We start from the raw sequence: 60,984 nt of genomic DNA, 5'->3' as shown, positions 1-60,984 counted from the left end.
GACAGACAAACAGTTACCTTATTTGCAGTTTAAAGATCAAAATGATCCCACACAGCAGAAACATTTTCTTTTTCTTTCGGGCTCCATTTTGTTATGGAGAGATGCGTTTTTCGTTTTCTTTTTTTTCTTTCTTTCTTTCTTTTTTTTTTTTTTCGTTGGCGGATGCGGTACCTTTTAAACACAGTTTGGCGCGTTGGCAATGAGATGAAGATGAATAAGATGAATAATTGGTAATCTTAAGTAACTAAATCAGGGGTCAGCAACCTTTAACACCCAAAGAGCCACTTGGACCCGGTTTCCACACAAAAGAAAACACTGGGAGCCACAAATACTTTTTGAAATCTAAAATGAAGATAACACTGTATATATTGTTTTTTTTTTTTTACCTTTGTGCTTTGTGTGAACAACTAAAGTAAGTAAAGTTTATTTATTAAGCTCTTTTCACAGACAGGCAGTCACAAAGCGCTGTACACAAATATTAAAATAAACAATACAATCAATAGACATTATACACAATGTAAAAGATCAAATGATCAAATGTAAATAATAAAGAATATAAAATAAGTAGATCAACAATAGGCTTGTTTGAACAGAGAAGTTTTTCACTGCTTTTTAAAAGAATCCACAGAGCAACTAAGGTGTGTTGCTTATAAAATCCATGAAGTGCTACAGAGAAAATTACATTTTATTTATGTAATTAACACATTTTGAACTCTTAAAGCAATATAACAAAAGGAAAGACACCCAGCTGAACTAAAATGATCCATGTAGCAAACAAAAACTGTTGTGAGCCGCCACCCTTTTAAAAAGTAATTGGAAAAAAAGCACTATGCCGCTAAAAAAAATAGATATTTGCAAAATTCTGCCTAAATATCTATTTTACCTTGTTAATATGTGTGGCGGGGCGTGGTCTGAAGTGCCGCTGAATGGGAGTCGGACGCACCTGAGCGGCACCCGCAATCACGCCTTGCCGCCTTAAAGTCTGTGCTCTCTCTGCTGTTGTGTTGTCGGGCTGTGAGCTGAAAAGCTACAGCCGGCTGTATGCGTACAGCAACCGTGTGTGAAAAGTGGTCAATAAAGAGATACTGAAAAGCGTGTTCATGCAAACATCGTTGGGTCCGCCGTGATATGAGACTTCTGGTCCCGAACCTCTGCGCACAGCATCTGCAAATCGGGGCTTTCATCTTTACGCAGGACTGAAAGCTGTCATCTGTGAGGCGTGAGCGGTGTTTGTTTTTAACATAGTTCACGGTGGAGAATGGCTGCCGACATAATGTGGATCCGAAGATCCATAATTGGCCTATCTGGGATTGAAAGTCTCGATAAATGCACCGTGTTTCGGCGGGTACACCAGCTTCCCCGAGTGTGACGCTTATTTTGAGCGATGAAAAAAATAATAAAATATAATTTTATTTTTATATTTCAAAATCACAGCAATCTTCTAATATAGAACTACAAGTTTTTTTTTTTTTTTTAAAAGAACTAAACACAAATAAAATGCACTTCAGCTAAATACTTCTAATTTATTTTCCCAAACCACGCGGAGCCGCAGTATAAGGACTAAAGAGCCACATGCTGCTCCGGAGCCGCGGGTTGCCGAGCCCTGAACTAAATCAATACAACAAACTCCAAATTCAGAGTCCTTATGGTTGTACATCCACCTTCTTGTTACATCTCCTTGTAAGATAAAATCACTTGCATAGGATACACATGTGCATCGTTTATCATATCTCCACCATGAAGCCTGCTCGGTCTTCCAGATGAATTTTGACATCCTGCCAAAATGAAATAATTTTCAAATCTTAAGAGACAGAGGAAAAAGGAGACACAGAAACGAAAAAACCCAGTCTTCTTCCATTCTGTGAAATGATTAATAAACTAGCTGAGAGTCAACATGTCTTTATTCCAAGGTCTATATTAGATTATTGATCGTTTTACTCTTATTGAAGTTAAGAATAAGAACATAACTGACCGATTAGGACTTTCCATGAGAAGTCAACATCTTTGTTGTTTTTTTTTTTTCATTTTAAAAGTCTTTGGAGGTGAATGAAGGACAGTACATGAACTGAGGAGAAGGGGAGTGCAGGCTGAGCAGGTGAAAAGAGCAGGGAGGGATTGACTAAAAGGAATGGTGCTTGAGAGGTGGTGCACAGCAGGTAGGTGCTTTGTCATGAAGCAATGTGAGTGTGGAAACGGGAATCGGTAGATTCCTGATGAGCGAGCTGGGTGACATTCAAGGGAGAGTCTAGGAACACAGAAGAACATGTTAGCATAGTGAAGATCATAAAGAACAAAACCAGAAAGCTGGTTTGAAAATGTCTAATTACCAACTGTGGGTGAGTTATTGTAAAGGACCAGTTACAATAAGGGTTTTAAATGTGTACAAGCATGTTTCTAAAATCATGTAAATATGTGAATTAATCGCTTGTTTGTCCACTTTAACAAGTCCAATGACAGTGGGCAGCTGGAGTCACATTAAAGGGATGATATTGGAAAGATTGCTTTTATCACCTCTCGTTACAGTTATATATTTTAAATACTTGTGTAAAATCAAAGAATTTCACATTAGCATTCAAACTAATGCCTTGCATGATACAAAGTTGGTATAGTTTACTTTTACATTTAAATGTGTCAAATAAGCAAGAAATTAAGAAATCAGGAAGTGGACAAATGCTTTTTTTTTCATTGCACTGTATATATCTAACCAGTAGAGGAGTCTTTACACTTTTGCTTTACTGATATAGTGCAGCATTCTTGAGAAGAAGACATGAGCACAGAGTGACTGATTTGCAGCTTTGAATGATGTAATTGCAGCAACATGCTTGGGTAGTCAGTATTTTCCTATCTTTTGTCACTGCAAGTGTATTCTTGTCAAGAAGTCAGACGGCAGGTAAATAAGTGTAGTTTGATAAGCTATTTTATATAATAAAAGTCAGTTACTACTAGTATCTTTTACATAGTTTGGTCTTTTCCTTTTTCTTTTCTTCCTCCCATCTTTTTTAATTGTTTAGTTGCTTTGTGTCATAAAGAAAAGCACTTTTGGTCCGAGTCTCATAGAAATCAAGGTGTCAAAGTGTTTGACTATTATTCAGTTAATAAAACAGAGATAGGCAAAGGTTAACCCTCTCACGTCTAAGTCAACATCAGCGATGACCTTAACTCTAGCTCTGAATCCTAACCCCGACCTTCATGTTTTATAGGAATTCTAAATAATCTTTCTTTCTTGTTCCACTGATTGAGAACTGGTTAAAGAAAATGGATGGATGGATTATCATGTAAATGTCCCACTCAAAGTTAAACTTCAAACTCACATAGAATCAACTCTAGCTCCAGGGATATCAATACAATATACCTCAAATTGAGCTGTAGGTGGCAGGGGAGTAATTCATGTTGATTTGATTTGATAGACAGAGATAAAATATATAGCCAAATGTATGTGGCAAGCACAAGTATGTTGTGTGTGTGTTGTGTTGTGTGTGTTTTTTTTTTTTTTTTTTACTTCCACCAAGGGTTCAGCAGCAGCTGCTCCATCTTCTGGACCACTGAGTATTTGGCTCAAAGTACTCAGAGACATTTCATGTAGCAGTCTATATAGATATACATTTTTTTATTTTATTTTTAAGTTTGCTGTTTAGCTTCTACATTTTTATTTCAAGGACTATTTAGTGACATTCTCTTGCCATTTGCTGAAGACATTATAGTTAATAACTTAAAGAACATATGCACATGTTAAGCAGAAATGAGTTGTAATGCAGCATCAGCGGAAGTGTTGTAACTGATACAAAAGAATTTTGTTTCAATTCTGATCTAAGTTAAAAGAAACAGAAAATGAGATTTCACCATACTCGCTCATACGGTCGAATTTTTGTAACTGTTAGAGTGAGCTAAGTTTCCTTTAAATCCCAAATGCAGGGCAGATGTGAGAAAGGTGATGATGATGTTCTGAAGCTCTTAAGAACGTACAAGCTCCAAGTCCAGAAAAAAGGTATGAGATTCTGGACACAGATGGTAAACTGCTGTCAGACCCTAAATAAACATTCCTCTGTTGTTACAGATACTGTTTCAGCTGCTACTCTTTGAGAAGTTGACATATTAGTTACATTTCCACAAGGAGTTTTTTTTTTTTTTTTTTTCATGAGAATATTGTGCAGACACAAGGACAGTTGGCTTTCAGCGTAAGAAGTAGTTTATCAAGATTGCAAAACCGGATGCTGATAAGAGCCCCATACTGTGTCACTGAAAAGAAACGGAGAGATTCAACTTTTAAATGTTGTGCAAACTTCCTGTAGATCTAGTTCTTCATAAGGGGTGACAAATCACCCCTAAACTGCGTTTTATTAATCTGCAGAGGATTCATCAACAGCCAACAAGACAGCTTCACTAAAGGTACTTACTTCATTTTTCACCAAGCATGAAAGATTTCCCAGGAATATTTCTCTAAATATGTATACGTGCTTAAAAAAACCAGTAAATTCATTTTTTTAAACTGTCACATGATGTAAAAACACAAATTTAGTGTTATTTTACAATACTAGTGTGGAATTTCAAGAACAAGGGTGATGTGCAAAGCTGCATCTGAACTACAGAGGGGTAAAGTTGTTGCCATGCAATGAGGATATGGGAAAAAGTTGATGAAAGTAGGTTAAGAAGAGAAGTGATGATCGATGAGCAGCATTATGGCTTCATGCCAAGAAGGAGCACTGCAGATGTAATGTTTGCCTTTAGAATGTAGATGCAAAGTATAAAGAAGGTCAGAATTCATACGGGAGCGGAAGAGGAGTATGTGGACTATGATGATGACTATGATGATATTATGTTCTTTAGTGAGAGGACTGAGCAGGTGGAAGAGAACCTGGAGACGTGACGGTACTCACAGGGTAGAAGGGAAATCTAGAGAAATGTTAGTGTGGCATGGGATTTAGATGGGGTAGCAAAACCAATATGACATGTGCATGGATATATCGGACAAAGGAAGTGTAAGACAGGGGAAAAGAACAAAACCTTACACAAAGTTCCCAGATGTATGTATTATAACATGAACATGCAGAGGTTTGCGTGACAAAGGAGCATGCTCAGCATTGTGTCAGATGACGGCAAATGATCCACTCTGGTGACCCTTAAAGGGTGCAGCAGATAGAAGAAAAATTAAATCACACTTTACAACTTTACTTACAACACTTTATTACAGAAAAAGTGCTTTTTTTTTGAGGATTGCAAACTTGAAAATAATGCCCTTTCATGTTTATGTCTAATTGTCTGAGAGCTATGTTGACACACTGTCTTAGATGAATGTCACCATAGTTTCAGTTTCCTACTAACTTTGACTGGGAAATGAACCTTTTACTTATTGTTTTTCTTTGTAGGTCTAAAGTCAGTGAGGGAGATGGCCACTAACTCTTTCAATCCAATCAATACAACTGCTGCACCTGCTGGAAATGGCTCTAAGAATAGTGACTGTCCTGATGGGCTGATACAGCCTATCAAAATCATGTCTCTCATAATTTATTCTCTGGCCTTTATACTTGGTGTGCTCGGGAATGGAGTGGTTATCTGGGTGACCGGCTTCAAGATGAAGAAAACTGTTAACACAGTTTGGTACCTCAACCTTGCTGTGGCTGACTTCCTCTTCACTGCATTTCTGCCCCTGAGTGTGACTTACACAGCTTTGGATTTGCACTGGCCTTTTGGCAAGTTCATGTGCAAGCTCAACACCATGGTACTTATTCTGAACATGTTTGCCAGTGTCTACATTCTGGTGGTGATCAGTGTGGACAGATGTGTGTCTGTGGTGTGGCCCGTCTGGGCTCAGAACCACCGAAATGCACGCAAGGCATCCTACGTGAGTCTGTGTGTTTGGGTGGTGGCTTTGATTCTCAGTGCACCATACTTCATCTTCAGGGACACTGAGAAAGTTTGTGACAAAATCATCTGCTTCGACAACTATGCTCTTTCTGATGACAATGAAACACCATCTGTGACACAGTTATGGCAATTTCGTTATCAGGCCATGATTATCACACGCTTCCTCCTAGGATTTGTTGTGCCCTTCACTGTCATTGTCTCGTGTTATGCTGTCATAATTCATCGTCTCAGAAGAAACCGCACACTGGCCAGTCAGTCAAGTCGCCCCTTTAAGATCATCGCTGCCATTATTATCACTTTCTTTCTGTGCTGGGCTCCCTTTCACATCATGGCTCTAATTGAGATGGCAAGTTACATGCCAGAATATTCAAGTGAGATATTAGATATCACCAAAATTTGGATACCACTAGCCACCAGTCTGGCCTTTCTCAACAGCTGCCTGAATCCACTTCTGTATGTGTTCATGGGCCAAGTTTTTAAGGATAAAATCCGCAAATCCATCCTGAATGTGCTGGAGAGTGCCTTCCAGGAAGAGGAGACACGCACTCACACTTACACAAAGTCAGTGGACACCAGTCAGAGCCAAGAGTTCAGATTTGAATACTGAGGTATAAGACACCAAATTATGAAACTGTAAAGTATGTGTCAAACATACTTTACAGTTTGTAAAGTTTTTTCACTAGCTGTAGTGGAATCCAGATATGTGACTGATGTAGTAGCGCTAAGCAGATTTGCTGTTGGTGTCTTTGATTCGCAGCTGTGCATTCAGGTTGTTCGTTTTTGGATTTCAAAGAAATTGTAAAATGTGTTTTCAATATATTTAATCACTTATGCTCTTATGCTCAAACTGGGACCTGCTTTTTATAATAATTTTCTAAATTTTTAACAAAATGAACTCTTTGTAAAAGCTCAGTCTATGTACAGAATATAATTTATGTCTTTTTCCACTTTCTTTCTTTTTTTTCTCAGCTATGGTGGAATCAATAAAAGAGGATAATGACAATGATGATCATTCTTTCTTACAATCATTTAAATTATGAGAGTATATTTGGACTTAAGTGGGTTCAAAATATTATTTTTGTATGGTGCATTTATAAATAAATCCTCATGTGTGTATCAATTAATCCCACATCTAATAAGAACAGCTTATCATTATCAAAACACAAATAACGGAACACACTGATTAATACAATATTAACCAGTAGGGGGAGCTGTTTGCATACTAAAACTTCACAAACCACAATCCTGGAAAGAAAAACATGCCACACATGACTGAGTTGCAATTTTTAATAACTCTAATTTAGAAAATCAGACAGTGTGCTCTTTGTTTTGCTTATGTGTCGACTAGACAGGAATTGGATGGTTAAATCACCTATGTGAAGCATAATTATTTTTAGTAGACGACTTATGCTGAAGCAAATTATTATCAAAAGTAGGCAAATGAGTGAAATGGAGTGTGAATTCGGAGAATAGAGATGACATGGAATTATCCTGTGTAAATAAATACACACAACATAAACAAATACATAGAACAGGCACACAGAATCGCTGCCATTCCCCCATATCGCTCTGTAAGAAACACAGTGGTGAGGATTTAGCAAAAAAGCTTGAGAAACTCCCATTAAATTACAGAAGGAAGCCAGAAAAGGGAGTGAGAATGATTGAAAAAGATTGAAAAATGCAAAAAGAAGAAAAAGGGCAATGCTTGAGCTGAAATAAGGAAGGGGTAAAAAATCCGTAAAATCGGTACAAAGAGAAGAGGTCTGACATCAGGGGAAGAGGAATATGACAAAAGACCAATAAACCTCAGAAAAAGACAAAAAAAAAAAAAAAAAATCGGTGGCGGACAATAGCACCTCATCTGTGAGCCTAAGATGAGAAACCCCGCCAAATTTTAAAGTAATATCCAGTAATATCCAGTGGTTTCTGCCAGTTAATAGAGGTGTGAAATGGCATTGAGCCATTCTCTTTTTTTAAGATACAGCACATATTTTTAGTTGGGAATTTATGTTCTTGTCACAGTCAGGCTGCGAAACTGACTGTGTGGATAAAGGAGGTGAACCCAAGCACAGACACTATAAAACAAAACTCAAACTTAACAGAAAACAAGCCGTTTATTAACGCTAGTAAAACAAGAGGTGAAGCTAAACGATAACCTAAACTGGGGAAACTAAAGACAAACACAAAAACAAAACATGAAACTTGATGTGAATACATGGATACAAAGATAGCTGGAAGACGGAAAGAGAACCTGACACTGAACAAAGTAGGACCGAGGACTTAAGTACACAGAGAGATAATGAGGGGGTGGGGAACAGGTGGGAACACAGCTGGGACAAATCAGACCTAACGAGACAAGGGGAAGCAAAACTAGACCCACTGCACATAGGACAGGGACTTTCACAGTAAAACAGGAAACAGAGTGGAATGGAGACATGACAAGACAAGCTTGACAACATGAACAAGAAGACAAGAAACATGACAGAGTAACACAGAAGACCTAAGTGAAACGTAACTAAACTAAAATTAAGGCAACCAAATGATAATCCTATTACTCAAAATTTAAAGGGATAACTTAAGAACTCAAAACGTAAACTGAAAAAGCTGGGTCAGAGACCCAGGATCGTGACAGTACACACCAACAAGGGCCAACTCCAGATGGCCCAAAACAAAACAAGAGACAACCAGCCCCGGGTGGGTGGAAGGGGCCTGGACAGAGGGCATGGGACTAGCCAAAACAAACTGGAGCACCAAATCCAAAAACAAAGGCACACGAGTCCAAAACATAGTTCAGGGGGCCGACCCCGAGGTGGATAGCACAACAGCCTGTAGTGGATTTTTGTATGACATGTATACCTATATATCTAACGTGATGGATTTTTGTACCTATATATCTATCTGAATATGTATATACCGTAACTTTCATGTGGAGTTTTAGGCACGCGGTGGTTTACACACACACACGCATACACACACACACACATGCACACACCCACGTATGCCCACATGCAGCACATTCATGAGGCATATCTCTTACATGGTAGCAGAGATACTAAAAACAACATAATGAAATCACTGTCCTGTATACACACACACTATAAACCTACTTGGAGTGTTTATTTTTATGTAATGCATTTAACTCATATATTTGATGTAGTTAGGTCAAGTATTATTCACATGAATTTCATAAGATTATCACAAAAACTATGCTATTTGCTGTACTAATGTGTGACCTTTGACCATGGTGTGACCTATTGTCAGAAGGCAAATCAAAGGGTTAACCTAGGGGTGTCACTTTGGGCTGGGCCCTCAGCCAGAGCTCTGCCCGAACCCTGGCCCGTACTTGACCCTGCACCTGCTGTTCCTGGGCGCATGGGAAAGTTACTCAGCAGCAGGAGGTGGGACTACTGGTACCTTTAAAAGGGGGCCTGGGAAAGCCCTCGGGGCTTTTTCCTGCTGTCTGTCCGTGGGGTTGGTCCCTACCTGCATGCGCTTACGGCGAACACCCTAGGGGAGCTTTGCTTTTCCTTCTGTTTTGCTGAGCTGCACTGTTCAATAAAACAGCTGGCATAGAACTTTGCTCCTCTCCTGTAATTTTTGTGTTTTTGACTTTAATTGAAAGTGGGAAGCTGAGATCCACCTATTGCTAATCTGAAGAATTACTCTCCATTGTGACAAACACAATTGGGCGACCGAACGAAGGGACAAGGAGTTGGAGGCGTCAGCCGTGGACCATGGGCGTTGTTGCCACTCTGCGCACCCAGAGAGCACCAAGCGGCCGCATAAGATAAGGTAAGCAGAGCTTTTTCTGCATAAAATAATTGGTGCTGTCTGAGTGCTGTCTGAGGGGATTCTGCCTGGGTTCAAGGTACATTTTCGCCTCGCCTTGAAAAAGAACATTAAAAGTGTTCCTTGTAATTGGAGAGTTAAAACTGTTACATTATTAAAATTATTAATATTGGAGACAGGGAAGGAGCGGAGTTTAATGCTGGGATCTATGTGTAACTTTGCTGTGAACCACGGCACGGAAGTGTGTGTGTGGCTGTGAGTGGGAGCTGCTGTATGTGTAAAGAGGTTATCTGTCTTGACCTGTGTTTGGGTTGATGACTGCTGAGCTGTGAGGGAGTGTGCGCTAAGTGGGATCTGTTGCTTTCTGTTTTGTTTTGGGTTATAGCTCTTGGAGGAGTTTGTTCTGTTATTCTTTAGTGTCAAAGCTGAAGGATAGACTTGTTAGTGTGTGTAAGTTGCGCAGAAGTAAAAAGTTGAAAAGTGATGAAAAGTGATGAAAAGTGAAATATATGTCGGCACCCTCAAGGTGGTTACCGCTGGAAACCTAGTTATCCATTTAGATAGATAAGGTGACACAGGCTAACTAGGTTAGCCATTTAATTGGTTAACCTAGTTAACCCAAGTGAATTGCTAGGTAGTCAGGTCTACTCGGGCTTTGGGGGATTTTTGGAGATAAATTCCTAGCCAGTAATGCGGGGACTTGGGGCTCACAGTAGGAATCTGAGGGCATGCGAGTCCACCGGTCTGGACGGGCTAGATGAATTGCGCGCGTCGCTGTATGAAAGGCGACACCTTCGGCCAAAGTGTAAATATGTAAATAGCTGTTATTAACCCTTAAGTATAATCGCTGCTGTAAATATTGCTGACTAGTGATTTAGAGGATAGTTTCTTGTTGCTGTAAATATTGCTTAATACTAATCTATGAATATGACTAATGTATGGCTGTAAATAGGAGTTAAAGGAACACGCGTGAGGGGATGGGTTTTGATTTATAAATTAGAAAAGGGAGAATAGGTAAGGTAATACATTGTTGTAAAGAGATGTTAAATTAGACAAGGTGTTAAATAAATAAATAAATAAACTGAGCAGCTCACTGGGGGACAGAAATTCGGCCGAGGGGGTGTTAAAAGCCATAATTAAATTACGTGAGGGAGATTAGAGAGGGATGTCAGAAAATAACTAGGGCAAGTGAAAGTAAAAAAAAGGAAAATTTACTCTCAAGGTTTGTGTTAAAAGTTGGGAAAAAAGAAAATCATTGTCGAAATTGGGATTAGACGCTTTAATGTCTTGAGTAAGTAGTTACAGGGTTAGATAAAATAAAATTGTGTTGACAAAATTGGAGTAGAGTGGAGTAAATAAGTACTTATTGGTAAAAGAGGGGATAAATAGAATCAGAGGAGTATAAATAATAACGAGGTATAAAAACAGAATAAAATAACTGTAAGGTTATAGAAAAATAGAGCTCTTAAAAAAAGAAGAAGAGGAAAGAAAAGGAAAATATAAGCACTAATACTTGCGAATAACTAAAATAGCAAGAAATAATAATTGAGACTAACAGTAATTCTAAGATATAGCTGAGATAACAGTAACAGAGTGCAAGTGGTGGATGGCACGGCATAAAGTTAATCAAACTGAACTTTAGTATGGAATGAGGCTTGCATAGGATACACATGTGCATCGTTTATCATATCTCCACCATGAAGCCTGCTCGGTCTTCCAGATGAATTTTGACATCCTGCCAAAATGAAATAATTTTCAAATCTTAAGAGACAGAGGAAAAAGGAGACACAGAAACGAAAAAACCCAGTCTTCTTCCATTCTGTGAAATGATTAATAAACTAGCTGAGAGTCAACATGTCTTTATTCCAAGGTCTATATTAGATTATTGATTGTTTTACTCTTATTGAAGTTAAGAATAAGAACATAACTGACCGATTAGGACTTTCCATGAGAAGTCAACATCTTTGTTGTTTTTTTTTTTCATTTTAAAAGTCTTTGGAGGTGAATGAAGGACAGTACATGAACTGAGGAGAAGGGGAGTGCAGGCTGAGCAGGTGAAAGAGCAGGGAGGGATTGACTAAAAGGAATGGTGCTTGAGAGGTGGTGCACAGCAGGTAGGTGCTTTGTCATGAAGCAATGTGAGTGTGGAAACGGGAATCGGTAGATTCCTGATGAGCGAGCTGGGTGACATTCAAGGGAGAGTCTAGGAACACAGAAGAACATGTTAGCATAGTGAAGATCATAAAGAACAAAACCAGAAAGCTGGTTTGAAAATGTCTAATTACCAACTGTGGGTGAGTTATTGTAAAGGACCAGTTACAATAAGGGTTTTAAATGTGTACAAGCATGTTTCTAAAATCATGTAAATATGTGAATTAATCGCTTGTTTGTCCACTTTAACAAGTCCAATGACAGTGGGCAGCTGGAGTCACATTAAAGGGATGATATTGGAAAGATTGCTTTTATCACCTCTCGTTACAGTTATATATTTTAAATACTTGTGTAAAATCAAACAATTTCACATTAGCATTCAAACTAATGCCTTGCATGATACAAAGTTGGTATAGTTTACTTTTACATTTAAATGTGTCAAATAAGCAAGAAATTAAGAAATCAGGAAGTGGACAAATGCTTTTTTTTTTCATTGCACTGTATATATCTAACCAGTAGAGGGAGTCTTTACACTTTTGCTTTACTGATATAGTGCAGCATTCTTGAGAAGAAGACATGAGCACAGAGTGACTGATTTGCAGCTTTGAATGATGTAATTGCAGCAACATGCTTGGGTAGTCAGTATTTTCCTATCTTTTTGTCACTGCAAGTGTATTCTTGTCAAGAAGTCAGACGGCAGGTAAATAAGTGTAGTTTGATAAGCTATTTTATATAATAAAAGTCAGTTACTACTAGTATCTTTTACATAGTTTGGTCTTTTTCCTTTTTTCTTTTCTTCCTCCCATCTTTTTTTAATTGTTTAGTTGCTTTGTGTCATAAAGAAAAGCACTTTTGGTCCGAGTCTCATAGAAATCAAGGTGTCAAAGTGTTTGACTATTATTCAGTTAATAAAACAGAGATAGGCAAAGGTTAACCCTCTCACGTCTAAGTCAACATCAGCGATGACCTTAACTCTAGCTCTGAATCCTAACCCCGACCTTCATGTTTTATAGGAATTCTAAATAATCTTTCTTTCTTGTTCCACTGATTGAGAACTGGTTAAAGAAAATGGATGGATGGATTATCATGTAAATGTCCCACTCAAAGTTAAACTGCAAACTCACATAGAATCAACTCTAGCTCCAGGGATATCAATACAATATACCTCAAATTGAGCTGTAGGTGGCAGGGGAGTAATTCATGTTGATTTGATTTGATAGACAGAGATAAAATATATAGCCAAATGTATGTGGCAAGCACAAGTATGTTGTGTTTTTTTGTTGTTGTTTTTTTTTTTTTACTTCCACCAAGGGTTCAGCAGCAGCTGCTCCATCTTCTTCTGGACCACTGAGTATTTGGCTCAAAGTACTCAGAGACATTTCATGTAGCAGTCTATATAGATATACATTTTTTTTTTTTAAGTTCGCTGTTTAGCTTCTACATTTTTATTTCAAGGACTATTTAGTGACATTCTCTTGCCATGAAGACATTATAGTTAATAACTTAAAGAACATATGCACATGTTAAGCAGAAATGAGTTGTAATGCAGCATCAGCGGAAGTGTTGTAACTGATACAAAAGAATTTTGTTTCAATTCTGATCTAAGTTAAAAGAAACAGAAAATTAGATTTCACCATACTCGCTCATACGGTCGAATTTTTGTAACTGTTAGAGTGAGCTAAGTTTCCTTTAAATCCCAAATGCAGGGCAGATGTGAGAAAGGTGATGATGATGTTCTGAAGCTCTTAAGAACGTACACGCTCCAAGTCCAGAAAAAAGGTATGAGATTCTGGACACAGATGGTAAACTGCTGTCAGACCCTAAATAAATATTCCTCTGTTGTTACAGATACTGTTTCAGCTGCTACTCTTTGAGAAGTTGACATATTAGTTACATTTCCACAAGGAGTTTTTTTTTTTTCATGAGAATATTGTGCAGACACAAGAAAAGGACAGTTGGCTTTCAGCGTAAGAAGTAGTTTATCAAGATTGCAAAACCGGATGCTGATAAGAGCCCCATACTGTCACTGAAAAGAAATAGAGAGATTCAAATTTTAATTGTTGTGCAAACTTCCTGTAGATCTAGTTCTTCATAAGGGGTGACATATCATCCATAAACTGCGTTTTATTAATCTGCAGTGAATTCGTCCACAAAAAAGAGCTTTACTAAATTACTAAATAACATATTTGTAGAACTGCAGATACATCAGGTATTTTTCTATGAACCTGAAGAACTTGAAAAATCACTTATCTTGAACATAATGTATTTTTATGTTTCTTGGCCCTAGTGGACAAATCTATAAAGTCTATACATGTTAATATTATTGACTGTTATGTGTTATTAGGGTTGGCAAAAAATTCATGAAGATGCTCTTCTTCCACCTGAATCCAACCAAAAATAAAAACAAAAAAGAAGAAAAGACAAACAAAATACACACCCAGGGCATAGGGACAATGAGTTAGAAAGTGCATATTATACTTTTATTTACTGAATTATATTATATGCTACTGATTGTGGAAACACATTGGTTTTCCTCAGAATATTTCATGACTTGATACTCACCAAACACAAGGTTGAGACAGTGTTAGGAAAGAAAATTGAGTTAAATTGCAAAACGGGGTGCTGATAGCTGGGTTACGCTATGGCCCTTTCACAAGAATATATATTAGATGTCTTTTGCTTTCAGAAAGATAATGCTGTATTCTTGATGCAATATGTTGCGGTCCAAATTGAAGGCATTGCAAACCCTCACGCTCCCAACCGCCATCTAACGCTCTCTCATGTTTTAACTTTTACAAACTTCCTGTGGATTTGCATGTTTATCAGCAGTGACATACACCCCCACACCTAAGCTGTCAGAGTTGGATCAGACATTCTTCTGCAGAGGATTCATCAACAGCCAACAAGACAGCTTCACTAAAGGTACTTACCTCATTTTTCACCAAGCATGAAAGATTTCCCAGGAATATTTCTCTAAATATGTATACGTGCTTAAAAAACCCAGTAAATTCATTTTTTTTAAACTGTCACATGATGTAAAAACACAAATTTAGTGTTATTTTACAGTACTAGTGTGGAATTTCAAGAACAAGGGTGATGTGCAAAGCTGCATCTGAACTACAGAGGGGTAAAGTTGTTGCCATGCAATGAGGATATGGGAAAAAGTTGATGAAAGTAGGTTAAGAAGAGAAGTGATGATCGATGAGCAGCATTATGGCTTCATGCCAAGAAGGAGCACTGCAGATGTAATGTTTGCCTTGAGAATGTAGATGGAAAGTATAAAGAAGGTCAGAATTCATACGGGAGCGGAAGAGGAGTATGTGGACTATGATGATGACTATGATGATATTGTGTTCTTTAGTGAGAGGACTGAGCAGGTGGAAGAGAACCTGGAGACGTGACGGTACTCTCAGGGTAGAAGGGAAATCTAGAGAAATGTTGTTAGTGTGGCATGAGAGTGGCATGGGATTCAGATGGGGTAGCAAAACCAATATGACATGTGCATGGATATATTGGACAAAGGAAGTGTAAGACAGGGGAAAAGAACAAAACCTTACACAAAGTTCCCAGATGTATGTATTATAACATGAACATGCAGAGGTTTGCGTGACAAAGGAGCATGCTCAGCATTGTGTCAGATGACGGCAAATGATCCACTCTGGTGACCCTTAAAGGGTGCAGCAGAAGAAAAATTAAATCACACTTTACAACTTTACTTACAACACTTTATTACAGAAAAAGTGTGCTTTTTTTTGAGGATTGCAAATTTGAAAATAATGCCCTTTCATGTTTGTGTCTAATTGTCTGAGAGCTATGTTGACACACTGTCTTAGATGAATGTCACCATAGTTTCAGTTTCCTACTAACTTTGACTGGGAAATGAACCTTTTACTTATTGTTTTTCTTTGTAGGTCTAAAGTCAGTGAGGGAGATGGCCACTAACTCTTTCAATCCAATCAATACAACTGCTGCACCTGATGGAAATGGCTCTAAGAATAGTTACTGTCCTGTTGGGCTGATACAGCCTATCAAAATCATGTCTCTCATAATTTATTCCCTGGCCTTTATACTTGGTGTGCTCGGGAATGGAGTGGTTATCTGGGTGACCGGCTTCAAGATGAAGAAAACTGTTAACACAGTTTGGTACCTCAACCTTGCTGTGGCTGACTTCCTCTTCACTGCATTTCTGCCCCTGAATGTGACTTACACAGCTTTGGATTTAGACTGGCTTTTTGGCAAGTTCATGTGCAAGCTCAACACCGTGGTACTTATTCTGAACATGTTTGCCAGTGTCTACATTCTGATGGTGATCAGTGTGGACAGATGTGTGTCAGTGGTGTGGCCCGTCTGGGCTCAGAACCACCGAAATGTACGCAAGGCATCCTACGTGAGTCTGTGTGTTTGGGTGGTGGCTTTGATTCTCAGTGCTCCATACTTCATCTTCAGGGACACTGAGAAAGTTTGTGACAAAATCCTCTGCTTCGACAACTATGCTCTTTCTGATGACTATGAAACACCATCTGTGAAACAGTTATGGCAATTTCGTCTTCAGGCCATGACTATCACGCGCTTCCTCCTAGGATTTGTTGTGCCCTTCACTGTCATTGTCTCGTGTTATGCTGTCATAATTCATCGTCTCAGAAGAAACCGCACACTGGCCAGTCAGTCAAGTCGCCCCTTTAAGATCATCGCTGCCATTATTATCACTTTCTTTCTGTGCTGGGCTCCCTTTCACATCATGAGACTAATTGAGATGGCAAGTCACATGCCAGAATATTCAAGTGAGATATTAGATGATATCATTGCAATTGGGATGCCAATAGCCACCAGTCTGGCCTTTCTCAACAGCTGCCTGAATCCACTTCTGTATGTGTTCATGGGCCAAGATTTTAAACATAAAGTCCGCAAATCCATCCTGAATGTGCTGGAGAGTGCCTTCCAGGAAGAGGAGACACGCAGTCACACTTACACAAAGTCAGTGGACACCAGTCAGAGCCAAGAGTTCCGATTTGAATACTGAGGTATAAGACACCAAATTATGAAACTAAAGTATGTGTCAAACATACTTTACAGTTTGTAAAGGTTTTTCACTAGCTGTAGTGGAATCCAGATATGTGACTGATGCAGTAGCGCTAAGCAGACTTGCTGTTGGTGTCTTTGATTCGCAGCTGTGCATTCAGATTGTTCGTTTTTGGATTTCAAAGAAATTGTAAAATGTGTTTTCAATATATTTAATCACTTATATCCTTATGCTCAAACTAGCACCTGCTTTTTATAATAATTTTCTAAATTTTTAACAAAATGAACTCTTTGTAAAAGCTCAGTCTATGTACAGAATATAATTTGTCTTTTTCCACTTTCTTTCTTTTTTTCTCAGCTATGGTGGAATCAATAAAAGAGGATAATGACAATGATGATCATTCTTTCTTACAATCATTTAAATTATGAGAGTATATTTGGACTTAAGTGGGTTCAAAATATTATTTTTGTATGGTGCATTTATAAATAAATCCTCATGTGTGTATCAATTAATCCCACATCTAATAAGAACAGCTTATCATTATCAAAAAACAAATAACGGAACACACTGATTAATACAATATTAACCAGTAGGGGGAGCTGTTTGCATACTAAAACTTCACAAACCACAATCCTGGAAAGAAAAACATGCCACACATGACTGAGTTGCAATTTTTAATAACTCTAATTTAGAAAATCAGACAGTGTGCTCTTTGTTTCGCTTATGTGTCGACTAGACAGGAATTGGATGGTTAAATCACCTATGTGAAGCATAATTATTTTTAGTAGACTTATGCTGAAGCAAATTATTATCAAAAGTAGGCAAATGAGTAAAATGGAGTGTGAATTCGGAGAATAGAGATGACATGGAATTATCCTGTGTAAATAAATACACACAACATAAACAAATACATAGAACAGGCACACAGAATCGCTGCCATTCCCCCATATCGCTCTGTAAGAAACACAGTGGTGAGGATTTAGCAAAAAAGCTTGAGAAACTCCCATTAAATTACAGAAGGAAGCCAGAAAAGGGAGTGAGAATGATTGAAAAAGATTGAAAAATGCAAAAAGAAGAAAAAGGGCAATGCTTGAGCTGAAATAAGGAAGGGGCAAAAAATCCGTAAAATCGGTACAAAGAGAAGAGGTCTGACATCAGGGGAAGAGGAATATGACAAGAGACCAATAAACCTCAGAAAAAGACAAAAAAAAAAAAAAAAATCGGTGGCGGACAATAGCACCTCATCTGTGAGCCTAAGATGAGAAACCCCGCCAAATTTTAAAGTAATATCCAGTAATATCCAGTGGTTTCTGCCAGTTAATAGAGGTGTGAAATGGCATTGAGCCCTTCTCTTTTTTTAAGATACAGCACATATTTTTAGTTGGGAATTTATGTTCTTGTCACAGTCAGGCTGCGAAGCTGACTGTGTGGATAAAGGAGGTGAACCCAAGCACAGACACTATAAAACAAAACTCAAACTTAACAGAAAACAAGCCGTTTATTAACGCTAGTAAAACAAGAGGTGAAGCTAAACGATAACCTAAACTGGGGAAACTAAAGACAAACACAAAAACAAAACATGAAACTTGATGTGAATACATGGATACAAAGATAGCTGGAAGACGGAAAGAGAACCTGACACTGAACAAAGTAGGACCGAGGACTTAAGTACACAGAGAGATAATGAGGGGGTGGGGAACAGGTGGGAACACAGCTGGGACAAATCAGACCTAACGAGACAAGGGGAAGCAAAACTAGACCCACTGCACATAGGACAGGGACTTTCACAGTAAAACAGGAAACAGAGTGGAATGGAGACATGACAAGACAAGCTTGACAACATGAACAAGAAGACAAGAAACATGACAGAGTAACACAGAAGACCTAAGTGAAACGTAACTAAACTAAAATTAAGGCAACCAAATGATAATCCTATTACTCAAAATTTAAAGGGATAACTTAAGAACTCAAAACGTAAACTGAAAAAGCTGGGTCAGAGACCCAGGATCGTGACAGTACACACCAACAAGGGCCAACTCCAGATGGCCCAAAACAAAACAAGAGACAACCAGCCCGGGTGGGTGGAAGGGGCCTGGACAGAGGGCATGGGACTAGCCAAAACAAACTGGAGCACCAAATCCAAAACAAAGGCACACGAGTCCAAAACATAGTTCAGGGGCCGACCCGAGGTGGATAGCACAACAGCCTGTAGTGGATTTTTGTATGACATGTATACCTATATATCTAACGTGATGGATTTTTGTACCTATATATCTATCTGAATATGTATATACCGTAACTTTCATGTGGAGTTTTAGGCACGCGGTGGTTTACACACACACACACACACGCACACACACACACGCACACACCCACGTATGCCCACATGCAGCACATTCATGAGGCATATCTCTTACATGGTAGCAGAGATACTAAAAACAACATAATGAAATCACTGTCCTGTATACACACACACTATAAACCTACTTGGAGTGTTTATTTTTATGTAATGCATTTAACTCATATATTTGATGTAGTTAGGTCAAGTATTATTCACATGAATTTCATAAGATTATCACAAAAACTATGCTATTTGCTGTACTAATGTGTGACCTTTGACCATGGTGTGACCTATTGTCAGAAGGCAAATCAAAGGGTTAACCTAGGGGTGTCACTTTGGGCTGGGCCCTCAGCCAGAGCTCTGCCCGAACCCTGGCCCGTACTTGACCCTGCACCTGCTGTTCCTGGGCGCGTGGGAAAGTTACTCAGCAGCAGGAGGTGGGACTACTGGTACCTTTAAAGGGGGCCTGGGAAAGCCCTCGGGGCTTTTTCCTGCTGTCTGTCCGTGGGGTTGGTCCCTACCTGCATGCGCTTACGGCGAACACCCTAGGGGAGCTTTGCTTTTCCTTCTGTTTTGCTGAGCTGCACTGTTCAATAAAACAGCTGGCATAGAACTTTGCTCCTCTCCTGTAATTTTTGTGTTTTGACTTTAATTGAAAGTGGGAAGCTGAGATCCACCTATTGCTAATCTGAAGAATTACTCTCCATTGTGACAAACACAATTGGGCGACCCGAACGAAGGGACAAGGAGTTGGGCGTCAGCCGTGGACCTTAGGCGTTGTTGCCACTCTGCGCACCCAGAGAGCACCAAGCGGCCGCATAAGATAAGGTAAGCAGAGCTTTTTCTGCATAAAATAATTGGTGCTGTCTGAGTGCTGTCTGAGGATTCTGCCTGGGTTCAAGGTACATTTTCGCCTCGCCTTGAAAAAGAACATTAAAAGTGTTCCTTGTAATTGGAGAGTTAAAACTGTTACATTATTAAAATTATTAATATTGGAGACAGGGAAGGAGCGGAGTTTAATGCTGGGATCTATGTGTAACTTTGCTGTGAACCACGGCACGGAAGTGTGTGTGTGGCTGTGAGTGGGAGCTGCTGTATGTGTAAAGAGGTTATCTGTCTTGACCTGTGTTTGGGTTGATGACTGCTGAGCTGTGAGGGTGTGCGCTAAGTGGGATCTGTTGCTTTCTGTTTTGTTTTGGGTTATAGCTCTTGGAGGAGTTTGTTCTGTTATTCTTTAGTGTCGAAGCTGAAGGATAGACTTGTTAGTGTGTGTAAGTTGCATGAAGTAAAAAGTTGAAAAGTGATGAAAAGTGATGAAAAGTGAAATATATGTCGGCACCCTCAAGGTGGTTACCGCTGGAAACCTAGTTATCCATTTAGATAGATAAGGTGACACAGGCTAACTAGGTTAACCATTTAATTGGTTAACCTAGTTAACCCAAGTGAATTGCTAGGTAGTCAGGTCTACTCGGGCTTTGGTGGATTTTTGGAGATAAATTCCTAGCCAGTAATGCGGGGACTTGGGGCTCACAGTAGGAATCTGAGGGCATGCGAGTCCACCGGTCTGGACGGGCTAGATGAATTGCGCGCGTCACTGTATGAAAGGCGACACCTTCGGCCAAAGTGTAAATATGTAAATAGCTGTTATTAACCCTTAAGTATAATCGCTGCTGTAAATATTGCTGACTAGTAATTTAGAGGATAGTTTCTTGTTGCTGTAAATATTGCTTAATACTAATCTATGAATATGACTAAGGAACACGCGTGAGGGGATGGGTTTTGATTTATAAATTAGAAAAGGGAGAATAGGTAAGGTAATACATTGTTGTAAAGAGATGTTAAATTAGACAAGGTGTTAAATAAATAAATAAATAAACTGAGCAGCTCACTGGGGGACAGAAATTCGGCCGAGGGGGTGTTAAAAGCCATAATTAAATTACGTGAGGGAGATTAGAGAGGGATGTCAGAAAATAACTAGGGCAAGTGAAAGTAAAAAAAAGGAAAATTTACTCTCAAGGTTTGTGTTAAAAGTTGGGAAAAAAGAAAATCATTGTCGAAATTGAGATTAGACGCTTTAATGTCTTGAGTAAGTAGTTACAGGGTTAGATAAAATAACATTGTGTTGACAAAATTGGAGTAGAGTGGAGTAAATAAGTACTTATTGGTAAAAGAGGGGATAAATAGAATCAGAGGAGTATAAATAATAACGAGGTATAAAAACAGAATAAAATAACTGTAAGGTTATAGAAAAATAGAGCTCTTAAAAAAAGAAGAAGAGGAAAGAAAAGGAAAATATAAGCACTAATACTTGCGAATAACTAAAATAGCAAGAAATAATAATTGAGACTAACAGTAATTCTAAGATATAGCTGAGATAACAGTAACAGAGTGCAAGTGGTGGATGGCATGGCATAAAGTTAATCAAACTGAACTTTAGTATGGAATGATTTAAAAAAAAAAATAAAAAAAATAAAAAAAACTATTGATTAACCTATTTGCATGGAATGGTGTGTATGGAAAATAGCTGGTAAAAGGTGGTGAATGCACAGCTGATCAACTTGAGGCTCTGGCGACCGTTTCGCGTATTTACAATAAAGATCTGTAAAAGGATCTGGCAGGGGCGATTTTAGCCCATTTTTGGGGGTGCTTCAGCACCCCCAAAATGAATCAAAGCACCCCCAAAGATTTCTTACCTTTTTTTGACCATATTTGCTATTTGTGTGACACACTACTAAAAATATAAAAAGTATACAGTACTTGGTTGAGACGGAACATTTTAACAACAAAAGTATAGATAACCCCTCCCCCCTCCCAAAATGGTTTGTTCCAGCTCGCCCCACTCTGGCTCTAGGGTCGTTGCTGCCACAGCGATGGTAGCTGAGACGCAGCGGAGCGGAGGTGGAGTGCCTGGATTAAAACAGGACATATTAGCAGCATTTAACCTTCAGTTACCCTTTATGTAGTTAGATAGGAGTCATGTTTCTTTTTAGCTGAAAAACCTTACACCCAGGTAACCTGCAGTGTTGAAAACGTGTTTTCCAATGATGTTCGCTACCCTACAATCCGTCCTACTCTGTAGTAAATTCAGCCACATTTGACCGTCCTGTTGCTCCCATTGAAATGTATACAGCCTATTTAAAATCTAAAACTTAAAATTGTCCGTAGCCTGCTGTTGTTACCACTGTCCTGTTTGAAATGGATACTAACTAGCTAACTGACTGAATGCCCATTAACCTTATAAGTCCTGTTGTGTGTGTGTTTGTGTTTGTGTACAGAGAGACAGCCAGGTTCATAATGGATATAAGGAAGTTTTTTCAAAAACAGGAGCCACATTCAGGCAAAAGTGTAAGAACAAATGATCCATCAATAAATGATCATGTTGGATCAGTGTTTCAATATTTTATATCTTTTATTAGATGTTCGTGTGGTTTGGTTATTTGCCTTTTGGTTGAAAGTACACTGAGAGAGGACTTTTCATTAGTGATCTTAATAAATTTCTTTTTCATATTAATGTAATTTTTTCATCTAATTGAATACAATCTATTTGTGTATGATTGTCAGTCCAAAGAGGCAGAGAGGAAAGAGGGGAACCTGCGGAGAAAGTACAAGGTCAGGAAGAACCAGGTAAGAAAACAGACAGGGAACAGAAACTGTTAAACTGACAAAGAGAAAAAAACCTGATTTTACTCATACAGTCTGGAAGTTGTGTCCTCCCTATATTAAAGCTGCTATACAGAATCTGCAAAACAAACTGGGTTGAAACATTTTTGACCCTCTTTAACAACATTCCAACATAACATTATCATTGATTGGGGAGATTAAAATTAATGATATATTTTTATGTGGTTCAGCCACAACTCTACTAAAACCTCAGCCAATAATAGGTAGGCCAACTTTTGGACTGTCCAGTTGTCTCAGTATGACTGCCGCATACAGACTTATCGGGCAGAGAAACACTTATCAGTGTTTCTCAAACTTTTACAGTGTGTACCACCTGAGAAAAAAATGTCAAGCTCTCCCAAGTACCACTATGAAAGCATGAAACTCATAAATCTTACAACACAAAATTAGTATTATTAAATTAGTCAAATTAGTATCTGCAGTAAAGATTTTTTCATACATTGTATACATTCTACCACAGGCAAAGTTGCCTCCATTTTTATAGCTTTTTATTAATATTTTGTAATAATTTATTCTGTTTTGGGAGTGTTTTTTATGTATCTGTATTATATTATACATACACATTAAAAGTGAATCTCTGTCCAAAACATGCACTCAGTTTACTTCTTACTCACTATGAGCATCATTTAAATAACCTTTATCAGATTTGATGGTTTTGTTACAGACTTTAAAAAAGTGTTTTGCTTTTCTTTCACAAATGTGGGGGTTGTGTTAAAATGTACAAAACAGTGATGTCATGTTTTGTGACGAGGACCCAGGCAGAGAGAGACTTCATGAATTTAAGAATCTTATGATTTAATAAAGAAATTTGCAGACTTGCACAGAGATGGTAAAATTATGATGACTGATAGCGGAGATGAAGACAACAGACGATGAGGACAGGGAGGAACAGGGGTTTAAATGCACCAAGGAGACAGTCAGAGGGAACTCGGGACAACTGGAGACATTTAAGGATGCATGGACTCACAGAGACAGGGAAGAAGTCTCATCATGACGTGTAAAGTTTATCTTGCCTGGCTCGGCAGCTCTCTGGGTGCTCAGCACCCCCAAAGCTCTGATCCTAGAATCGCCCCTGGGATCTGGTGTTCAAAACAGAAATAAAAAAACGGGCTGGCCCAGTGTGGGGCGGATTGTGTGGGACTTCCCTGTGCCGTTGCCATAGCAACAATAAGCCAGTGCTTGCTTGGGAGTGCTGGGGAGAAAAGTAAGAAGTAACAGATTTGTGACTGTGTCCTGACATTCCCAGAGGAGGAGACCATAGTGAGAAAATAGATAAGCTTGCTGGTTCAATAAGCCACAAACATAACATCTCATCCAAATTTAGTTGAGAGAAGTCTTAAAAATCAATAAATAATAAATATACAAATAAAATAAGATACATAGAAAAATATTTATTTTCGGGTGTGTGATTGTGATACATGGGAGTCAGTCAGAGCAAAGAAAGTGGGGCAGGTTATAGCCCTAAGGACCGGGTGATAAAACGACACCCGAGTCAAAGGAGGAGGATTTTAAAATGTATGCGTAAGTGGCATAGTAGAACATCAGGGGCACATCAGTGGCCCCCAAATGGTACCTTTAACATGGCATGTTGTGAAGAGGTGGAGCTAAGCATACATAAGAAAATGGCTACGACCTCCAAAAAAGCTGTAAGCAAGAAAATAAAAGGTTAAAGGAGCGAGAGGTTTTGGGGTGGTTTAGACAAGAGGGGGCTAAATTGAGGCAGAAGCTTGTGGAAAATAAAAGTGTGCTGTCAAAAGGGAAAAATGAGATGCCGGAGTCATCACAGGTGTCTCCGTCGGCCCCTTTGTGGCCAGAGAGGCCTCCACCACACATACACACAAATCAGCATTCACAAGCGGGCCAGTATCCTCTGAGAGACATGTCCTCTGAGCAAGCTGTAATTAGTGATGGCACACAAGATGTGGACTGTGAATTAACAGGAAGACTCACTGTCACCCTAAAGGATAAGCGCAATGGCGTTGAAGGAGAGAATTGGAGACATGATGGAGAAGAAAGTGAGTGTTCCACTGGCACCTGTTATTCTGATGAAGTTGAACCTTGGTATATGACAGAGCTGAGTCGCAACAAGGCCACATCTCCACCTGGGAATAAAAATGCAGCAGAGTCAGCAGCACCTCAGACTCAGGAAATGCAACACCCCCTAACCAAAAGAGATAAGCTACACGAAACACAGCAACAAAGCGAACAGGCTTCACATCGAAAAGAATTAAACACTCCAGTCCTGCTAGAAGAGACACTTGTACGGCTGGATCAGCTGATAAATAGACATTCACAGGGATTAAGGGATCAGGAGAAGACAAAGCATGTGAAGCATCACACCATTGAGGCCCCTGTACCAGGACAGGTAGGGCCCACAACCAGGAGAATAGAATTGGTGGGAACAATAACAGATAATCCTCCCCGAGGAAAGGAGACAGCCGCATCTGCATGTTTCTCACCTCATGATACTGTTTCAAATCGGCCTTTGTTGACAGATATGACAGGCCTACAAGACGCCATTTCCAGGGGTCAGCCGGTGGAAAGGAGAGAGAACGAAGGCCATGTGAGGGAGGAGGACAGAGGAATGTGGCTGCGGAGTGAAAGGATGGTGCACAGAGCGAGCACTCTGCCACATGATTTTCAAAGTCATAAGGATTTGGAAGGAGCATGGCTGGAGCAGTGGGGTGATGAGGGGTATGGAGCCCCTATGTGCCCTGTCATGAAGAAAGGAGGGGTCTCAACATATGTGCCTTGGTCATTTATGGACATGGTGGGACTGGCTGAGAGACTGCCTGACCTTTCACAAGGGGCGGGCAAATGGATAACAGCACTCGAGGAGAGTACAGCTGGAGTGACCCTGGCCTTGGGAGATATTAAAGCCCTCCTAATGAAGGTAGTCGGCAAGCATGCAACATAAACATCTTTGAAAACACTAAACTGGGTCGAGCTTGCCAAAGCAATCTGCTGGATGATGTAAATATGGGGATGCATCGTACTGTGTTGTGGGAGGCGTTGAGGAAACAATATCCTGATGATGGAGACCCTTCTAATTTAGAGGGGGAGGTTTTGAAGGATGAGGAGTGTCCCTCTAAGTGGCTGCATGTATTTCAGCGCAAGTGGAAGGATGAGACGGGAAGCAAGTGATACCCCTCACCCAGCCAGTTCCAATGATGGTAGAAGGAAAATCAATTGTTGCACCTTTGTTGTATTCAGCCGACACCCCAATCAATCTTATGGGAAGAGATATTTTGTGCCCTTTAAAAGCAAAAATAATGTGCACCCCTGATGGACTGTATGTGGATTTTCCACAGGAAAAAACAGATAGAATGATGCCAACTCAAACTGAAAAAGAGGTTGAACGTCTGATGCAGCCTCTAGTCTAGTGGCTGCAGCTAACACCTGAAGAATCCATGCTGAAGCAGGAAAGAACAAAGTGGAAAATCTGGGTGCAGACACAGATGGGTGAAGTGGAGGAAGTCCGGCTGCCGTTACATTGCACATTGCTCTTCGACGGAAATCACCGTTTTAAGGATTATGAAGCCTGTTGGGATGAACTGCTTAACAAAAAGCCATTCCTCATAACTAGTGAAGACATTTACATTGGCCCACAAGGAGCTGCAGCAGTAGTAACCCTCCCTGATGAACTAAAGGACTGGTTTCAAGTGCAAAACTCTGTGCGGCATATCACTCTTTTGATTGCTTAGGGACATGAATCTCATGAGTTGGGGCCTATGATAAAGCAGGCTCTGCAGGTTCCAGAATGGGAGCCTACAGAGATTAAATTAATTCACCTATCCAAAGATTGACAGTTTGTCAGAATTTCTATGAAAAATAGTGATGAGAGCGTTGCAACTAAAGTAATGCTAAATGAAAGGCCTGTTATTCTAATGCCTTTGTCTGCAGAACACGAGCACTTGCTGAAGCAGGTTCCTGCCCAGCTGTGGTCCATGAGCAAGACTGATGTGGGGAAAGTAAAGTCAGCTCAACCAGTAAAAGTAAAACTGAAGCCTGAAATTAAGTTGCCATACATTAAGCAATATCCACTCAAGCCACATGCCACTGAAGGTATCAAACCTATAATTGAGGGGTTGGAAAAGGCTGGTGTATTAATTAAAGCAACCAGCCCATGTAACACACCTATCTGTCCAATTCAGAAGCCAAATTCTAAAGATTACAGATTGGTGCATGATCTCAGGGCTATTAACGCTATAGTAGAATCTGAAACACCTGTTGTTCCCAACCCCCACACATTGCTTTCCAACATTCCACCTGACACACGGTGGTATACAGTAATTGATTTGTGTTCAGCTTTTTTCAGCATCCCATTGCACTCTGACTCTCAGTATCTTTTTGCCTTCACATACCAGAATCAGCAGTATGTATACACATGTCTTCCACAAGGGTTCACTCAGAGCCCTAGTATTTTTAATCGGGTTTTAGCCCAAGATTTGCAACACTTAAGTGTCCCAAGTGTTGTTTTGCAGTACGCTGATGATCTGTTAATCTGTAGTCCAACTAAGGAGCAGTGTGAGAGAGATTCTATTGCTGTCTTATCCGTATTGGCGGAGGGAGGACACAAAGTGAGTAAAGATAAAATTCAGTTCTGCCAACAATCAGTGGAATATTTAGGAAGACAGCTGAGAGGAGAGAAAAAACTATGTTGTGGCGATGACCTCTGGCTGAGGCGTGGCAGGACCAGCAGGTGCAGAGACCTCTGGCTGTATGGCAGGATGCTGGACAGGCTCGGCTGAGCCTCCAGGTGGCGTGGCAGGATGCTCGAAAGATTGTCCTGGGTTTTTTTTGTATAGACTTTTGTAGGGTTACTGAAGTTGGACTAGCTGGTATATAATGATGTGCTACGTGATTGCTAGCAACACAGCTATGTTAGCGTAACATAAACACAGTGAAGCTGAAGAATGAATGCTAAATTTTTCCCACTCGATGAAAGTTAACGTGAGTGTTCCTGATGGTTAAAGACAAATGCAATCGCATGGCAGGATGCTGTAAATGGACCAAACTTCAGTCAGCATTACAACTGAGATCCATCCACAATATGAGGTTAGTCATTAATATACTGCAGCAACATGGGAATAGAGCAGCTGTGAGAGAATTAGACATTAATGAATCAATGGTATGGAAGTGGAGGAAGCAAGAAGAATGAGTTGAGTAAAATTTGACTTATCTGACTGTTTTGTTTTGCTTAATGTGCCTTATAATCTGGTGCACCTTATGGTCCGAAAAATACGGTAAGTGGATAAATAATAATGTGATGACCAGCCAGCAGAGCAGTGGCATATTGTATGGGCCATTATACTAGTGTCAATTTTTAGCTGATATGAAATCATACTGAAAAATCATTGCTATAGCAGTGCCATGGACCCTACCTCTATCTCAGGTAGAACATAGAAGTGTTAAGGCAGTTCTATTATACTGAACATTTCCAGGGAAAAATACCTAGGGTACTGATGTTTTTACATTTGACTTATACTGTATCACTACAATTACACTATAATGCTGTTGCTTGCCCCTTGTTTTAGTAGATTCACGCTATGAATTATGTAGCGTGTCATCAGTGACAATATCTTATTTGAAAAGAAAGCTGCAAAATTCAGTTTATTGAGTTAAACTTATACATGTTGACACCTGCAAAGTGTGAGTGTGACGCCCACAAGTGTATGGTCACAATTGTAATTTTTTGTTAAACATTTATTGATGTAAAAGACCTGATTTTATGGTGGTATTGCACTCTCAATTAGAATTATGGAGAATGTAATTACGTGGCATTGCCACAGGGGGGAGATAGTGGTGAGTGCGATAGGCCGTTGCAACGCTTCTGTGCCTCAGACGAGGAAGAGCCTGCAGACCGAACGCAACTGATGTCTCCTGCCTCTGCTTTTCTGTTAAAACAACAGGTTTGTAGTTCAAGTTTGCTCTCTGCAATGCACATATAAATGCAAGAAACCTTTTTCTGTCTTAGTTTAAAGACCGCGAATGTTGTGAGAGAGTGTGTTTTCACAGATTGAGAGAAAGCTAACCTTACTGCCATTTGTAATGGAAGCCGCGATTCCACTGTTAGCTTAAATAGGTAGCTGGTCTTATTACCTGTTTTATTTTGTGACAAATGCAGCTCTTAGACACTTCTTTTATCCTGACATTATTGGAAGTTACAGTTGATTAGGACCTACCCAGTTCTTATGTGTCAAATGTAAATAGTCTGATGTATACTGTTTGTGGATGATTGTAAACTGTTTGTGAGCAATGGTAGAATATTTTTGTTTATTGGTTACAAATGTAATATGTTGTTTGAATCTGTTAAAGTATAAAGAAAGTATAATGGCGACATAAGCAGGTTAATTGCAGTGTTAATGGTGCTGCACAGAAATGTTTTTGATGCTGAACAGCAGTAGAATTAGTTATTTATCCGTATTATGGATCCGATTTATTGTAAATAAGGACACTCATATATAATGATTATTTTGTAAGTTTATTCTTGCGAGAAAGCAAGGTAACCAAAAGGGTTTGAGCTATGGACCTAATTGAATGTGTTTGTGCTGTTAAAAGAGAAAGGTGTGCGTCTAAATGAAAAGAAAATAACATTGTTAAATTCTGTTAATAAATCAGACGAGGAAGAGCCTGCAGACCAAACGCAACTGATGTCTCCTGTCTCTTCTTTTCTGTTAAAAAAACAGTTTAAAAACAGACCCCATCGAAAGCCTGTAACATGAGCATCAATAAAACCTTGTTTTTTGTCTATATTGTCTTAAATTTGATTATCGCAAATTTAATTTAAATATTCTGATAAAATTTTGGGTCTAAACACTAGAGCAGGGCGATATGAACAAAAATATTTATCACGATATACATTTGAAAATTTGCGATAACGATATAACTGACGATATAATTGACACTAGACAAAATACTTTACAACTCCACAACTTTATTAGTGAAAAAAAAAACAATCAATGTATTTTCACTTAAATAAGCAGCTGTTTTTTATGTGCATTAAAGTTATATAAAAATGTAACAGTGCAAATGCAAATTCCTCACTGACAGTTTAACCAAAAGGCATTTCCAGTGGAAATTGGCCGACATATCTTCAGCATAACCATGTATAATATCCACAAAACTTAAAAAGAGGTTATACACACACAATACGGTAATATTACGTTGAAGCACAGTACGTATCACTCCGCGAGGCTCTGCCTACGATAGCCATAATGCTCCGACAACCCATCAAACCGTGCGGCTTCATAGCTTAGCAAAGTCGTACTAAAACATCTGACAGATTTTCGAGCGCCGTGTACATAAAATCATTTCGAGGTCAGTAAACACAACCAGAATTCATACATAAGGCACACGGGATTAAGGGGCACTGTCGATTTTCAGAAAAATCAAAGGATTGATTTTAAATGTGCCGTATTTTCCAAAAAACACGGTAATAACGACGGCCCGCTAGCATGCTCTACCAAAAATAGTGCTTTGTTGTGTATCTGACGGACGAAAGCTAAACCAGTTCCACACCACTGAAGTTGCAGCATTTTTACAAACCAATTCTGGTTCATCCGTTTCATTCAGGATCCGCTTTCGCTCTTCTCATTCTCCATCGCCGGCAGGCTTTTTCCTCCATGTGCGTATGAAAACAAAGACACTGCGCATGCGCGTTTTACCCATATTCTATCGCGATATTTCATTTTCTTATCATTGCCCGACATTATACCGGTATTACCGTAAACGGTATGATATGGCCCAGCCCTACTAAACACTACCCTTAACAGTCACTTTTCCTACTCATTTCCTACTTTTCTCCTCGACTCCTCTCTCCTCATGTTAGTCCCTCCCACCAGAGATGTGAGTGAAACATCATCACCACTTTCCCTGCCTCCCCTAAAGAATCAGAATCAAAATTATTTGGTCAGTTGTCACAAGACAGTAAGAACTGTAAGGAACAAGTTAAAGTACTAATATTAAATTAAACAATATGTTACAAAATAGCTCTAATATGCAAATAGCTCTGATTTTTAAATATCCCAATAAGTTACACCAAAGAAATACTGACAGCTATTAAAACTCACTGAAATGTAGCACACACACACGAGGTAATTATACAGATAGAACACAGCTGGGGAAAACAAGGCATAGGTAAACTAAGTCAGGAGAAGCAAAACTGAACATAATGCACGCGGTGATAAACTCATAAACTGAATCAAAGACCCACGACCATGACACTGACCATAGGTTGAGCAAGGATAAGTCTTTCCAAGGTCTTCATTACATGAGAAGTCAGTGCCACAGGTCTGTTAAATCCTGGGGTGCCTTTGGTACAAGGCATCACGCATTCAACAGCACTGGGAGTCAGGCTCACCATGAAGAGTTTACTGGTAAAAGTGTTTCTTTAGTGAAATGGGAGTGTGCAGATTGTACGCAGACTGCAGAAGCCTGTTCGTTCAGAATAGTTTAATTTACTTACACAGGCATGGTGGGAAGAACAAAAAAAGCTGATGTGCAAGTTTCAGTAAATGACAGCCATGCACCATGCACAAATATTAAACTAAAAACTGAAGGCTGTAGTAGAGCTGGGCGATATATCGAGTTTTTTAAAAATATCGATATATTTTTATACGAGATATAAGATGTGACAATATCCTTTATATCGATATAGTCTATGTTACGTTATAATTATAGTTGCGGAGCCGCAAGTTTACCTCTCTTTCGTCCACTTTTGTCTTTACGCAACGTTACTCGACCTCGCCTCTCCTTCACTGAACACAACTCCCCCTCCTCCCCCATCGCTTCACCTGCAGGCAGCGACAAGATGGACACGGCAAATCTCCGTTAATGAGTTACTGCGCATCGCCCCGTGCGTGGGGCTGGACGGCGTCAACGTGTTAACGAGCTAACCACGCTAACGAGCTAGCCACGCTAACACCACGCACGGCCTGAAATCCTTTCATTCTCTCAAAAGTTGACTGCGCGCCTTTTGTATGAATTCTGGTTGTGCTTGATGACCGCGAACCGATTTTATGTGATACACGGCGCTCAGCAATCTGTCAAAAAATGTTTTAGTTCGACTTTGGTAAGCTACGGAGCTGCACCGCTTGATGGATTGTCGGAGCATTACGGCTACCGAGGAGCCTCGCGGAGTAATACGTACTGTGCTTCAACGTAATATTACCGTATTGTGTGTGTATAAGGACCATAAACGGCACCTGTTCAGAGACATGGTTACGAAGCGGATTTCAAACTCCAGGCTGTCAGTCACACAGTAGAAGTTGGGAACAGAGCAGCTGTGAAATCTGTCTATGTTATTATGCTCAGTGTCTGTTAGTTTACATTTTGACTGCACAATTGTGAGCTCTTTGTTATGCACAAAACAACATAGTTTTCTTTTATTTATAGAGCATCATTATTTAATAAATGCTCATAATTTATTTTTGAGTAGTTTTTTTCATGTACATCTATGCTGCATGTTAATAAAAGTGCCTGTGTGACATCTGGGACACAGCTTTGACTAAGAACGCTCTTTTTGTTCTTACTTTATGGCTTTAAAAAAATATCGAGATATATATCTTATATCGCCATCCAGCTGAAAAATATCGAGATATGAATTTTGGGTCATATCGCCCAGCTCTAGGCTGTAGGTATATAAGTTTTATGAATCTGACAGTGATTTTGCATACAATAATATTTTCACACTCAATTAAGTTGTTCTTTACTCGCAACTTACTTCTTAAAGAGAAAAAAGAAACAGGATGCTGACAGCAGGTCCAAATTGCTGCCACACAAGCCACAGAAGTATTCTAATTATAAGTGCTTGCAAAGACATTCTTCAGTATTTTTTTTTTGCAATCTCTTTCTCTCGCTCTCTCTCTCTCTCTCTCTCAGTGCAGTGGCGTATAGCCCATAGATTAGTCTCAGTTCTATTAACCTGTCAGAGTGTGATCAGTCTTTGGCAGCGGATTCATCCACAACCACAAAAAAAGCTTTGCTAAAGGTATGTAATCTGTGCTATTTTGTTGCAATACATCTGTGAAAAATTATCTTGTTATACAGAAATAGACAAAAACTTTGATTACTACAGTAAACTAAGTAAACTCAGACAGAGTACTGTTTGTGTACAAATAAAAACTTCCTTTTCATGCTTATAGGTTCCCTTTGTCCTTGAAATGTCTCTATATTTATAAAGAGTATTACGGCTACATTAGCAAATAAAAATTGTTCATTATTCATTATTATTGTTAATTTTGAAAATAAATTCAAAATTGTGAGCTTATAATCAAAAAGCATTTTGAAAAATAAGTCAAAATGTGGAGGTTAAAGTTGTCGTTTCAAGTCAAACAATGCCATGACTGCTATACCCTCTACAAAATGCCCTATGTAGATGAGTGAGTTAATTGTAATTAAGAATCTACAAAGGTGTATTAGAAACACATTAAGAGGGGGTGGGCGCCCAGGTACCCACCGGCTCACTCCTTGGCGGCTGCATATCGGGGCATGGAGCCTGGGGCTCGCTCGGGCCACTTCGGGGATGGGGTGCCCTCGGCCTCTCGGCCCGGGCTCGGTCACTCAGGCACAGCTGGCTGCCGGCGGAGCTCACGGGCACGTCACTGCAACCCCCTGGCTTCTGCTCCGCGGCTGCTGAGTGACCCCTCATCTGGGACTCTCCTCAGCTCTTTCTGGGATAGTGCGCGGCTGCCCTCTGTTGGTCTTCCTTGGTCTCTTGTGTTCTGGGGGCCTCTGGATGTCTGGAGTTTTGATCTCCTCCATACCTGCTTCATGCCCTGGAGGTCGGGGCAGTGGCCCCACACCCTCTAGCAGATCATTACATGAAGGAACCTTTTTTAAAAACAAGCGCTTCATGCTCACAGGTGTACACACGGGTGATCACACACACAAACTACACCCTTTTGGGCTCCTACCTCAAAGCACACTGTGCGCTGTCGATCTCACGTGCTGCACCATAATGTTTAATATTTAGTATTTACTGTCATATTCCCATATATCATTGTGATCTTGTTTATTACTCTTGTCTTCTTCTGCTTGCTTTCTTTTTCTTTCTCAACAGGTGATCCAGGTGATCGATATGTATTTTTTTTTGTCTGCTTATTCTGTTGGTTTTGTTTTTGCCCTTTTCCCCGTCCCTCTTCTCAGGTTTTTTATTTTTTTTTTTCCTCTTTCTTTCTCCCTTTCTTTCCACCAGTCAAGTCTGTCCCGTATTCAGCAAGTGAAAATAAAATAAACAATAAAGGTGAATCAGATGGACCATTACGGCAAGGCTGGGATGGTCCATTTGGTAAAGTAAATCCGTTGGGCATCTTTCTTCGCCTTTAGACAATAATTCTGATGGCAAAAGAACCAAACGGGACAGGTTAAAAAAAAAAAAGAAAAAAGAAAAAAAGAAACACATTAAGAAAAAAATAGAAGGTAGAGTTACTTTCTCCATGCAAGTAATTAAAGTAATGTACAGCCTTACTTTTAGGAAAAGTCATGATTAATGTGTAATACTTTTTGACGAGAAATGACGCCAACACACATGCGCACACACATAAATTAAAACATCTAAATGTTTTAACATGCCAACTATACACTCTTCATCATGCGCTTTTTTGTTTTAGGGTGCACTTATCCTTGTGGCTAAATCAAGACCTTTTTTTGTTTGTTTTGAGAAGTAAAAGTCACAATTTGATTTTCTTTGCAGTAAAATAGAGTTAGTCAATCACTGCATGAGCACCATTAAAATTCGCCTTATCCACTCCACCATGACCATTATGATACATGCAATTGCCAAAAAATTATTCAATTCATACAGTACTATGGTATGCTGTTGGCATGTTTCCATTTTTTCCCATTCAGAAAGACTATAATTCCTATGTTTTTAGTGAACTGAGTACATACTTCTCATGAGTGAGTCAACATAAAGTAACATAACTGCAAGAATTTCTGTGCCAACACACTATAATGTAAGAGATTTTGCATTTAACCAGAGATTACTGTATATCGTAATAAGTTGTTAACCTTATTAAAAAAAATGAAAGTAGCTAAAACATTATTGGGTGGATGTGTTTCTCATCTGAATCTCACATCAAGACCAGCCGCAATTGCACTTCAAAGCAAATACAAATGCATGTTCTCAGAGATATACAAATATAAATGGAATGGAATGAACCTTGAAAATATTAAAAGTATGAAAATATTGAATCAAACTCAAATTTATGGAATGAACCTCAAAGATACTGAATCAACTCCCTGACTCCCTGTGTTTTTGCTATTATTTGTCTCTAGATAGATTTGCTATGACTTTGAAAATTTGAATTTTTTTTACTTAGCCACTTAAATTGACATCATCGCTGCTCTTCTTCAGTTTTATTTATTTATTTTAGCTCATTACTATTGTAATTTGGCATAGTTTAGTGCCTTAATCTGGATCACTATTCATGTTGTTTTAGCAATAAGTACTCATATTCATTTTCTTTGTAACTTCAACTGTATTTGACATCAAGTAGTGATGTAAGAGTAATTAAATTGAGTATAAAACCTAAAACTGACTTTGACATACATTAATACTGTTCTTCCTTTATGTTAATACTGCAGGTCTCAAGAAAATGGTGGAGATGGCCAACAATAACTCAAACAGCAACTCTTGAATTCACATCAGTACAGATACTCCTGAGATTAGAAAGTCTCTCATCACTGTGTCTATCATTTTTCACTTCCTGATATTTGTCCTTGGTGTGCTTGGGAATGGACTGGTTATCTGGATGACTGGATTCAAGATGAAGAAAACAGTAAACACAGTTTGGTACCTCAATCTTGCTGTGGCCGACTTCATCTTTGTAGCATTTCTACCCTTCAGTGCAACAAACCTTGCTTTAGACTTCCACTGGCCTTTTGGCAAATTCATGTGCAAACTCAACTCCATGATAATTATTCTGAACATGTTTGCTAGTGTCTACATTCTGGTTTTGATAAGTGTGGACAGATGTGTGTCTGTGGTGTGGCCCGTTTGGGTTCAGAACAACCAAAATGTACGTAAGGCCTTGTTTGTGTCTCTGGGTGTTTGGGGGGTGGCTTTGATAATTGGCTTTATATATTTCATCATCATGGACACAGAGCAAGCGTGTGAGAATGAAAACAAAACTCTCTGCTTAAAGAGCTACTCTATTTCTGATGACTATAACCCAGAATCTCCCAATATACTGCGACAATTTCATCGTCCACCGATTGTCATTGCCCGCTTCCTTGTGCTTTTTGCAGTCCCATTCACTATCATTGTCCCCTGTAATGCTGTCTTAATCATCTCAGAAGAAAACACACACTGGCCAGCCAGTTAAGTCGCTCCTTTAAGACCATTGTTGCCATTATCATCAGCTTTTTTCTTTGCTGGGCTCCCATTCGTATTATGGATCTAATTCTGATAGCTAAAAAAATGGATACTTCAAGTAGTGTCATTGGGATCCCTTTGGCCACCAATCTGGCCTTTTTCAACAGCTGCCTGAATCCACTGATGTATGTGTTCATGGGCCAAGATTTTAAGAAAGAAGTCCACAAATCCATTCTGAATGTATTCGAGACTGCCTTCTGGGAAGAGGAGAAATGCTCTCACACTTACAATAAGTCAGTAGACAGAAATACAACTCAGTTTTAAACACTGATGGTCAATGCTGTCAATGACTTAAAGAAACAAAGAAACAACAATAGTCCAGAGGAAATCTTTCTAAACCTGTGTTGTTTGAGATATATAAATAGGCTGTATAGATAATTATGGCTATTTAATTGCTCTTTTAATGTTTATTTGATGGCAGTTAAATAAACTTGTTTGTGTCACTTTGACTTGCAGTATTAGTTTATACCATATTTGTACAATTATAGAACTAAAAGTGGTTGTAAAATGCCACTTCCTGGAAAATAGAATGAGGCAGTAATTTCAAAATAAGTATTACATTTGTTTCTGGTCGACTTTGTGTAACACAGCATTTGGATATGTGACTGGTCCCACAAATGTCACATTTGGTCAGAAGTGGGCAGTTACATTAAGAATACTATTAAGAATGGAGTAAGCATAGCTCATTCTGTTCTTGGTTCTTGGTTACATGTCATGTGAATGTTTTTATTTGTTCTTACTTATTTAGCAAAACAGCAGAGTGGCTTATTCCCTGTTAATATATATATGACATAAAGGTTATGATGTTATTGTGTTTAACATAGTAGCAGTTTTGTATAGTTATGTATTCTTTATTTTTACATATTTTTATATATAACTTAAATTAGCACTCTTATCACCGTAGTCTCTTCCACCATTGTTAACTGTGACATTTCAGTCTTCAATCCATCCTAAAATGTCATTTAGTTTTAGTCTTAATTTAGCCATCTTCGAGAGAGAGAGAGAGAGAGAGAGAGAGAGAGAAAATATCCTGTATATTTGCTTGCATATCTTAGTATGTATTTTTTAATATTTAAATAGTTTGGTCCATCACGATAAAGGTCTATACCCTGTAACATTTGCTTGTATTTCTTTTATCTCTTCTTTTTGGCTAGGAACTGCAAATAAAAAATTAGCTCATGACTAAATCTGAAATATTTAAAGCAATGGTTATTAAAGTGCATTGTCCCTGTGACAAACAAAGAATTAAAGTTGAAAGTCTCCAATTCTAACACATCTTGAATGTCTGTGCAGAAAAGGTGTATGAGAACAGATTTCTGGGTGTGATGTTAAACAGAAAAATTCACTGGAAGCATCATGTTAGAAATGTAAAAGCAAAAATTGTCATACGCCGAAGCGTGTGCACACAAAAAGGATCCAAAAGCAGACTCAAATGCGAGCAAGAAAAACGGTTTATTATATTAACAAAAGGTGACCCGGAGTAATTAAAGAAGCAAGCGAGGAACTGAAGAAAACCCGGGGAAATAAATGACGCAGGGAAGCTGGAATCGGGACCGTGGGAGGCTGCAACAAAAAGGGGAGAAAATTACTAGTGAGCCGGGAAAACGGGAACACAACAAGACAGGGTTTGAGTAGTTGGCTTACGATCGGAGAGGGACCGTGGGACTCGGAAGGGGGGTGAGTGAGTCCGTGGAAAGTGAATCGGAGTCAGGAATAAGGCCAGCTGATGCACCGGGTGGTCCAGGCGAGCAGGAGGACAGGCAGGTGGCAGATGCAGGATGCTGGATTGTAATCTAGACACACGAAAGCAGAGTTAACGCAGTTCAAATGACACAACTGTACAACGCTTTTGCGGCAGGCTAGTTACCACAGAGAGGTGATTAACGGACTGGCATGGAGCATCCATCAACGTGGGGTAATCGCCCCGGATGTAAAGCAGGTGTGCAGGTGATGGCCGAGCCCGGGGGTGTGGCCTCCAGGGCATCCCACACACACACACACACACTCCTCAGACACAGGACCACGGACCATGACAGTACCCCCCCTCAAGGGTTGCCCCCTGGCGACCGACCGGACTGCTGCCTGCAGAGAAAAGCGCGGAAGTCAGCGATGAGAGACGGGTCCAGAATGGAGGACCGTGGAACCCAGAGACGGTTCTCAGGACCGTACCCCTCCCAGTCCACCAGGTACTGCCACCCCCGCCCGCGCCGGTGCGCATCCACGATCCGTCGGACCGTATAGGCCGGATGATCGTCGATAAGCCGGACTGGAGGAGGGGGCTCGGACAGAGGGCACAACGGGCTCTGGCGGACAGGTTTAATCTGGGAAACGTAGAACGTGGGATGTATGCGCCAGGAAATGGGGAGCTTGAGCCGAACCACCGCTGGATTGATGACTGTATCAATTTCATACTGGCCAATGAAGTGGGGGGCTAGTTTCCGGGTTATGAGTTATGAGCATATTCCACCCAGGGTAAATAGGTGACCCAGGAGGTGGGGTTTTGGGACGCTACGCATCGTAGCGCAGCCTCCAGCTCCTGGTTAAGCCACTCAGTCTGACCACTGGATTGCGGGTGGAAACCGGAGCTCAAACTGACTCTCGCGCCCAAAATACAACAAAAGGTCCTCCACACTTGTGAGGTAAACTGCGGACCCCGGTCTGAGACAATGTTGAGGGGAATTCCATGGAGCCCAAAAAAATTCTCAATCAGGGCTTGGGCTGTGTCAGAGGCGGAGGGTAGTTTCGCTAGCGGAATGAAGTGAGTGGCTTTAGAGAATCAATCGGTTATGGTGAGGATGACGCTCTTCCCCGAGGAATGGGGAAGACCTGTAATGAAGTCCAATGAAATGTGAGACCAAGGCCGGTGAGGCGTGGTGAGTGGGTGGAGCAGGCCTACAGGGTGCTTAGTGGATAGTTTACTGCGGGCACAAACGGCGCAAGCAGACACGTATTCCACGAAAAGCGTGCGGTGTGAATCCAGTGAATCACCGCTCTGCGGGCAGCAGCAGGAACAAAACGCCGCCCGGGAGGTCCGGTACCTGAGTCGGGATCCCCCGGGAGAGCCTGGCGGATAACCTCCTCGATATCCCAGGAGAGGGCGCCCACCAGGGGTCTGTCGAAGAAGATGGCGCCAGTAGTATGCACGGCGACACGTCAGTCAACTCTGCTAGCTTTGCTTTGGCTTTCGCTAGCCTTATCCTTTTCTATATTATCCCAAAATGCCCTCGCTCTGCATGTGTACAATCGCCAGTTACTCTTAGAAATCAAAGCATCGTATGACCTGGCTCTTAAACAAACGGAGACAGGAGATGATTATGGGCCTCCTCCACCACTTTTTGAGCCCTATATTCCGGTTTATCTGTGCCAACTGTTAGGGTTCAGAAATTGAGGGAGGAAGACCAAATAATGACCACTGATCCTGCCGGGTGCAATTAGACGACATTTTAATGAATACACATGTGGAGTCCAACACTGTGCAGATTCAGTGTTGAACTGTCTTACAATAGTCAGAACAAAGGCTTTATAGGGGAAAAGATAGTACAGCCCCCCTTCTGTTGCCAGGCAGATCCAGTACAGCATACGTCAATCCAAAACCATAACCGTTCAGTCAACCCTTGACACAGTTTAAAAGAACATCGTCTTCGGCTCGAACCCAGGTGCTTCCCCTCAGCTCGCCTTCGCTGTCGCTTATCTCTGGGACATCTGGTGTACTTCCTGGAACAGACTAACACGTACGCACCCCAACTTTGCAGTTATAGCAAAACACATCTTAACTTCTTACCTACTAACTGAGTCTACTAGTGTGGGTGTATGTGCTGTGTTGCCCTCGCTCTGCACCTTATTTGACCTCTCTAACTATATGTGTCTGTATGTGTGTGTATGTCTGTGCATGTGTGATCCTCATGCTGCACTTTAATTGACCTCAGCTCAGGCACCCAGGCTAAGGCCATCCTGTGTGTACTGATCTTGACTTATATGTAAAATATATAAAACAAATGTTCCAGTCTAATACAACTACTTAAAGCTTAATCAAAGCTTAATCAAAAATATAAATGCATAATAAAATGACAAACCAACTCAGACTGCTTTCAGTTTCACTTCAGCAAGCCTTGCAGAAGTGTTTCCTGTCTCATTTTGGCACAGAGTATATTTCCTGTCCCTGCAGTCTGCACAGAAACATTTAAAATTATAGGAGCTTTGAAAAGCATTTGGAATTATAGATTCGACTCAACAGTTTAAAGTGGTTCTTACTGGACCTGTAATAAAAGCTTAATTGGGTGCCAATATGTTTAAACATCTAAATGCAATATCCCTACTTGGAGATTATGTGATTAATGCCATGGTAATATGAACAATAGCAGGGAAATAATTTCTCTAATCCCAATACAACACTCCTACACCACTTCCTGGAAGAAGCACCCGAGGAAACGAGGAAAGCGGGCTGGTACACTCATCAAAGTCTGAGCTCTTCTCCGTGCTTCTCGTGGAACTACTGGACCAGCAGAGTGCATTTTTAGATGGATCCTGCCTGTTGTCCCTGGAGCTCCCACGACACTTGATCCCCCGCTCTCAGCTTTCTATTTCCCTAAGCGGCCTCGGACCCGTGGATGCGGTGTGGACCACAGAAATCTTCGCACACTTAACCGAGCTGGAACATCTGATGTTAGGATCTACACACTCCAAATGGCTTTACTAAATGTAAGAGCATTAACAAACAAGACGTTTGTATTAAATGACTTCCTAAAGTCACAACAGTTGGACTTTCTGTTTCTGACAGAAACATGGCTTCAACCCGGTGAGTCTGTAGCTTTTTCGGAACTGGTTCCTCCTAATTTCTCATTCTTCAGTCTCCCTCGGCCCTCTGGTGGGGGGGAGGCTTAGCCACCGTGTTCAACGCTCGATTTCATTGCCATCAAACATTACAGCACGACTCATTTTCTAGCTTTGAACTCCAGCTGTTTGAGTTACACCTAAACTCTGCTGCGCCTTTGCTGTGTGCCCTCCTTTACCGTCCTCCTAAGTTTAATAAGGATTTTATCAAAGAGTTTTCAGGTTTTATGGCTGGAATTGTTCTTAATTTCGACAGTTTTTAATCCTTGGTGATTTTAACATCCATGTCTGCTGTGACTCTAAACCTTTGGTCAAGGACTTTTAAATATTATTGACTCTTTTAACTTGACCCAGTGGGTTACCGGTCCCACGCATGAAAAAGGTCACACACTGGACTTGGTGCTCTCCCATGGGCTGGATGTGTGCATCACGGAAATATCCGAGTTGCGCATCTCCGATCATCTTCCTGTGTTGTTCACTCTAACGCTGCGCTGCTCGGTAGATAAGCCGTCTGCGCCAGCGCCAGCAAAAAGCGAGCTTAATGCTCTAACAGCGCCCGCTTTTTCTGCTGCCTTTATGGATTCTGGAATAATGAATTCCAACTGTAAAAGTGTTGAGGACCTTTCGGACATTCTTCATTCTACCTGCACTGATATCTTGGACTCTATTGCTCCGCTCAGGACTGTGCGCACTAAACATTTATCAGAGCCATGGTTGAACGAACATACGCGCTCCCTCAGACGTGACTATAGATGCGCTGAAAGGAGATGGAAAAAGGACAGATTGCACGTTTCCCTACAGATTTTAAGGACTCGTCTTTCTGCTTACCAAGAAGCTGTAAAAGCTGCAAAGACAAAGTTTGTCTCAAACTTAGTGTCAGTAAACAGTCACAGGCCTCAGGTACTTTTTAATGTCCTTAATTGCTTTCTTAGTTCACGTGATAATGCTGGAGTCATTTCTTCACCAAGCATGTGCGATGATTTTTTAGCATTTTTTAATGACAAGATTCTATCGATTAGGGCTCTTGTCTCGTCGTCTGCTGCTTCAGATCCTAGTCTTTCTCCTGTGTGCTCAGCTGTCTTAGAGCAGTTTGATCCCGTCTCCCTTAATGACTTGACTGCGGTAGTTAGTAACTTAAGATCATCACACTGCCCCTCTGATTGTCTCCCTCCAAGCTTGCTTAAAAGCACTTTTAATACTGTTGGGCCTTTTATCCTGAGATTAATTAATATGTCCCTTGCTACAGGCTGCGTCCCATCATGCTTTAAACAAGCTATAGTTCAGCCTCTTCTTAAAAAACAAAATCTGGACCCAACTGTTCTGTCCAACTACAGGCCTATCTCAAAGCTTCCCTTTCTATCTAAAGTCTTGGAGAAACTGGTCTACCTACAGTTGCAGGCCCACCTTGATTTTAATATAATCTCTGAAAAATTTCAATCTGGTTTTAAATCACTACATAGCACTGAGACGGCACTTTTAAGGATTTTTAACGATATTCTTTTAACTCTGGACTCTGGCAGCCCTGCTGCCCTTTTATTGTTTGACTTGTCAGCAGCTTTTGACACGGTCGACCATGACATCCTGTTATCACGGCTAGAATTTCATGCTGGCCTAAAAGGATCCGCCCTACAGTGGTTTCGGTCCTATTTGTCAGAAAGGTCTTTTCATGTCAATATGGGCCCCCACAACTCCAAAATTGCCCCTCTTAAATACGGTGTACCTCAAGGCTCTATTTTGGGCCCTGCCCTGTTCGCACTCTATTTGTTGCCATTGGGCTCCATCTTCTTGCGGTACAGCATCTCATTTCATTGTTTTGCTGATGATTTGCAGATTTATCTACCTTTAAAAGCAGGGTCAGACCATCCCCAGCTCTTATTACGCTGCCTTGACGATGTCAAACAGTGGTTGTCATTAAATTTTTTAAAGCTAAATGAAAATAAAACTGAGGTTGTCATATTTGGCAACTTTAATCATATCGACAGCACTCTGGGCGCCCTTTCCTTGTATTGTAAAACACATGTAAAAAACCTCGGTGTCTACATTGATGGTTCTTTTAAATTGAATAAGCAGGTGAGTGCAGTAGTTCAGTCCTGCTTTTTTCAGCTAAGACAGCTAGCCAAGGTAAAGCCATACCTCCCGGCTAACGTCTTTGTCTGTTATTCACCTTTTTCTTACTTGCAGATTAGACTACTGCAATTCATTGTATTATGGTCTAGATCAGGCCACCATCCATCATCTTCAGATGGTTCAAAATGCAGCTGCTCGCTTGCTAACTGGTACCAAACGGAGAGAGCATATAACCCCAGTTTTAGCTTCTTTACACTGGCTTCTTGTCTCCTACAGGATCCAATTTAAAGTTTTACTTTTTGTTTTTAAGTCACTTAATGCCCGAGCCCCTCCTTACCTGTCTGAGCTCCTCTCTGCCTATGCTCCAGGAAAAACCATGAGGTCTAGCTCAAAATTAATGCTGTCCATCCCACGGACTTATCTCAAATCCCGTGGTGATAGATCCTTCTCTGTGGCAGGTCCCAGACTTTGGAATAGTCTCCCCTTAAATATTAGATCTGCACAAACACTTAAGCAATTTAAATCATTACTAAAGACACATTTTTATGCCCTGGCTTTTAACACACTATGATCCAAGCATTTTGGTCTTATTTGAATTAGTTTTAGTTATTGTTTTAATTCTTTTATTGGCCCATTATTGTTTTTTATTGTTATTATCGTATTACATTGTTATTTTTTAATGCCAATTTTATATTGTTAAGCACTTTGTCCAGCATCGGCTGTTTGAAATGTGCTATATAAATAAATTTGACCTTGACTTGACCTTGACCACACAGGCGGGGGGTAGAATGGTGGCAGGTGACGATGTTTCCGTGTCTGGGGAGTACTGACGGGAGAGCGCATCTGGCTTGACATTCCATGAGCCTGGGCGATAAGAGAGAGTGAAGTTAAAGCGGGTAAAAAACAGAGATCAGCGGGCTTGTCGGGAGTTCAGTCTTTTAGCAGTCCTGAGATAAATCAGATTCTTATGGTCAGTCCATATGAGAAAAGGCTGCTCGGCTCCCTCCAGCCAGTGGCGCAGCTCTTCCAAAGCTAGTTTTATGGCCAAAAGCTCCCTACATCATAATTTCTCTCAGTAGGAGTGAGCCGGCGGGAGAAGTAGGTGCATGGCTGGAGCTTACCTTGAGGCCCAGACCACTGAGAGAGAAGAGCCCCGACTCCGGTGTTGGACGCATCCACTTCAACAATGAATTGTTTAGTGGTGTCGGGATGGACTAGAACGGGTGCTGAAGTGAATAGTTCTTTTAACTTCGTGAACGTTGTGTGGGCCTCCGGGGGCCAGGTGAAAGGTACCTTTGAAGAAGTGAGACGAGTGAGAGGCGCGGCTACTTGACTGTAGTTTCGGATGAAGCGTCGGTAGAAGTTTGCAAACCCGAGAAAGCGTTGAAGCTTCTTCCGCGACTCCGGGACTGGCCACTCCAGAACTGCCTTGATCTTCACTCGGTCCGTCTTCACCTGCCCTCCTGCTAATATATAGCCCAAAAAGGAAACAGATGAAGCATGGAACTCGCATTTCTCTGCTTTGACATACAGTCTGTTCTCCAGTAACCATTGCAGCACACTTCAGACGTGAATGCGATGCTCCTCCATGGTCCTGGAAAATATGAGGATGTCATCCAAATACACAAAAACAAACGCGTTCAAGAAGTCCCGAAGCACATCGTTTTGGTGTGCTTCAGGACTTCTGCTCGAGTTTGGAAGACTGCGGGGGCGTTTGTTAAGCCGAACGGCATAACTAAATACTGAAAGTGGCCCAGTGGGGTGTTAAAAGCGGTCTTCCACTCATCCCCCTCTCTTATCCGAACCAAATAATAAGCGTTTCGCAGATCCAACTTAGTGAAAATGGTGGCTTCCTGGAGAGATTCAAAAACAGAGTTAATTAGTGGAAAAGGGTATTTGTTCTTAACTGTAATGTCATTTAAGCCCTGGTAATCTATGCACGGCTGCAACGAACCGTCCTTTTTCCCCACGAAGAAGAAGCCTGCAGCGACTGGGGAGGAAGAGGGTCGAATATTCTTGTAGCCCATTTCTTTTAGCCCATTTGTGCAGTTGATGGCCCAGCCCGGGGGTGTGGCCACCAGGGCATCCCACACACACACACTCCTCAGACACAGGACCATGGACCATGACAAAAATAGCACATTGGACAATGCTCTAATAAGGTTGGATATGTTAGTTCAAGCATGTTGAAATGTATGGATTTGTAAAGAAAAAAAATTAAACAGTTCATGTAACATTCAGAGCAAGAAATAATCTCTTACCAGATTTTTTTAAATGTTCACATACATAGAAAGGGGTAATGAGCTGAGGGGAGAGCTAAATAATTTTTTTAATAATTAATTAATTAAAAAAATAATGAGCAAGGGACAAAAATGGGGAGCATGTGCATAGCAGTTAGTGGTATGAATTTGTGAAAAATAAAGAAAAAAAATGTTGAAAAAAATTTACAAATTGTGAAGGGGAGAAATATTTTACTGCTATTATTTGCTGCTATTTTATAATCATCATTACCATTTCATGTGATGTTACATTCAGATGCATTCAGATGTTCCAATATATTGGTATTATATTAGTCTTTATTACAGGTTCAGTTATAATCAGTTGAATCTATAATTTAAAGGTTTTTGAATGTTTTTATATTCTTACACATAGTCTTCAGTGGGGGAGAAGCTGACTGCAGGCTGACAGGAAATGCGTCTGCAGAGCATGTTTTGCAGAAGTGAAACCGAAAGCAGAGTGAGTGCAAGCCAAAGAGCAGGGTGTTATTATGCATGTATCGTTGATTAACACACACTTAGTTAGAAGGATCACTGATAGGGGAAAATTCAAATTGCTTTGCTTGGGGTGGCTTTTAGACTATATTAGGAGGAGCAAACATATTGGCAGATCTAAGATCATCATTCGAGTGTGACATTTAGCCTAGAAATTACACAGAGTTCAGCTGTGTATGTGCACAGGCCTTATGTCTGGCTAAGATGAGAGGTGTGAGGTTAGCTGGGGTGCAGACAGGTCATGACACGTACGCAGTACACAGCATGCACGCGCCCTCGCGCGTGTACGCACAGACACACATACACACACACTGTTGGGGTGTAGGTGAAAGTTGACTGATGAAGCAGTAGATGCACGATGCGAGAGCTGAGCTGGCTTACGGGAAACCACCGGGGAGAAGATGGAAGCCAGTGTACTTTTTAATTGTGCCTTAAGTTGTCAAATAGAACATTTGTGGTTTTGAAGCTGATGTATGTGATGACGCAATGAGGGGGCGTCACTAAATATACTCTGATGCATATAAAACTGTATTTTGATGTTAGGAGGATGAGATTGTGGGGCTGTCTGCTTACAGGGTCCGCTCATTCTCCCACGCGTGTCATTTCATTAAAATCATCGTCTTTACCCTTTGGACCAGTGTGGTTACTTGCATTCCTCCTGTGTCCTTCCCTATATTTTTGAACCTTAACAAAATGTAATTTTTTACTATTTATATTTAAAAAAACTATATATCAATGTGGGTGTTACATATTTGCATCCACATTAAATATTGATAATTGTATATAATGACATGTATTAAAAAGGGAAGTAGACCAATCGCTAAATTGAAAGCTTCGCTTTTACACTCAGCTCTCTCTTCACCAGGACAGACCGTTACGGCATCCGCATCACTGCAGCCGTAGCACCAATCTGTCTGTTGATCTCCCACTCCCTTCTCCCATCACTCATGAACATGACCTAGAGGTACTTAAACTCCTCCACTTGGGGGACAAAATCAAGTGGAGGAGCCAAGTCCTCCCTGACCCAGTGTAGGCACTCCACACTTTTCCAGCTGAGGACTGTGGCCTTAGATTTGGAGGTGCTGATTCTCATTCCCGCTGCCTCACACTCGGCTGCAAACCACTCCAGAGCGAACTGGAGGCCGTCAACTGATGAAGCCAAAAGAACCACATCATCTATGAAAAGGAGAGATGAGATTCTAAGAATACCCAAGTGAAAGCCTTCTGCCACTTGGCTACGCCTATAAATTCCGTCCATAAAAATTCCGAACAGAATCTGTGACAAAGGGCAACCCTGGCGGAGTCCATCACCCACCGGAAATGAATCTGACTTATTGCGGGCTGTGCAGACCAAGCTTCTGCAACGGTTGTATAAAGATTGAATGGCATGTATCAATGGGCCAGACACCCCATATTCCCACAGCACCTCCCACAGGACACCCCAAGGAACACAGCTGAATGCCTTTTCCACACAACACACTGGTCTCTCAATCTCCAACGGGAGATTGAGAGACCAGTGTCAGAGTGTTAAAGAACAGCTTTGAAATTCTCATGAGCTGTTGCAAAAGAAAAATCACCATCATAATGTGGCTACCCCTTCGGCGCCAGCTGTGGGCTCAAGGATGGAGCTGAACAAAAACTCCCTGATAACGACTGTGTTTAGTCTGTTCCTTGCCATTCCATGCAAGGCCACCTGGGTTGGCTGGAAGACTGTTTACTTAGCCTGGCAGGGCGAAGGACAATGTCTCAGCTGAACTATGGACACGCATACACATACATATACTGATACTGATACTGATAAGCACTCACTGATGCATCACCCTCCCTACCCCGGATCCAACGCCTGCTCCAACGCTTACCTCCCACCCGGTGTGGACACTGGATCAGCTGGAGGCGCAATCACAGATTGCAGCGGTCCCAGATCAGCTGTACACACTGGAACACTTTCCCATGTTGCTTGTCTCTGTTTATTGTGTTTATATTGTGTAGATATCTGTGCATTCCTGTATTATCCTTTTGTGTTACATATTTCAATGTTTTTTTTCCCTTGCTACCTAGCCTGACCTGTCTCCCCAATGTGATGTTTGTGTATTGTATGTACGGTTGGCAAGGTCTGTCATCTCGGTTGTGGGCAAAAGAACTGCAACTGACAAATAAAGGCTATCTCATCTCATCATCATCTCGCACATGCAGACTGGTTGGGCAAACTCCCATGCACTCTCAAGTATCCTTGTCCAGTGTTCCAAAAGTCTGACTCTGCTTCCTCTGCAGAAGATGCATCAGTGGGATTAAGGTCCTTATAATGGAGGATGTCACTTTAAGAGAGACGGACTTGACTTGACTATGAATGGTGAAGGTGATAAGGTGCTGACTCTATGAATCCACAGTCTCAACAGGGATGTCCGATAAGAATAGATGGCTTATCCACAAAATTCACTGCCACTCAGGTATCTCTCGTTCACTCATTTATTTAACAAGAATCCGAGGTACACATCCAAAATCTGAGTGAGGGGATTTAACGTGCTGTAAAATGCTATATGCCGCGTGGTGAAGTGATGGTGTGGTTTCTGTTGGAAAAGAACACAAAAGTCTTACATAATTACGTGAAGAGAGTGAATTAAATGCGTAATACAACAATACAAACAATACTGGGCAGCGGAACATTCAACCAAAATAAGGGAGTATCAACAAATGCTAATTTTACTATTTACATAAATCCTAACTAGGCGCTTTACACAAGAGCCAACATGAGAAATTAGTGACGGTCCCTTAATGACCGCATGGCAGAGGCTGCTTCGCAGTAAACGGCAGTAACATTCAGTAAACATTGGGCGTTTATCAACATGCGTACTTGTGCGTACTTGCGTTCTCGTGTACTCGTGATACGTCATCAGTCGGAGACCAAGTACTGTTCCAATTCGAAGTACGCATCAAGCCGAGAACCCGAAAAAGTCCCGGATGTGTTCTCGATCCGCCCGTTTTATCGAGCATGCATCGGTGTGGACTTGGGACAGCTACAGTATATATATCCCAAAATGCATTTCGTCCAAAACTAAACAGCGGATTCCCGGCACATCGTTTTCAACCCCCCCGCCCGCGGACTTCTCACTACTCAGGTTAAAGAAACTCCAGCAGCTGTCTATAGTATTGAGTGTCCACTAGAATAGAAATAAAAGCGTTCTAACATCTCACCTGCTTGTTTTTATTAAGGTATGTACACGTATGTACATGTACACTATTTTTATTAATAGAGGTTTCACTACTGAGGTTAAAAATGATATATAAGTCACTTAGATCACTTCTAAATGTTAATGTTTGGTTTATTTCAGTGTTTTATTTGTTCCTGAGTAAACCGGTTTGGCTGTGATTACAGTTAAGCTTCATAACATGTTACTCACAGTTAAATTAGGAGGGGACGGCAGTAAAAACTCCGGACATGTGACATCATCACGTACGCAGGTGTTCCAATTGTACATTTCGCGAGTCCGTGCTCGCGTTCTTGGCGGGTACGTACTCCCGTGCGTTCTCGGCGAGTACGTACGCACCGAGTACGTACTCACCGAGAACGCGAGTACGTACTCGCGTACTTGGGCATTGATAAACGGCCAAAGTGTGCGCCAAGGATTTAAACAAAGGAGGATAATGGCTGCAGCAAAGAACAAGCAGGATAAAACACAGAAACTTACAGTCTCATGGCAACAGCATAACAGCATATGCTAACAGCATAAGAAGGAACAAAATCCACACAGTGAGTGAACCCCTGCGACTCCCCCCACCTGTAGCTCCGACCAAACTCTCTGTGTCGAAGTGTGTGCGTAATGATGAGATAGATTGTGTCTTCTGATTGGTGAAGAGGATGGGTTGCCTCACCGCTGATTGGCTAATTGGCTAATTGGCAGCTGTACGATATATTTATATATATTGATATATTTACTCAGCAGATGTAGCTCCGTTCATCAGTACCGCCGACTGGCTGGCCTTTTGTACAGTCCTCGAAGTATTCCTTTCATCGCCCGACAATGTTCTCAGTCGAAGTCAGCAGCAGTCTGCCCACACTATACACAGTCCAGGTAGAGCACTGCTTTTCCCTCCTGAGTCGCCTGACTGTTTGCCAGAATCTCTTCGAGGCAGTCCAAAAGTCTTTTTCCATGGCCTCTCCGAATTCCTCCAACACTCAAGTCTGACCAAGCTATCTTCTGCTTGGCCTGTTGGTACCTATCTGCTTCCTCCAAAGTCCAGGGTAACCAAACTTGATAGGACTACTTCTTCAGCCTGATGGTTCCACATAGTTCTATTAAGATAAGATAAAATAAGATAAGATAAGATAAGATAAGATAACCTTTATTAGTCCCACACGTGGGAAATTTGTTTTGTTACAGAAGAAAGTAAACAGTGCAAAGTTACAGTAGCAAAAATTAAGAAAAAACACTGGAATAGGATAAGATATTAAGAATAAGATACTTTACACAATAGAATAGAATAAAATACTATACACGACAGAATAAAAGGCAATGTTGTCAGAAAAAGAGAATTGCACCTATTGTTATTGCACATGTGTGGATGTGTGTGTTTGCTCAGCTGCGACTTTGTTGTGGAGTCTGACAGCAATAGGAAGGAAAGACCTGCGGAATCTCTCCATCCCACATCGTTGGTGCCGCAGCCTGCCACTGAAGGAGCTGCTCAGTGCTGTCAGAGTCTCCTGCATGGTGTGGGAGATGTTGTCCAACAGGGATGAGGTGGCTGAGGCCACCACAGAGTCATGGAAGGTCTTCAGGAGTGGGCCCTTCACTCCAAAAGACCTGAGTCTCCGCAGCACGTACAGCCTGCTCTGCCCTTTCTTGTAGAGGGCGTCTGAATTATGAGTCCAGTCCAGTTTATTGTTCAGATAAACACCAATGTACCTGTAGCTGTCCAATGTCCATACCTTGAATGTTTAGTGGTTGCAGGGGAGCATGTTTGTGCCTGCGGAAGTCTACCACCAGCTCCTTCGTTTTTCTGGTGTTGATCTGGAGGTAGTTCTGCTGGCACCAGTCCACAAAGCCAAAGTTATTGGCTATTTGATAATTACAACTTATTATTAGTCCACACAGTCGGGTGCAATGTGTGCTGGGCGCTGGCCAGGGGTGGAGACCCTGACGAAATGATCCCTGGCTACCGAAACTAGCAACTGGGACATGGAATATCAACTTTCTGGTGAGGAAAGAGCCTGAGTTAGTACGTGAGGCTGAGAAGTAGAACTAGATATAGTTCAGCACACCTCACCTGGGCTTTGGAACCAGACTTCTGGGGATGGGCTCTGTCTTAGTCTGACATGCGGCCAGTGGCAAGGTGGTTGGTGTCTGTCGTGGTGGTAACCCCTGAACTAAATGGTGGACACCAGAGGTGAGGGGGGCCACCAGGCTGAAGAAGGAGGCCTATCGGGCTTGGTTAGCCTGTGGGACTTCGGAAGCAGCTGATAGTACTGACAGGCCAAATGGAACACGACACGGGTCGTGGCTTAAGCAAAAACTCGGGTATGGGAGGAGTTTGGAGAGGTCATGGAAAAAGACTTTCGGACTGCCTCGAAGAGAATCTGGCAAACCGTCAGGCGGCTCAGGAGGGGAAAGCGGTGCTCTACCTGCATTGTGTATAGCGCAAGTGGAGTGCTACTGACTTCGACTGAGAACATAGTCGGGCGGTGGAAGGAATACTTCGAGGACCTCCTTAATCCCACTTGCACAACTTTGATAGAGGAAGCAGAGTTTGGGGATGAGGGGAACAGCTCACCTATCTCTGGCGGTGAGGTCAATGAGGCAGTTAAGCAACTCCTTGGCTGCAGAGCCCCCAGGGTGCATGAGGTCCGCCCTGAGCTCCTGAAGGCTCTGGATGTTGTAGGGCTGTCTTGGTTGACACGCCTCTGCAATGTTGCATAGAGATCAGGGGTCAAGGTCAAATTTATTTACATAGCACATTTCAAACAGCCTATGCTGCACAAAGTGCTTAACAATATAAAAATGGCATTAAAAAGCAATAATGTAATACAATAATAACAATAAAAAATAATAATAGGACAATAAAAGAATTAAAACAATAACTAAAACTAATTCAAATAAGACCAAAATGCTTGGGTCATAGTGTGTTAAAAGCCAGGGCATAAAAATGTTTCTTTAGTAATGATTTAAATTGCTCAAGTGTTTGTGCAGATCTAATATTTAAGGGGAGACTATTCCAAAGTCTGGGACCTGCCACAGAGAAGGATCTATCACCACGGGATTTGAGATAAGTCCATGGGATGGACAGCATTAATTCTGAGCTAGACCTCATGGTTTTTCCTGGAGCATAGGCAGAGAGGAGCTCAGACAGGTAAGGAGGGGCTCGAGCATTAAGTGACTTAAAAACAAAAAGTTAAAGTTTAAATTGGATCCTGTAGGAGACAGGAAGCCAGTGTAAAGAAGCTAAAACTGGGGTTATATGCTCTCTCCGTTTGGTACCAGTTAGCAGGCGAGCAGCTGCATTTTGAACCATCTGAAGATGATGGATGGTGGCCTGATCTAGACCATAATACAATGAATTGCATTAGTCTAATCTGCAAGTAAGGAAAAGGTGAATAACACGCTCAAAGACGTTAGCCGGGAGGTATGGCTTTACCTTGGCTAGCTGTCTTAACTGAAAAAAGCAGGACTGAACTACTGCACTCACCTGCTTATTCAATTTAAAAGAACCATCAATGTAGACACCGAAGTTTTTTACATGTGTTTTACAATACGAGGAAAGGGCACTCAGAGTGCTGTCGATATGATTAATGTTGCCAAAAATGACAACCTCAGTTTTATTTTCATTTAGCTTTAAAAAATTTAATGACAACCACTGTTTGACATCGTCAAGGCAGCGTAATAAGAGCTGGGGATGGTCTGACCCTGCTTTTAAAGGTAGATAAATCTGCAAATCATCAGCAAAACAGTGAAATGAAATGCTGTACCGCAAGAAGATGGAGCCCAATGGCAACAAATAGAGTGCGAACAGGGCAGGACCCAAAATAGAGCCTTGAGGTACACCGTATGTCAGAGGGGCTATTTTGGAGTTGTGGGGGCCCATATTGACATGAAAAGACCTTTCTGACAAATAGGACCGAAACCACTGTAGGGCAGATCCTTTTAGGCCAGCATGAAATTCTAGCCGTGATAACAGGATGTCATGGTTGACCGTGTCAAAAGCTGCTGACAAGTCAAACAATAAAAGGGCAGCAGGGCTGCCAGAGTCCAGAGTTAAAAGAATGTTGTTAAAAATCCTTAAGTGCCGTCTCAGTGCTATGTAGTCAGGGCTCTAGAGTGCGACCAATTTGGTCGCAAATGCGACCAAATTTTTCCGTGGTGCGACTAAAAAAAAATATTTGGTCGCACCGGTATAAACTGGCACCAAATATTTTCGGGTAACAAAAAAAAAAAAAATCTCTGCAACTCTCCGTGTGGTCAACAACAGACACACATTATGCCCCTATCGTGGACTAAACCAATCAGAGATAGTCAGGGGCGGGACCTCTCTGATTGGCCGTGGTCCAGTTGAAAGTGCAGGTGGAAGAGAGAGGTGAGTAGGTTGAATAAGGCGATATCAATTCATTAACGGATTCCACACAAAGACGTAAACACAGAGCGGACCCGATGCATCAGAATCAGCTTTGTCTTTCTAGGCTTTCTCATCCGACGGCCCAAACACGGACACGCCGTCGGAGCTTAGCGATTCTCATGCGTCGGGTCCGCGCTGTGTTTCCGTCTTTTTTGCGCTGATTCTGAGCTGCAGGTTTTGTCTCTCCAACCAAAATTCGCCAAGCGAGCAGCAAAAGAAGCAGCAAACTGCGCTTCACATTTGATCAATGTCGTCATGAATTCCCTCTGACTTTTGCTGTTTTGTTTCCACCACGATAAAAATCACACTTCATGCACAGCTCTCTCTCTCCCTCTCTCCCGCTCTGTTTTCTGCATTATTCATTCGCTTATTACCCACCAGTCTACCGTTGTTTACAGCGCTGTCGGCCGCTGTCTTTTTCTTTTCTTTTTCTTTTTTCACTTAAATGACCTCGGACAAGAAAGCCTAATTTCTGCTGTTCAATACTGGAGAAATTTAAACTTCTTAAAATTATGCAAAATTGCAGAATATTGCAGAATATTTTTAAGGTTATCTGCTATAAAACGCCAGACCAGGAAAATCTCCTTCATGTTTTTCTGTGTTTTATTCTCAGTTACTTTCACACAAAGGCATCTGCTGTGATGTTCACAATTCTGATGAAGTCTCATGTGTATCAGTACTGATAAATGATCAGAATTATAATATTTCTGACTGTCTGAGGCTAAATTGAATCGAATCAGGACTTTGAGAACTGGAATCGAATGGATTATAGAAATCAGTGATGATACGCAGCCCTAGTGAGCAGCCTAGGCCCGACAGAAGTGGATGTAGCTGTGGGTAATAAGAAAAGATGAAAAGAACTATTGATAACTTTTGTGTTAAGTTAAGGCCTGATCCGTCTGAAATTCATAGCCAGCAGCCATCAGTCTTTGAATGCTGAAAAAGCAGCAGTGTATCCAGAAAACACATTATATGCTGCAATAAATGCACTGCCCAAGTGTCACACTCCTCAGGCTCCCTGGGATAGACTATGCCAGGGTGCTGGAAAGGAGAGTCTGTCATGGTCCATGTTCCTGTCTCTGACGACTGCTCCGCAGGCAGCAGTCCGGTCGGTCGCCAGGGGGAGACCCTTGTGGGGGGGGTACTGTCATAGTCCTCGGTCCTGTGTCTGAGGAGTCTGTAGGTGTGGGTTGCTCTGATGGCCACGCCCCCGGGCTGGGCCATCACTGGCACACCTGCTTTCCATCGGGGCGATTACCTGAAGGACTATTTAACCCCGTGCTGACGGATGCTCCATGCCAGTCCGTTAATCACCTCTCTTTCGTGGAAGGCTAGTGGTAACTAGCCTTCCACGAAAGCGTTGCACCAATGTATCATTTGAACTGCGTTAACTCTGCCTTCGTGTGTCTAGATTTCGAGCCAGCGTCCTGTATCTACCACCTGCCTGTCCTCCTGCTCGCTTGGATCACCCGGTGCATCACCTGGCCTCATCACTGACTCCTCGGATTCCCTTTGCACAGACTCTCACACTCCCTTCCCGAGTCCCATGGTCCCACTCCGATCGTAAGCCAACTACTCAAACCGTCTTGTTGTGTTTCCCTGTTTTCCCGGCTCACTAGTAATTTTCTCCCCTTTCTGTTGCAGCCTCCCACGGTCCCGATTTCGGCTTCCCCGCGCCACTTATTTCCCCGGGTTTTTCTGTTCCCCGTTTGCTTCTTTGGTTATCCCAGGTCACCTTTTGTTAATATAATAAAGCGTTTTTTCTGCTTCCATTTGAGTCTGCTTTTGGATCCTTTTGTTGCACGTGCGCCTCGGTGCGTCCGTTAGTCGGACCCTGGATACAGGAGGAACAGTGCAATTTTTTTTTCTGGTTGTGGTTACTTAAGAAAGGTTACTTGAAGAGAAAGAATCTAAATAAGTTAAAGAATCTAAAAACAGTTAAAGACTTTTCTTTTTAAATAAGCCTTCTGTTGATCAATGCTTTTTAAGTAATTTATTTTTTTAAACATTTATATACCTATCCCCGCTTGCCCCTGCGGGCAGTCTATCCTTCAAGCTCGGGTCCTCTACCAGAGGCCTGGGAGCGTTAAAGGTCCTGCACAGTATCTTAGCTATTCCTAGGACTGCGCTCTTCTGGACAGAGATCTCCGATGTTGTTCCTGGGATCTGCTGGAGCCACTCGCCTAGTTTGGGAGTCACCGCACCTAGTGCTCTGATTACCACTGGGACCACTGTTACTTTCACCCGCCATATTTTCTCAAGCTCTTCTCTGCACCCTTGGTATTTCTTTTGCTTGTCTACCACCACTATATCCGGTCGGTTAGCCGTCACCATTTTGTCCTTCTGTATCGGGAAGTCCCACAGGATCTTAGCTTGGTCATTCTCCACCACCCTAGGGGGCATCTCCCATTTGGACCTCTGGACTTCCAGGCCGTATTCGGCACAGATGTTTCTGTATACTATGCCGGCCACTTGGTTATGGCGTTCCATTTATGCCCTGCCTGTTAGCATCTTACACCCTGCTGTTATGTGCTTCTCTCAGTGGCATCTTTACATAGCCTGCACCCGAGGTCTTGCCTGGTGTGATAGACAGCCTCTATGGATCGTGTACTCAGAGCTTGTTCCTGTGCTGCCATGATTAGTGCCTCTGTGCTGTCTTTCAGTCTAGCTTTGTCCAGCCACCGGTAGGATTTCTGGATATCAGCCACCTATGCTGTCTGCCGGTGGTACATACCGTGCAGGGGCCTGTCCTTCCGTGATGGTGCCTCCTCTTCCTCCTCATTCTGGTCGGTTGGGGCCATCTTACTGATGTATTCATGGATGTTTGTTGTTTCATCCTGGACTATGTTGCTGAGACTCACCAGTCAGCTCCTTCCTTCCGCTTAGCGTACAGCCTCAGGGTGCTGGACTTGGGGTGAAAGCCTCAATGCATTGTCAGGAGCTTCCTTGTCTTGATGTCAGTGGCTTCTATCACCTCCTTTGGCCAGCTTATTGTCCCAGCAGGGTACCTGATCACGTGCAGGGCGTAGGTGTTGATAGCCCGGATCTTGTTATTACCATTCAGCTGACTTCTCAGGACTTGCCTGACCCTCTGCAGGTACTTGGTGGTTGCAGCTTTTCTAGCGACCTCTTCGTGGTTCCCATTTGCCTGTGGGATCCCCAGGTACTTGTAGCTGTCCTCTATGTCTGCAATGTTGCCTTCTGGCAGTTCAATCCCCTCAGTTCTGACTACCTTCCCTCTCTTTGTTATCATCCGACTACATTTCTCAGAATGACATTCCGATATCATTCCTGTATATCCTGGTGGTGTGGATTAGTGAATCAATGTCTCGTTCACTCTTGGCATACAGCTTGATGTTATCCATGTACAGGAGGTGGCTGACAACTGCTCCATTCCGTAGTCGGTATCCGTAGCCAGTCTTGTCAATAATCTCACTGAGGGGATTCAGGCCTATGCAAAACAGCAGTGGGGACAGAGCATCTCCTTGGTAGATCCCGCACTTGATGGTGACTATGGGCTTGAAGTTGACCTCTAGTGTTGTCCGCCACATCCCCATTGAGTTCCTGATGAAGGCTCTTAGGGTCCTGTTGATCTTGTATAGTTCTAGGCATTCCAGGTGTGGGGCATTGAGTCATAGGCCTTCTTGTAATCAATCCAGGCAGTGCACAGGTTGGTCAGCCTAGTCTTGCAGTCTCGGCTGACTGCTTGGTCTACCAGTAGCTGGTGTTTTGCACCTCTGGTATTCTTGCCCATCCCTTTCTGTTCCCCACTCATGTATTGACCCATGTGTCTGTTCATCTTAGCCGCTATGATGCCTGACAGGATCTTCCACGTGGTGCCGAGGCAGGTTATTGGTAGGTAGTTGGAGGGGAACGGTCCCTTCTGGGGGTGCTTGAGGATCAGGACTGTCCGGCCTTCGGTTAGCCATTCTGGGTGTCTCTCGTCAACTAGCAGCTGGTTAATTTGTGCTCGTGGAGTGTAGTCAGCTTCTTCAGCCAGTAGGCGTGAACCATATCGGGGCCTGGTGCTGTCCAACTCTTCATACTGGAGACACTTTCTTGGATGTCTGCCACTGTGATGGTTACTGGACCCTGTTCAGGGAGTTGCTGTGGTCTGCCCTCAGATCCACTAGCCACTGAGCATTGCCGTTATGGGTTGCGTATTCTCCCATATGCTCTTCCAGTTTTGCTCCATCTCCAGCCTTGGTGGTGCTGTTGTCATATTGTTCGTTTGCTCTGAGAGTACACCTTGGCTGGTTCTGTGGAGAATAGCTTACGATGGATACTTGAATGTTGCAGGCTCACCGCCTGCTGATCAGAGTCATACTGCTTCAATAGTCGATAAATTATGTTTGATTGAAGCTATACTTAACCAACATCAAGAAGCAACACAGGGGCACTTACAAGAAATAGCCGGTGCTCTAACTAAGGTCATGGAGGTAATAAACAAAACCTGCAGCGTATTAGATGTCATCTGCACCAGAATTTTAAATCTCTGACTTTTAAAATCCACACCATGGACCCTCCTAATAAATTATTTAAACACAATAATGGTACCTCCACTCCTGTTAGATGGTTTGACTAAGAGGCTAAGAGCAGTATAAAGCAGGTCTGTTTCTCGATCAAATAGCCCAAGTAATGCAGAGTAATGATGAATCTATTGGTGATGATGAATTAGAGTTTATTGTCACGTTGCGCAGAACAGTTGCAGTGGTTTATGTTTCACACTCTGTCATCACCACAGTGGGCCCACCGTGAAATGCAGTGACTGTAACCGCATCTGCAAATCACTACACTGTTACCAACAACACAAATTACCAGAAATAAAACACATCATGGTCCCTTGTGATAATATGAAGCACTGCATGCATTGTGGCATCACGTATAGAGAATCACAGAAATCACCACACAGATGTGTGCAGCCTAGATGCGAGTACTGCCATGAGCCTAAATTAGCCGGTGACTCTGACCACCAGTGTTTCATACAGCCTGTTGAAAAACAGAAGCCTAGCGATAAATATATTTTATATGATTTTGGGACACGGTATCACAACGATAAACATGAGGTTAACTTTGTGTGTGCGTCTGATCTGAAGGGCAATATGTTCTCATTTAATATGCTAAAATGTGTGGCGGCATTCGTGCAGCATTACACACGCCCGAAGTTCCATGGGTACACCTTCATAGCACATAATGCATCTGGTTTTGATAACTACATACTTCTGGAGTATTTTGTCACGCAGGGCATAACACCTAGTGTCACAATGAGAGGGAGCCGTGTGATTTTGATGCATGACAGGGACTATGACCAGCGATGGATTGATTCGTTCAGCTTTTTGCCCATGGAAATACCCTCCGCTTTAGGTTTTCAAGACCTGGAGAAGGGCCATTTCCCACACAAATTTAATACAAGGGATAATGAGTATTATTTTGGCCCGTACCCAGACCCCTCCTTCTATGGCTATGACCGGATGTCTGAAAGTGGTAAGGTGAGATTTATGGAATGGTACCAAACCGCCTCCCAGAACCCCTTTGATTTTCAGGCTGAACTGCGTCGCTACTGTGTTAATAACATTGATGTCTTGCGTAAAGTGTGCAGTATATATCGTTACACTTTAGTGGGCTGTACACACATTGATCCATTCACATATACCACCTTAACTGCATTCAGTATGGGAGTGTATAAAACACTGTTTCTGCCTAGAGATACGCTTGCCCTCACGTATGATGGTGCATACGTCGAGCAGAATAAGACGTTTTCTAACATCTCTGTTGAATGGTTTCAATATGTGGCCCACACTACCAACATAGTGGTAAATCATGCGCCCCGAGGAGGCGAACAGCAGGTTGCTCTGTATTTTGTGGACAGGTTTGACCCCACAGGTAATACAGCTTATGAATTTGCTTGATGTTTTCACCACGGTTGTGTTAAATGCTACCCCGAGAGTGAAGTTAATCCTGTCAGCAAAGCATCCTATGGATAAAGTGGATGCATTGAGATCACAACACAGTGGTAATGTGGGAGTGTGAATGGGCTGCCTTTAAGCAGACAGACCCCACAGTTATGGCTTTCATGCACACCTACAGAAAGCCACTATACCTGAACCCACGAGATGCCCTCTTTGGAGGGCGCACCAATGCAATGAAACTGTACCACAAGACTGCGTGTGATGAAAAAATATTTTACTATGACTTCACCAGTCTCTCTCCCACAGTGCAGTCTACAGGGAGTGCAGAATTATTAGGCAAGTTGTATTTTTGAGGAATAATTTTATTATTGAACAACAACCATGTTCTCAATGAACCCAAAAAACTCATTAATATCAAAGCTGAATGTTTTTGGAAGTAGTTTTTAGTTTTAGCTATTTTAGGGGGATATCTGTGTGTGCAGGTGACTATTACTGTGCATAATTATTAGGCAACTTAACAAAAAACAAATATATACCCATTTCAATTATTTATTTTTACCAGTGAAACCAATATAACATCTCCACATTCACAAATATACATTTCTGACATTCAAAAACAAAACAAAAACAAATCAGCGACCAATATAGCCACCTTTCTTTGCAAGGACACTCAAAAGCCTGCCATCCATGGATTCTGTCAGTGTTTTGATCTGTTCACCATCAACATTGCGTGCAGCAGCAACCACAGCCTCCCAGACACTGTTCAGAGAGGTGTACTGTTTTCCCTCCTTGTAAATCTCACATTTGATGATGGACCACAGGTCCTCAATGGGGTTCAGATCAGGTGAACAAGGAGGCCATGTCATTAGTTTTTCTTCTTTTATACCCTTTCTTGCCAGCCACGCTGTGGAGTACTTGGACGCGTGTGATGGAGCATTGTCCTGCATGAAAATCATGTTTTTCTTGAAGGATGCAGACTTCTTCCTGTACCACTGCTTGAAGAAGGTGTCTTCCAGAAACTGGCAGTAGGACTGGGAGTTGAGCTTGACTCCATCCTCAACCCAAAAAGGCCCCACAAGCTCATCTTTGATGATACCAGCCCAAACCAGTACTCCACCTCCACCTTGCTGGCGTCTGAGTCGGACTGGAGCTCTCTGCCCTTTACCAATCCAGCCACGGGCCCATCCATCTGGCCCATCAAGACTCACTCTCATTTCATCAGTCCATAAAACCTTAGAAAAATCAGTCTTGAGATATTTCTTGGCCCAGTCTTGACGTTTCAGCTTGTGTGTCTTGTTCAGTGGTGGTCGTCTTTCAGCCTTTCTTACCTTGGCCATGTCTCTGAGTATTGCACACTTTGTGCTTTTGGGCACTCAGTGATGTTGCAGCTCTGAAATATGGCCAAACTGGTGGCAAGTGGCATCTTGGCAGCTGCACGCTTGACTTTTCTCAGTTCATGGGCAGTTATTTTGCACCTTGGTTTTCCACACGCTTCTTGCGACCCTGTTGACTATTTTGAATGAAACGCTTGATTGTTCGATGATCACGCTTCAGAAGCTTTGCAATTTTAAGACTGCTGCATC

At 41.6% G+C, this 60,984-nt stretch overlaps 2 protein-coding genes, 1 long non-coding RNA gene and 1 pseudogene across 3 annotated transcripts; 3 read left to right on the top strand and 1 right to left on the bottom strand.

Moving 5' to 3' along the window:
• The first annotated feature begins 4,284 nt into the window (after positions 1 to 4,284).
• LOC120442491 (chemokine-like receptor 1) lies at positions 4,285 to 6,887 on the top strand. The gene is made up of 2 exons (XM_039618971.1): positions 4,285 to 4,386; positions 5,364 to 6,887. The coding sequence occupies exon 2, from the start codon at positions 5,384 to 5,386 to the stop codon at positions 6,467 to 6,469; it is 1,086 nt and encodes a 361-aa protein (XP_039474905.1). The 5' UTR covers positions 4,285 to 4,386; positions 5,364 to 5,383; the 3' UTR covers positions 6,470 to 6,887.
• A 6,636-nt stretch (positions 6,888 to 13,523) lies between these two features.
• On the top strand, positions 13,524 to 17,221 carry LOC120442811 (chemokine-like receptor 1). The gene is made up of 3 exons (XM_039620091.1): positions 13,524 to 13,581; positions 14,629 to 14,724; positions 15,714 to 17,221. Exon 3 carries the CDS (start codon positions 15,734 to 15,736, stop codon positions 16,820 to 16,822), a length of 1,089 nt encoding a protein of 362 aa, XP_039476025.1. The 5' UTR covers positions 13,524 to 13,581; positions 14,629 to 14,724; positions 15,714 to 15,733; the 3' UTR covers positions 16,823 to 17,221.
• Positions 17,222 to 27,999: 10,778 nt separating this feature from the next.
• LOC116323396 lies at positions 28,000 to 37,402 on the top strand (annotated as a pseudogene).
• A 145-nt stretch (positions 37,403 to 37,547) lies between these two features.
• On the bottom strand, positions 37,548 to 38,209 carry LOC120442812. The gene is made up of 3 exons (XR_005614944.1): positions 38,090 to 38,209; positions 37,867 to 38,015; positions 37,548 to 37,785 (listed from the first exon to the last, which is right to left on the bottom strand). It is a non-coding gene; the product is annotated as an uncharacterized LOC120442812 (long non-coding RNA).
• Positions 38,210 to 60,984: the final 22,775 nt, after the last annotated feature.

The sequence above is a fragment of the Oreochromis aureus genome, linkage group 11 (genome assembly GCF_013358895.1).
Source record: "Oreochromis aureus strain Israel breed Guangdong linkage group 11, ZZ_aureus, whole genome shotgun sequence".
Taxonomy (NCBI): Eukaryota; Metazoa; Chordata; class Actinopteri; order Cichliformes; family Cichlidae; genus Oreochromis; species Oreochromis aureus.
Note: the sequence above shows the minus strand (reverse complement) of the source record. Positions and strands in the feature narration are given on the sequence as shown.

Coding starts and splice junctions, on each gene's coding strand:
- LOC120442811 (XM_039620091.1), top strand. CDS start 15,734: ATGGCCACTAACTCTTTCAATCCAATCAATACAACTGCTGCACCTGAT.
- LOC120442491 (XM_039618971.1), top strand. CDS start 5,384: ATGGCCACTAACTCTTTCAATCCAATCAATACAACTGCTGCACCTGCT.